This window comes from Leiobunum rupestre, chromosome 2, assembly GCF_980474605.1.
Source record: "Leiobunum rupestre chromosome 2, qqLeiRupe1.1.hap1, whole genome shotgun sequence".
Classification (NCBI taxonomy): domain Eukaryota; kingdom Metazoa; phylum Arthropoda; class Arachnida; order Opiliones; family Sclerosomatidae; genus Leiobunum; species Leiobunum rupestre.
Genome location: NC_143385.1, coordinates 49,804,060 through 49,876,148, shown reverse-complemented (window position 1 = coordinate 49,876,148; position 72,089 = coordinate 49,804,060). Strand labels below are relative to the sequence as shown.

The 72,089-nt window shown below is 36.4% G+C and overlaps 1 protein-coding gene and 1 non-coding gene across 2 annotated transcripts; one reads left to right on the top strand and one right to left on the bottom strand.

Moving 5' to 3' along the window:
* Nucleotides 1–27,806: 27,806 nt before the first annotated feature.
* On the bottom strand, nucleotides 27,807–65,347 carry LOC149957793 (alpha-1B adrenergic receptor-like). Its single transcript, XM_090165735.1, has 3 exons — nucleotides 65,269–65,347; nucleotides 31,012–33,029; nucleotides 27,807–28,244 (listed from the first exon to the last, which is right to left on the bottom strand). The coding sequence occupies exons 1-2, from the start codon at nucleotides 65,294–65,296 to the stop codon at nucleotides 31,027–31,029; spliced, it is 2,031 nt and encodes a 676-aa protein (XP_090021861.1). The 5' UTR covers nucleotides 65,297–65,347; the 3' UTR covers nucleotides 27,807–28,244; nucleotides 31,012–31,026.
* Nucleotides 65,348–69,145: 3,798 nt separating this feature from the next.
* TRNAR-UCG (transfer RNA arginine (anticodon UCG)) lies at nucleotides 69,146–69,218 on the top strand. The gene has a single exon. It is a non-coding gene; the product is annotated as a tRNA-Arg (tRNA).
* Nucleotides 69,219–72,089: the final 2,871 nt, after the last annotated feature.

Genomic DNA, 72,089 nt, shown 5'->3' with positions numbered 1-72,089 from the left:
AATTGCGTGTATGGTAGGGTCGGGTAGGGGGACTGGGTGTCTTGAGTCTGTCTACTCTACACTCTATTTGACCATAAATTATGAAATCCAGATTTTGAAGGTTAAAAATGGTAAGTGGCCATTGGCCGGTTTTTTAATTTAACTACCTAGGCTCTACTGGCCACAGGTCCAGTTTAAAAAAAATCCTTATTTCTCAGCCTGGGAGGCTCCTATTATCTAGCGTCTGCTATTGTTTGATTAGTGAAAATTTTCTCCTGCAGTGTTATTCCAATTGCTCTGAGTTAACACGGAGGAAACACAAAACAGTGTAAAATTATAATTAAAGGAAAATATGAATAGCTTCTATTCATTGAGTACCACGAAAGGTCCTTACGCTGCTGGCGGCCAAATGCTAATAGCGTCTGCTATTACCCTACTTATTTAGTTTTCGACGGCAAGCAAAAAAGGACGTAGTGATAGTTTTCGGTCGCGAGTACTTATTTTCCAAATGTATTTTAAGATCGACCAAATTTAATTGTATATTTTATTAAGACAACTTCCACTTATAAACCATGGACTAATTAACAGCAGGGACGGTCCAGATCTATAACATTTCCCTATACATAGTTTGCATCCCTACGTCATCAATGACGCAGTTCCAAGTATAGATATAAGAACCAAGAATAAATATTTAATTTGAGCAAGAATGAACAGTTCTTTGCCGCCATTTTGAAGGTGTAGATTTCTTAGTAAAACGGGAGGGTTAACAGTTTAAATCGTCTGTTTGCGGATTTTAATTATTTTCAAATGATTAAGAAATAATTTTCACGTTAAAAATGGTTATCTGCCTGGTTAAAAATTGTTCGAGTAGTTCAATTACCAAGGAAGAGCGAAAATTGTTTATTTTATTCGATAGCGAAGGTAATTGTAAAAAGGATGACCGCAAAGGCCTAACTTTGATAAGCTTTGTTAATGTTAACTTCTTTTCGTAGATATTTCTGTCGTAATTTGATATTTTATTTAAATAACCCGGCCTTAGAATCTTATCTGGCTTTGTTTAGGGCCCATTTAAAATTTTAAAGCATACGTTTTGTAGCTTTGACGAGATTACCAACAAAATGGCTACCTATTTAGTAGCTACGCGCGAAATGCTTTGAATTTTTGATCACCCTCCCAGTTTCCTTGGAGACCATACGCCCCTCCCTTCGGTGCAAACTATGTATAAAGACCCAAAAACAAAGTGTTAACGTGTTCAGCAGCGTTGCCAGGCAAATATTTTTTCCCTGGTGATTCAAACGTCATAAACTGGAAACTAATTTTTGAAATTTCGCCATCTGTCGGGAAACATTTTTAACGGTTTAGTGGTTGCGATTTGAATTTTCAGATTGTTGTTTACAAAGGAAGCCCCGAACGTGTCTCATAACCATCTATGTTATACCGTTAAATAAGTATAATTAGTATAGTTAAATAATACGTTTTCCCCTTCTAATTCTAAATTATTCATCATAAAAAAGGTAAGCAACTATTAAGCTATTTCCTGTTATGCCCGCGAGTACCGCTAGAGTGCGTCGATGCTTGTTCTTTTTTACTTTTTCCCATGCCGGACCGTCCCTGTTGTTAATTAGTCCATCTATAAACCAAACTCTGAAAACAATAACACCGTTTCCATACTATTTTATTAATTCTGAACTGCTTCGAAATTACCGGCAATCGCGTTTTAAACTGGCACCGCTTAAGACGCGCCATCTGTTATCAGCCAAGAGAAACGCTACCTCTGTTCCGTTTCTAGAAAACTTAAATATTATTGAGTTAGCTCCTCAATAAATATTGAAGTGGTATGTTTCCGATTCGCAATTGAAATGGAAAGTTGTGGGCAATATTAATTCACAAAGCTACCACAACACGGCGCTTTATACGCCATCGAAAGCCCTAGTCTAGGATCGATAAAAGCAATCATCCACTTACAACCCAGTGTTGCCAATGTGTGGGATAAATCCCACATTGTGGGATTTTTGGCGATTTTTTGGGCTGTGTGGGATAAAGGGATTTTTAAGCGAAAATCGTTGATTTGGTGGGATTTTTGGCCTGCATTTTTGAAAAAGCACTATTTCCAGAAATTCATAAACCGAAAATATCAGACTTCTATAATCACAATAACCATAATATTAAATCTCTTGCAATTTTAAAAATACTGCTCATTTAAGCGTACGTTTCAATCAAAGAAGATGGTAAAATGACTTAACAAAACATTTCCTAAAGATTTTTTTAGAAAAATTATTAGTAATTTTTATTTAATTTTTTTTCCGCGCTGGCCTACGAAACTTGAAAATATTTGGCATGTTTTCCGCTGAGTTTTGGGAGGGGGCATGGCTAAAAACGTGTAGAGGGTTTGGCTGGAAATTTTGGAACTGGACTGTGGGATTTTCGCTCGTCAAACATTGGCAACACTGTTACAACCTTCGAAGTCAGAGATGATTCTTGCATAGGGGAACTATCCTATATGATTCTTGTACGATAGTGATATCGAAACGTTAAATAACGAACTATGAGGAACAAAGTTTTCCGTCTGATTGCGCAGGCGATACCGCGATAGACGTCTAATTATAAATGATTCTGTCCAGATTTCCATCCATATGGCACGCTTTCATTTCTGAAGACAAAATCAGGGGCGGCTCAAGGGCCGGGCAACCCGGGCAACTGCCCGGGGCGCCGGTTTGAGAGGGGCGCCGAAATTGAGTTGTGAGCCTTTTTGGTTTACCAAGAATCGGATTTGTTTATAAAAATTTTAATGAAAGCATAACATAATTTGAAAAATCTTTAGCTAATTGGAAATACAAATTGTTTTACCAACCAAAATGTCCAACATCGTCGATTAACGTTTTTTGCGACTATTTTTTTACAATAGTAAATAAACCATAAAATTACGGTGCATAGTTCTGACGGATAAAGCATTTTCCTGGTATTTTCATTATAAACCAGGGTATATAATATGAAGAAGAAAAAGTGGTTGGGCGATAGTACAAGAATAGAAGGGTGTCAGAATTTTTAGCCCGGTGTACCTAGCAACAGGGGCCATACCACCGGAAGCCTATCATCATAGTGCCCTACGCCAGCGTCCCCAAGCCCGGACAAGTAAGAATTTGCCTGTACACCAATTACGTAATCAATAATGAGTACAGATGAGTACACATGATTACGATGAGTACAGAGCGATTACGATGAGTACAGAATGATTAGGATGAGAACATAATGATTACGATGAGTAAACAGGCAACCCAAATCTTTAAAATTGTTACAGATGAGTAATTAAGTACGGGGTAATTCCAATGAATACGCGTGATTACAGATGAGTACGAAAATTACAAATGATTACGGGATTACAAATGAGTTCAAAAGATTACCGAAGATTACAGTTAGGGTGAACACCGATTCAGTGATGGGCGCGCTCGTATCTTTGGATACTTTTAGGATACGAGATGATACTTTATCCGAAAAATAAAAATTAAAATATACGATTTTGATATGATCTTCTACATTGCAAAATGATCGCGATAGAATTTTGAAGAAATAAATTCGGGAGCGAACTATATTTGAAAAGATTCTTCTCTTACCTAGCCTAGCGAAAAAAAGAGCGGAATAGAGCTAGTGCTTCCATTTTTTATATTAGAAATTACACGATAGATTTTTTCTGGTTTCTCTTCAATTTTGTTTGTATTTGAGAGGAAATATTTTAGCGCCATCTAGATATGCCGATATACACTATTTAAGCGGCGAACGTATCTCACGTGATACCGAAATATAGCCAAACCCGAAACAATGTTAAGTGATAGAAGGGAGAGGAGCGGTCAAAGGTCGCGCCGTTTTTCTGGCTGTTTTTTAACGGGGGGGGGGGGGATAATTCCCTCTATCCCTAGGCAGACAGAGGAGGGAAAGCAAAGACTGATTCTAGCGATAAAAAGCTGCGCCGCGTAGACTGAAAGGCGATTTCAAAACTAAAACCAAAACTTCCAAAAGTTATTTTTCCCACCGTCCCAACTCCCACGCAGTTAGAGTGTCACGTGTGTTGCAAACTGGCAGCGTGGGCTGTGGCGATGCAATAGCTTTATTTATTTTCCATAATTTAGTTTTTGAAAATACGAAAATTAAGATCGATTCTAATCCATAAAATCAAAATCAAATATTGGAAGGTTTACTACTGAATTAATAATCAAAAGATAAAAATTGAAATATTCATTTTAATACTTCGAACTTTTGATATGAAAAAATTTGATTCTACTTTCTCGTGAAACGTACTTGAAATATTTTTAAATATACTTTTCAAAATAATGAAAACTAAAGAAGTATTTGAAATGATACTTATCTAAATCTTTAAAGATTTCTTCTGAAATTTTTCAGGCAAGGGCAAAAAAGAATTGAAAATAATTGAAACTCTCATATCTTAAAGAAATTTGAAAGATCGTGAAAAAATCAAAGGGCCAAAACTGAATAAAATGAAAGATTGTGAATGATTTTGTCGCCATCTATGCTCAAAAATATCAAAAATAAAATGATATTTACAGAAATTTCAGAGGGAAAAAATTGAAAGTATAGTATAGCTGCTGCCATCTATGTAAAAAGATACGAAAAAGATAGATAGAAATTTTTTTGTGCATCACTGCACCGATTACGGGAAGTGGTTAGCCCCTCGGGTAGTAGTACCCTACTACTGATGGTTGCACCTTTGACGCAAACCACTCAACCCAGCAGAAGGTGCAGCAATGGGTGGACCAATCCTCACTTCGCACACAGCCGTGGGATTAAGAGTGGATGCTATAGCAACTCCAGCCGACACCCTACCTACGTAGGTAAAGAGTCATACCCTTTGGAGAGAGCTCCTAAAGGGGAACGACGGGAACACAGCGGTCCACATAAAACGGGCACAGCTGGCACCGGAGATCCCGGTGCGACTCCAAAAGGCCGAGAAACAGGAACAGAATTATCAAAATTATTTTAAGCACTAGAGGAAGGTTCAGCCTAATAATAAAAATATAATTCAATTATGTAATTGTTAAACGTTGAACGAAAAAGAGGGTTTTACTGTATTCTTCCCCCTTAATCTGTCGTGTGTCCGTGGTTAGCGTTAGTCACTTCTATTTTAAGCGCACGCGCAGAAAGCCATTTATTAGTTTCAGTTAAATAGTTTTAGTTAGATAGATATTAATTAGAGACACGTTGAATTGAATTAAGATTATAAAAAAAGGAAATTAAGAGAAGCCGTTGAAGCAGAAAAGAAAGCGACAGCTTAAAAAAAGTTCTTAAGTGTAGGCCTTAAAAAATCCCGCCAAATACTGTTTTAATTAAGTTGTTAAAGCAATAAAGCGTTCTATCAAATAGGCCCAAAACCGGCCAAACGTTTCATACAGACTTTAGAGCTAGTTCATCAGGACTAACAAAGTTAGTTATTCTTTGGTTTAAGAGAATTTGGCTTATATCCTGTCTTTATATGAATATTTTAGAGACGTAGCTTTAAGCATATGTAACATAATTGCTCAGTAGTATGCCACTGTACCTTTATTCCATTCAAAAATCTTCACTAACGGTTTGTTTCACCACGAACCAGTAAAAAGGTGGACTACGTTAGATTTTAACCTTTTTATTCATCCTAGTAATTTTGGGAATCACACTATTGGCTACTAACATATTTATTTAAGCCAATGGAAAACCTCTAAATTGAGAAGGAATTTTTTGCGTCGGAATTTTAGTCAGCCCAATGTAGCTTTATTGAAATTTATAAACTCGCTCGGTTTGTGCGGATGAAGTTAAATACTGAGTAGATTAGAAAAATAAAAGGAAAATGACCAATACGGTTCGGTTCAGAGATCACTTTCCGAAAATGAAATAAGTAGTCGAAGTGGGATATTCCACCAGCGTTATTAAATCCCATACCAAGCCTAGAAGAGTTAGGCCTAGGCTCAAAAGAATCTGCAAAGACTCCAACCTTATAGTTGCGCCAGAAAAGATCAACCTGAATTTCAACTATTTTTTCCAATAAACCTGCTTCTTTTATTTGACAATGCAAATTTATTTTAGAACGTGAGTCTCCGAGAACTTAATTAATTGGCAAAATAATTACATTAGCAGAACTTGACACTATATTTTAGCTCCCAAGCCTTGGTTGTTCAAACCGGTTTGTTTACTAAATAATGGCGACGGTATTATCGGCATTTGAGATTCGATGACGTCAAATATGACATAAAATATGATATCAAATATTACGAAGGGTATGTATGACGCAATATCTGTGAAACAAACCGTTAGTGAAGAAATAATGGTAGTGGCATACTTATGAGTAATTATCTTACATATGCTTTTAGGAGTGGTAGCCTGTAGGAGGGACCCTAGGTATTGAAGTACGTTTGGGGTTAAGAATATTTTCATGATCTAAGTTTCTTTTTAAACCCATGGATTTGAGACTAGTATTTTGCTTATTTACACAAAGTATTGAGAAAGTGATTAAAGGGATTATTTATTGTTATGAAAACGGTAAATTTATAACATGGACCTGGTTATGTTTTTTACCGGGGGGGGGGGGGGTAGTTTAATTTAGTCTCAAAATAAAAGGGGCGCCAAAAATCCCCCTTGCCCGGGTGTATAAAATTTCTTGAGCCGGCCCTGGACAAAATTGTTATATTTTAACATCCCGTTGGAAATTTCACGTCAAATCTTATACTTAAGGGGGAAGACTACAGTGGCCATTGTCTAGTTTCTTGCTATTTCAAGCTGAACTGTTTTATTTTTGTGTTTTAACTTATAAAATTAATATTTACGTGTAGAACAGCCTCTTGTTTAGTGCTTAAAATAATTTTGACAATTTTAAATTTCAAAGTAATTTAATTATTTTGTTTTAATTCGGAACCCCGGAGCTAAACAAGTTGGGCAAGTGCCCAAACTACCCTTTAGTTATAGCCTTATATCTCGTTAACTATTAATTTTAGAATTATCAAAATTATTTTAAGCACTAGAGGAAGGTTCAACCTATTAATAAAAATATAATTCGATTGTGTAATTGTTAAAACTAAAACGTTCAGCTTGAACGAAAAAGAGCTTTTTACTATAGTCTTCCCCCTTAAAGGAACTACGAAAAGAGATTACACATTATCTAAGTAATTACATTATGTAACCATTATTAATTTAAGATTTAACGGGAGGGGCTAGGGTGAAAGGGATTTCGTTATTTTGACGGTAGTCAATCGCCGTCCTCCAAAAATGGTTTTAATGAGGTTCTTGAAATGTTTTTAGATAAAAGGGGGCGCTGCACTACATTAAGGGACTAAATAAGCCTTTGCCTGTACAGGGCTTAGTTTCAAATTTGATCTTTAAAATGTCAAGACGCCTCTTCTCGATTGAACAAAAATAGGTAACAATATTAACAGAAAATACATTATTTATGATTATCAATTGATTTGGTTACTACGAGTTATTTTCTTGGCCGGTCAAACCGTTTCGTGGATCCAGTCAACAACAAATGCCTGTCTCCTGATTGGCTGAAGTCCTGACATAAAACGAGATAAGGCACCGCCCATCCTATCCCCAGACGGTTTAGTTCGAAATTCTTGGTTGAAATGATTCGAATGAATACATTCATGATAAACTCCAAGGCATCAACAAATAATACGTACTTGTAGCCATATCCGTGTGTGGTTTTCCAGCTTCATTACTGACCAATTAGTTAAAAATTAGGAAATCTACATACCGTATATTTCTTGTTCTTTGTGGGATTATTTTTCACAAATAATCAATTTCAAAATAAAGTTTTTGCTCGTGATTCTGCCATCATGAGGTCTAGCAGGCTTAAAGCAAGCGTCTGCTCGACGTGAAGTATAGCTCTTTTTTCGACAGATGTCGCTAGCGTCGAAATCAAAACAAGATTCTTATGCTACATTTTGACCCAAAAGGCGGGACATAAAAGTACCCCTTGCGTTGATTGATTCGTTTGTAAATTTGACGATAGCTTAAATTATAGTAATTTTTAAAAACATATTTTATATATCTCGTATAGGTCTACGTTACGACCGACTTTGAATAAAATCGGCAATAAACACCTCGGGTACTCTCCTTGTAAATAGACTGTAAGTTATAATATTTAATATAATTATAATTTTCTACAATGGTTCTCTGACGAAGTTATTGTTTCGCTATTTTGAATTTTAGCTTCCTTTGCCATTAATAGATGGCACCACGCTCTCCAGTAAAGTCGTTTTTTCGAAGAATTGGATAGATTCATTGCCATCTCTAATAACGAGGGCCTTATCATAATACAGGTGGCAATGATAGAGCCGACAGTTGCTTTAACATGGCGGCCTATTTTCACGGGATAAATGAATCGACATCAGTGCCGGATTAAGGACTAGGCCTACTAGACACTGGACTATGTGCCCCCACCACTAATGAAATAAATGGATTTTTCACTGATTCGGCTTAAGAGAAAAACTTATCAGGCTTGTTGCTTAATTATTTGAAAAATCATTATTCTCGTGACATAAGCTCAGCTTCGGGGCACGCGAGTTTTGCGTTTTTATGCTTTCCTTACATAGGCCCCCACCAAAATCTGCCTAGGACCCCACCTTCATTAAATCCGGTACTGATGGACATTAATCCTCTTTCCTCCAAGTGGCGGATTTTGGAAACTGATAAATGGAATTAGAGAAAGAGACGATATTTGAACAGGCTTTGCTCTAATTTATTTACAGCAACTTAATTGTCTTACTGTCATTGAAGAACTGTTTTTCCAAGCATCTTTTGATGTAAGAGAACGATAAGTGCATGGAAATCCCGTTAAAATTTGTTAAAGTTAATCTTGATGAACTTCAGGTCTGAAATTCGAAAAATATTACCTTCACATTCTTCGTCAGTTTTCAATTTAAAAGCGTTTCAAATTTCGCTAAGCCTCGGCTACAGGGAAGAGCTTATCTGAAATACAGTTCGAGTAGTCACTACCGGATGGTGCTGTTTCTTTGTTTTAAGCGTTACGCGTCACTTTGCAGAAAGGATGTAATTATTTTTTAAATGTATTGTACCTAATTTATTTGGTGTAAAACATCAACGTGGCCGCTCTGGACTTTGGTTTTAGAAATGTTTGGCGCCACTGTACTGGGTAATTTGAAAAATGCAAGGGGCTTCCATAAAGATTGCTTTACAGGTTATATTCCCTTTAAGCCCCAGGTAATTAAAAGAAGTATTAGATTTAATTTTTATGGTGGATCACCAGATTTCACATACCTGCCACCAGGTTCTACAGAAGCTATGGTTAATTGGCGCTAGTTACGTTAAAAACAAATCGTGGCGCGTGATAGCAGACGATTATTTGATTTAGTTCAAGCTTCCTTTAACCAAGAATATATTAATTTATATACCGACTATGTTGGGACTATGGGCTAATTTTCACTAGACAAGAGGGGGGGTGGAAATCTAGCAACCAATGAGAAACCGTGCTGATTTGATTTTATTTAGAGGGTGACGGAGAGGTTTGTACTTTCACCTCCCAGCAAGAGGGGCCGGGTTTGATCCCAACTTGTGGCACTGTGAGAAAACTCAGAACAACTCCTCCCGCGTTGAGTTTGCAAGTTCTCTCCCCACTGGTTTAAGAGGTTTCCCCCCGTTTTCTTCGGTTTCCTTTCCTCTTTCCATAAAACTTGTTGGGATTAACGGTAATAGTAAGTGTAGGGAGTTGTTGGCTCGCGTGGTATGAAGGGCTTGCCACCACCCTCCTACGCATTGATTAAAGGCATTAAAAGTCTCTAGATGACTTAGGCCTAAGGTGGTGCCAAGGGTATTAGCCTGGCTGATTATTATTATTATTATTATTATTATTATTTTTTTTTTTTATTATTATTTTTTTTTCTTTTTTTCTTCAGTTTAAGCCCTTGCACAGCGGCGTAGGCGTTTATTTAAAAACATATTTCGTACAAGATAGAACTCTCTTTTTACAGCTTGAAAATATACCGGTTTCGTTAAAGTTTAGAAAGCTTCCATTTCCATTTTCAATATAATTTGTTTTTTTTTCGTTTAACATGCAAATTCCTGAATTTATAAAATCTTTAAGAACATTACTATCTCTCCGTTTAAAAAATTCATATTCAGTTAAAATACAAGTGTACAGTTTTCTATTAAAATAATCTAATAAAATTTCATTGGCCGGTTTTTCGTGAAGATTCATTTTTAAATGGTACGTATAATATATGGAGAGTTTAGAAATATTAAATAAAATTGTACACATCTTATGATATACACAATTTTCAGGAGAGAAAAACCAATAATTTTGGTTTTTTAGGATAAAATCTTGATTAAAAGTATTAATGAGCTTTTCTAGTTTTCGTAGAAATTTTTGAGTTAGAGAACAATAAAAAAAAATATGTTTGACATCCCCTTTCCTTTTAACACACAAAGGACAGATGTCCCTTAAACCGTACAATTTTGCTGCTAGAATAGGTGTTACGATATTGGTTGTAGCTATCTTCCATAATACATTGTTATCTTTTTGATTAAAACAAGATTGCCATATAGGCTTTAGGTTTATTATAATTTATTGAAGGGTCTTAAACATTAGCAGAAGTTTATCATTTAAGTTTACAGAATTTGGTTTTAGGTAAGTAGTAAACTCCCCTTTTTTTATCTCTTGTATACTCGCAAATTCGTTAGTAATTTTTATTTCTAGGTTTAATTTTAGAACATCTTCATTTTCATTAGGTTGAAAGTTTTCAATGTTGTTTAGAAAAGTGAATTTTTTGCATAGTAAAGTTTTAATTTCGTTAAACTGTTTCGTTAAAACTCGTTCGGTTTGTGGCCGAAGTTCATGTGTTAAAAAAGGATTTTTAAAACTTCTGGAATTTAAATCAAAAATATCTTGAAACAATCTAAAACCCTGAGTTTTCCATTTTGGATGGTAAAAATCAAGTTCTAAAAACCGGTTATACAATATAGGTAAGTTAAAACATTCGCTAATATTTCTGGGTTCTTTCAGCCTAATAGGCAAAGTTTTCCAGAGAATAAAAATGTCTTTATAATACCTGGGCAAATAATCAAAAGTTAACTCAATTTTTCAAATCCCAAAATTTCAAAACTGAAGTTATACACATTGGTTTTTTTCAAATAATAAGAGGTAAATTCGAGCTCTACAGGGTGACATTTTCCTAAAAGTAAATTTTGTAATTTTCGAAAAATAAATTTTTTCCACTGTGTTTCGATTGTTTGAAGACCGAAACCGCCATTTTCTAATTTTTGGGTGGTATCTAACTTATTTAACCAATGTTAAGACATTTATACTTTTATTGTGTAGGTTATCCGACAACACCTGCGTTAACTTTATTGCTGGTAAGAAATAATATATTTTACTTAAAAGGTAATTACATAATTGGGCCCTAGTTTTAAACGAAACATTTTCTGCTATTTTTAAAATATTATTTAATTCGTCTTCAACGTCTTCCGAAATTTGATCTACGTGGTAATCAAGACAGTTTTCAGTTGATTCGAAAGTTACGCCCAAAATTTTTATTCGTGTATTATTCCACTTTATGTTGAGCGGTGTTTCTTTCCTTTCTTTCCACGACCCCAACCAAAGGCCGTTACTTTTGTTTAAATTGAATTTCGCGTTACTCATTTTGCTATAGATATTTCACTCATTATTTAGAATTGAAAAACCTTCGTTTGAAGTTATAAAAGGGTTAGTGTCGTCTGCAAATGATAAAACGGTCAAGGGTCTTTCGAGAAAGGGTAACGATATTGAATGGTGACGTAGCTTATTCCGAAGATGGCATAAAAATGGTTCAATAGACAAGTTGAAAAGGTAGCTTGAGAGGGGGTCACCCTGACGGATTCCCTTGGCAATCTTAAATTTAGCGGATAAGACATTGTTTATTTTCAAGCGCGCTTCTGCTGATTTGTAGACCGATTGGACGAAAGTTGAAATAATTCCTTTGAAGCCAACATGATTTAAAATTGTAAACAGGCATGCATGTTTGACTCTGTCAAAGGCTTTGGCCTGATCTAGGGAAATAATCAACATCGGGTTGCTGGAATTCGAATTATAGTGGTGGATGATATCGCGTAAGATGTTGATGTTCGAAGTTATGCTCCTTCCAGGGGTGCTTGAAGTTTGGTCGTGATGTATTATTTTTTTTATTTTTAGATTTGCTAGGCATTTAGATAAAATTTTAAAATCAGAGTTTAAGAGAGAGATGGGGCGCCAATTTGAAAGTAATTTTGGGTCTCCATTTTTATATAAAAGAGTAATGATCGCGACTGTAAAAGAACTTGGTATATAATTTGTATTTAAAATCGAGATGAAAATTTTAAGAATTGTTAGGCCTATGATAGGCCAAAAGTGTTTATAAAATTCATTAGTAAGACCGTCTTTTCCTGGAGACTTATTATTTGGTAGATTTCGTATAATCTCATCCACTTCTATTTTTTTAATTGGCTTATTGCACTCGTTTTGGTCGTCAAGTGTTAGTTGTGGTAGTACGCTTATATAGTCTTGGCATTCCTTAGTTTGTTCATCAGCGAAAAAGGTTGTGTAATATTTTACCACTTCGGAGAAAAGTTCTTTTTGAGTAGTAGTTTCTTGGCCAGTACTTGTTCTTACTGAAGTAATTTTAGTGATGCATTTGTTTTTTGAATTTTGGTACGAATAAGTATTCCGTTTGCCTTTTTAATTTCCAATTCCTCTAATTTTTTTAATAACAATAATTTTTTATTTTCAGGTAACGCTGGATTTTTCATTAATTCGTTGGTTATTTCATTAATTTCTTCAGTTTGTATACTCTTAGATTTATAGGTAAACTCTTTAGTGATAGACTTGATTTTAAACTTAGTCTTCTCCCACCAGGGTAATAATTCTTCGTCGTTTTGAGGCAGTGTTTTCAGCCTAGATTCCCAAAAATATTTTAACGCATTCTCGTAGTGTTCATCAGATAATAGGGCGTTATTAAAACACCACGTGTCGCTAATGTTCCTATTTAGGTTGAAATCAGGTAAGTTTATTGTCAAAATAACCGGAGAATGATCTGATCTGGTACCACCAGGGGACAGCTCTATGTCTGCGACCGTCGGCCAAACCGAGGGCGAGACATAAAACCTGTCCAACCGGGCTCTTTGGTTCGTGTTGGAGCTACTTTGCCACGTAAACTCCTGGCCTTCTGGATATTTAAATTTTGATATAATTTCCTTTAGTTTTTTTCAAACTGATATGCGCGTTTCGGAAGTATTCAGTCGGTCTAAGTTTGGGTTCAATGTGCAATTAAAATCGCCAAGGATAATAAAGTTGTAAACGTTGTTTTGCTCAATATGATCTAAAATTTTATCCAAAAGTTCTATGGCGTTAGTATTTTTTTGTGGAATGTAACAATTGTAGATATGTAAATTAAAATTGATATGTATTAATTGTAAATTTAAAACTTGTAAATAATCCTTAATTAAGTCCTGACATTTTATTTTAGCGCTATGCTGTTGTAAAAAATTCAAGTCATATGTGGAAGCGGTTCCAGCCTGATGATTGGTCAAACTGTTGAAGAAGTGAATAAAATTGTTGTGTGGAATACTAAAATACGGTTTGTTTACAATAAACGTCTCTTGCGAAAATGCTAAGCTTGAGTTTGTTGATTGGAGGAGATTACATTCCTTAATAAATTCTAATTTATTGTTCAGCCCTTTTGTGTTGTGAGAAATTATTTTGAACTTTACCATCTTGAAATTAAATTAAGGTTTCTTTAGGTTTTCCATTAACTTTATTAATCGATTCTTCTTTTGGCTAAATGCATTTTTTGGCGTAGATGAAGCATTCGCTAGTTGACTAGTGAAAACTTCTGTGTTTGAGGTGTTTTTTACTAAGGTTGACGTGTCGTGCTCGGGGTCAACCACGTTGGCATATGTCTGTACTGGTTCATTCTCAATTTCTACGTTGTTAGGCCTATCTTTTTCAGCCAATTCTTTATCTTGCGCCTTCTTTTTAAAACAGTTTTCAATTGTATGGCCCCGTTTTTGACAAAATTCGCAGGTTTTTGCGCCGAATTTCTCAAGAAAAATTACATAATTCTGAGACTCGAATTTCAAATTTATTTTTCCGGGTAGCTCTTTCTCCAATAACATAAAGACCTGCCTTTTAAAATTGAGAAGCGGTCTTCCTACTCTGGGTATTTGTTCAGTGGTTGGATTTAGGTAGATATCGCTAATTTCAGAGGTAATTTTTCCGTATTTGGCGAGAATAGGCCTTAAAAATTCGTCAGGCAATTCGGGCATACAATTTGATATTATAATTTTTTCGGCTGATTTGCATAAACGTTCTACATTAACTTGGATATTGTTTATCTCGAAACCAGACATTGCTAAAGTTTCAGCAAATTCTGGTGTTTCTAGATATGCTAGGGCACGGCCTCGGGAAATACGAGCACAATGAATTGTGACGCACTTACCGATTTCTTCATTAATTGCGATAGCCTATTCGATCGACGAAATCTCCGGAATGGTATTGAACACTACAGCGTGTTCTCTGGTCATTGGCGGTGGTTTAGGTCTAGAAAATCCTGACCGTTGTTTGTCAGGCGGGTCCTTAGTTGACGGGAACACCTTGGAAGAATCTTTAGGCCTCGCCTCCATAGCCGAGGGAAAAGCTACCTCCACACAACTAAGCCTATGCGGCAGATACTTCGCTAGAACACGGAGCGAAAAAATGGACGTCTACACTCGACGAGAGCTAGACGCCAAATTATTATTACTATTGTTCAAGCGTGAGTGTTATTAGAAGCAACGCTAAAAATCATCTCAACATGTTCATTATCCTGAAATAGAAATACTAAAACTAACGGCCGTATTCTGCATGACCCCGCAAGTAAGAAGGGAACCGCCTACTTACTTCGGCGCTACCATTCGCCGAGAGCTCACTGATTTCCCTCTTCTTCCCCTCTTGCTTGGCCAATTGAAGGGCTGCAGTGACGTCACTAGTGTGACGTGACTCTTGATGACCCATGTTCCGGAAATAACGTTAAAACGCCCCCTACACCAAAATTAAGCGGACAGTGTCATCTAGTGTTATTTTAGGGAAGATAATTTGCAATGCCATCTATTTTTCATTTTTTATTCAAAACTTTTTTAATGCCATCTTCTTACAAACCAAAAAGTAATAGCCCTAAAACAATGTCATCTACTTTAAATTTCATTAACTTTAGAACAATATCTTTTAGGATAATATTAATAATTAAAAATAGCCTTCCATAGTAATCTGAATCTGGTTTGAAATTAAAACAATATATAATTATTTTTTACAATATTTTTATTACATATTCAGCTTTAGTGTAAAATTTATTGAATAAAATTTACATAAAAGTACAGCCAACTTTGACCACTCAGTTGCGCGGGAAAAACGAAAGAGCTTCGTGAAGTTACCAACAAGTGACGAATATTCTTTAGTTCGTTTACTTTATGTAATTAAATTCTAGCAAGAACTATGAACCTGTAGGCCATAAAAAATTATGCACCTATAAGCCATGTCGAAATAGGAACCTGAGGGAGTAGCGAACTAGCGATTGTATTATCAGTAGCTAGTAAGCGGCTGGAGCTCTGTTCCAACAGCGAAATGTAGGCGGTGTTGATCATTACACCTTTTATGTTGCTGTAATTATTTGTATTCAAATAGGGATGGCTCTTAAATCCACTTATGGAAATAACTGCTCACCTATTCGCCATCCCTACAGGTTTTTTTTCCCAATCACCAAAATAAATAAAGTGTTTTAGTATTGTTTGGAATATGTGTAGAAATTTGTGAAATAAATATTTGACTCAATTCAGTTTTGTGAAATATTTTCGTAAGCACTAAGCAATTGTTTAAAAATGGGTAATGAAGACCCTTCATATACTGCGGAGGAAGTGGAAGCCTCTATTCCCCATCTTAAGGAACCCAAATGTGAAGAGCTTCAGCGCCAAAAAATCAGTGCTCATAACTATAAGCAGAATAATCGATGGGAAACAGTTGCACTCGTGGTTAATCTGCTTTTCTAGCCCCCAAAATTAAAATAATGGAACATACTGGTGGCAGACATACTTAAAAATGAACCACTTAAAAGAAAACACTTGTACATATTATTGCATAAGTGTCGTACGCAGGAGTACCTTGTAGTATTTATATCTGAATAGGGGCTTTCTGTGAAAAACCTGCAATATATAAAGAGTGGTAATGATGCGAGGAGATAATAGTTAATTGTTACATTCAGCCTTCTGACTGCATCCAGAGATAGTGAGACGTTCGGAAGATTAATGAAGCTTCTGGAGAAGGGAAATTTTTTAAGTAAAAAGCAATTGTGATAAAATAAATATTACCTTTAAATAAGTATAATGCTAAGGAATTAACTGAGTTTAGTGCTATTGATTGAAAAATATTCTTGCCAATTGTAACAGGACTTGGGGAATTTTTCAAAGCTCGAAAAATTATGCAAGAGATAGCAGGATAAAATTATATTCCATCGACACATCAGCCCTAACAGTAAATAAATAAACATTACAGTACATATCATTCGTATTGACGTATTTTTAAGCCCCAGCCCTTGTGGGTTAGGACACTAAGCCAACGTCCAAAGATATCACCCAAATATACATGCGAATGTGTATTATTGATGTGCGCAGAGTTCATTCGGTAGTATGCATCTGCAAATAAAAATATTTGTATTTCCAAATTAATAAGGTAATCATAATATACAAAGAGTATTGTACCATTGGCTCTCCAATTTTATGATTTTGTCCTGGAAAGCCGCGTGTGTTGATGAGCGTTACTGAACGTAGCCCAGTTTCGTGGTTACTAGACAAAGCACGTTGAAAAGAGCCTTAGCTTAAAAAAATAACGCCAATTAAAACCTTATGTTCAATGATTGTAACGTACATATTAAATACCTGCTTCTCCAATGATGCGCTTAGCTAAACATTCTCAATTCTCTGCTACCTTCGTTAAAAATTTCTACTTCTTCCGCTAAGCCTATCGCTTCAATTCTCACGACAGCAGCAATAACTCCCATTGTAGTTTCGGCAAAATTCACTTTACAAATGATATTAAAAATGTCGGAAAATTTTAACCGGAAGTTGGGAATTCAAAACAAGTAATACGTCACACTAAAGCAGCCCTTCAATTGGCCAAGCCAGAGGGAAAAGAAGAGGGAAATCGGTGAGCTCTCGTCGAATGGTAGGGCTGAAGCAAGTAGGCGTTTCCCTTCTTACTTGCGGGGTCATGCAGAATACGGCCGTAAGTGTTAACGACAGCTGAGGAAACTTCCGGGTCGCCTTGTTTACATTTCATCAAAGGATTGGAGAAAATTGGAACTCTCTTTTGCTAAAAAATAAAGGATTAATGAATTTCAGAGCGTCAATCTAACTGGGCAGTAACGTTTCGAACGAAAACGATAAAACGTGTTTACAAACGGAGAGTTGTTTTTCACTCTTTAATGAAAATAAAACTCCCGCGATATTTCGAAAAACTTTTAGGCTCAAAAACAAACCGTGAAAAAAAAACAGACAAAAATGTCGCTCGCACTAGCCCCACCCGAAACGTAAGTCGGATAAAAAATGGAAAACTAGGCGTACAGGGAAAGCTACTTTGAGGAAGCGCCGCTTGAATGACAGATAAGATGACGTCAGCGATTACGTCAACGCCGAGCAATCAATGCCCGTTAAGATCCAGATAAGCCTCTCGTTTGTACTGGAAAAAAATATATACTTTTCCTTACTGGGTCAAGACTTTCCCTCGTCCGACAGCGCCAACTAAGAGAGTCTCGGCACGATCAAGACGGGATTCACACCGATTTACATACTTTGACGTTTGCCCAACCTTGAAGTTGTAAAAGGCTCATTTTAAATAGGCCTTTATTATTTGTTTATCAGGTTGGCCTAAGCCTACTTCCGTTTTACTGCCTAAAGCGAGGGGCAGATCACTAATATTACGGGTGCGATTAAATATATTAAATCATGTTAATTGCGTTTAATTCGATTTAATCTTTTAATCTCGTTGTAATCTTTTAATCGTGATTTAATAATTTAAATCTTGTGTGGGGTGTTATGGTTGTTGCTCGTAGATACTATTGACTGATACCAAGTAATAATTTACTCGCTGTTGCGCAGCTGTTTATACGGCTGTGGCAAATGTAAAAGTTTCGCGCAGTTTAGAAAAGGTCAATAGAAAATAAATGGATTGAAAGACAGATAATTGTTTCCGGGAAGGGATAGGGAGACTTTGACAGTCTGCCGAAACAGTATTAGCTAAACCATAGTTACCAAGTTTTCGAAAGTCTCCTTTCTTTAATGTCACCAGCGATAGACGTCAATGCCATTTTCAATGTCGATATTTCAAACAGAAATACATTGGCTTCCTAATAAAAAAGATATTATGTTTATGGGTAAATAGTTTTTGAATTATCGCGAATTTAAAATGCCGGCCATTTTCCAAGATGGTGGCGAAAGTCGGCACCGCAGACTTTAGGACTTTGGGGAGGTTCTATAAGACCATAAACTCTTTTGATTGTGAAGTTTTAACGTATGGCATATTTATTTCCACAATTTTATCGCAAAAAAAAAACATTGAAGCCGTACTAAAAACATTGGCACTGCGATGGCGCAGAAACGACAGCTCAGACGCTATATTCACATGAGACCATTCCTGCCAAGAACGTGTTCAGAATTATTTTGGTAATGAAGAATATAGCTGTAAAAGTAATAATAACGGAGATATTGGGGGAAAATCATTTTTGCCGGTCATTTTCCCGCCAAAACAAAAAGTTCCATATACCGCAAACGACCAAAATTGTCTAAAATTGCATACAATTAAATGTTATTTTTTGGGTTGAAGGTTTCTCATGTACATCTTTTTATTTTTGCATTTTGTAGCATCTCAGCTTTCTACCGTTAGTATAATTTTTCTGTATATTGTTGCCCTTTATACCTTAATTCCCCCTAAAACACTAGCATATTTAGTAGTTTTTCATAAAATGAATAGGTTCAAGTAGCTTTATTTCTATAGGGATAAATGGGAGATTTGTTCGTAGCTTTTGGATTTTTCGGTGAATATACGGGATTTTTCCGGAATTGCAGCTCCACGGAAAAACCCGGAAGAGAAAACTAAACGAAACGCAGGCAAGTTGGCAACCCTTTCCGAATTGTTCTTCAGTCCGCTCTTTTTAACAAAGAAGACCGACCAAAGCTAATCGATTGATTCACGTGGCAAGCTACTTTTTTAATATAAAACTAATATAAAGACAAGTTTTAAAACCATACCAAATTGTAGGCATAGCTTTGCTAACTTTATTTCGCAGTATATCACAGGTTCCATAGAGCTTTAGCAGGGTCCATTTTTTGGCAAAAGTCAAATAATTAATGGCCAGAATCAAATAATATTTACAAATTTAGATCGAAACAAAGGATTCGTGCAAAGATTATGAAGCTGAGAAGCTAACTTTCCTAAAGGAACACTGGGGTTGTATTGATAGCATTCGTTAGGCTTAAGTGATGTTAATACCTGAAAAATTAGTCATCAGAAGTTACTTTAAACAGTGCTTACCAGTAGTTTTAGCGTCCTAAATGTAAATTTTTAGCTTGTTGACAGCGATTTATTCGAGAATTTTTCAAACGTTTGCAAAATTGACAAGAAACTATCGGTCTAGTAAGAATAAAATTATATTTTAAAAGTATTATTTTCTTAATTGAACAACGATAACAGTGCCAAATTGGGAGTTAACCTCTAGTTTTGAAGTCTTTTTGGTAAAATGGATTGTTTTCTAGTTAGTAAATGTTCCAATTTTATATCAACAAATGGGAATTTTTTTCACGTTCTGACTTAATTAAGGGCTATCAGAATGTCACTAAAGAAACCTAGAGCTGTGTTGCTTAAGGGAAAATAATTTCGCCACTTGGTTCTGTATTCAAACGCATTACTCTAATGGCTACGCTTGGCGCAAAATCAGCAAATTTTGTGAAGATGAAAATTATATTATAATATTTATTTAAATCATTTACTTCACCATTATATACATTTTATATATTTTTATATGACATATGTCACGTAAATCATATTGCACATACCTGAAAGACCACGTTTTATTCCACCTGTAGGCAGTGTTTCGGGGTTGAGTTTAAAGGCAGCGCATCCTTGATTGGAAATAACAATGCAGCCTTCAACCGTCTCGAGAAAAACTATTTATTTTATTTCACAGTCATACCAAGAATGGAATTATTTCTACTTATTGGTTCCCCAAATCTGACGTCTTTTGACGTGATTGAAGCATACGCCGGTGATATTTTGCCTTCCCCCTCTCATGCCATGTAAAACTAGTCCATGATCGTCTTAAAATAGTCATTCGGGCTATCTATCCAAGGTTCGTATAAGCACTAAAAGCCAGAGATGGAAAAATATGGTGAGCAACTTTCACAAATGAATATTCAATGGTTTCTCATTTGGTTGATCAATTGAGCCAGAGCTCACACCAATCAATTTAAATAGCATTGGTTGTCTACTGCAGCGATTCCCAAAAGGGTCACAGGCAGTGACGTATTTCCGCCTAGGCCAACCTAGGGGCCCATCCTTAGAAGGAGCCCTCCAGTGACCGTAATTACTGTATTCGAAGGCATAAATCTATAATATCAATCGTAATTTATATTGGAGAAATTCCTAGGTAGAAGATTTTGTTTTAAAATTACAAAAATCTTAGCCTGGCAGTTTACGGACGCAGCCTTAAATCCCAATGTTGCATATTTAGTCGACGATTGTTAAGAGCTTTTATTTAGTAATTTAACCGTAGAGCTCAGACTTCTACGCTGAATCCAGCCTAGTTCCAGGGATAAGAGTAAATGCAGCGTGTGAAAAGGGGGCCAAGACTCCTTATCTACCTATCGGCCCAGGATCTCTAAGTCCAGCCCTGGTCACAGGGGTTCTGAGAATTCGTAGCACGGCCATCTTTGTTTGTGTCAAGGTTCTTTTAAGATAAGTAAAATAAATTAGTTTGGGTTCCACCAGAATTAGGTGGATAATTTAAACGAAAAGTCTTGAAACTTTAAATATAACATATATAAGGTGAAATTTTATATATTACATGTTTCATTATGCTTATTTTTAATAATCATGAAATACTTTGGGTAAACAAAGGACATAACTTTATTGTCTTGTTGCTCACTCGCGTCTGCCAGACTGGGCAGTTTTACAAGTACAGGTAAAATAATGTTTATCGGGGAGGTGCTGCCACCTATATTATATACATACAAAACATCCCCAATACAAATAAAAGAAAGTTTAATTATCCAAAATATCACTGCAAATAGTCTTTAAATTTTGAGGGTGGTCGTATAGGACGTCCACGTCTTGTTCGGCGAGCTTCAGTCGGGACAGAGACAGTGGTGTGCTCTGGCGACTGACTTTTCACTGGTGTTGTACATGTAGTTTTTGCAGGAGTCAGAGTTGGAGATTGAGGTAGTCTATTGGAAGGAGTGGTAGATGGTGATTTGTCGTGGTTAGGCACTGAAGATGTAGGTAGACTATTGGCTAATGGAACCAAAAGCTCTCGTTGATGTAGTATTAACGGTCCCGGAGGGGTCACATTAAATTGTTCGAACGGTATGGGAGGAGGTTCTTTATCGTCTATGCTTCTAGGACGTAGCACAACTCGATTTCTTCGATAGTGTGTTCCATCTACGTTCACCATATATGAGCGATCAGCGACTTTACGAACTACTGTACCAGCGCGCCACAGGCTTTGACGTAGATTAGGGTTTGGCTTAACCCAAACAGCTTGACCGCTTGAAAGTTCACTGAGTGCTTTGGTGTTTTTGTCAAAGTATTTTTTACTAGCTTGACGTTTCGCGGTTTGTTTCTTCACGACGTCTTGAGGAACTTCTGGTTGTAGGTGATGGTCAGTGTAGGGAAGCCTTGATCGTAATCGTCGGGACATAAGTCGTTGTGCAGGGCTGGCATTTAGGCCTTCGGTGGGCGTATTGCGTAAATCTAATAAAGCCATGTGAAAGTCTTCTTTACATCTTTCCAGTTTTTGAAGAAGAGTCTTCGCAATTTTCACCGCGGATTCGGCTTTGCCATTCCCTTGCGGATGAAAAGGAGATGACGTCTCATGTTTAAAACCCCAAAGGTCAGCGAATTCGTGGAAAGCACGACCGTTAAACGGCGGACCATTATCGGTGATGACCGTTTCGGGTATCCCATATCGGCTAAAATGACGTTTACAACATTCGACTACCGCTTCGCCAGTAGATGTAGTAAGCGGGTCGACTTCCCAGAAGTCCGAATAAATATCTACCATAACGAGATATTTCTTAGATTCGGTGCTTATGGTAAATAGGTCCATAGCGATTTTCTGCCACGGTAATGAAGCTAGTGGAACAGACATAAGTGGTTCTTTAGGTTGTGAAATACGAAATTCGTTACAGATGGTGCACTGACTAATGGCGTCTTTGATGTGCGCATTTATATTAGGCCAGTAGACCACTTCACGTGCTGTGCGAATGCATGCTTGAATGCCCGTATGACTCGAATGCAGTAGTTTGAGTACTTTTGGCCGCATCTGTGTGGGTATAACAGCTCTTTGGCCTTTGTAAACGATACCATCGTCCACCGTTAGTTCTTCTCTGTAGTTCCAGTATTCTCGAACTGCTGTTGGAACTTGCACTTTCGATTCAGGCCAACCTGCACGGATAATTCGCTGAAGTAGTTGTAGCTGTTTGTCTTGCTCTGTTTTAATTCTAATTTCCTGAAGTATGTTGCTTGAGACTCTTAGATAGTCTGAGTGCTGAATTTTTTCGAAGTTTGTACGTTCATGTTCAAACTGAAATACAAAGTATTCCTTCTCTGTGGAGGTACTGTTCGTTTCTGGTAGGGAAACGCGAGATAGACAATCAGCGATAAACATCTCAGAGCCTTTCTTATAGGTCACGTTGAGCTTGTAATTTTGTAACTTCAAGAGCATGTATTGCAAACGCTTCGGCGCAGATAGAAGAGGCTTTTTCCAAATACTCTCTAAAGGTTTATGGTCAGTTTCAACCTTAATGCTATCTTGGCCACATAGATATTGGTAAAATCTTTGGCAAGCAAATACAATCGAGAGACATTCTTTCTCGATTTGCGCGTACTTGCGTTCCGTAGGGGTCAAAGATCTTGAGGCGAACACAACAGGTTGACCGTTTTGGAGTAATGTCGCACCAAGTCCAACTTCACTAGAATCACACTGTAGAGTTATAGGTTCGTGGACATCAAAGTAGCGAAGTACTGGCGTAGTAGATGCTAGGTGCTTAATCGATTCTACGGCCTCGGTATGCGATTGTGTCCAAATCCATGGGGCATCTCGTTTAATTAAACTTCGAAGAGGTTCAGTGTATTCTGAGAGTTTCGGAAGAAATTTTGAGAGGTAGGTAACAAATCCTATGAAACTTTGAAGTGACTGGACATTATGAGGTAACGGCATTTCGTTAATGGCGCGCACCTTTTCAGGATCGGGGCGAACACCTTCTGAGGTTAACAAATGTCCAATGTATGGTACCTTTGTTAGTCGTAGTTTCATCTTGTGTTTGTTAAGTTTTAGATTACGTTCTCTCGCTCGGTTTAAGAAAGCGATTAAATTCTTGTCGTGATCGAGGATAGCTTCGTCTAAGGTAGGACCACATCCGACAATTAGATTATCATCCGCCATAACTTCAACGCCGTGGAGACCGTCGATGACTTCATGGAGTCTTCGCTGGAACTCTTCTGGGGCTACAGAAATACCAAATGGCATTCGGAGCCACATGTAGCGTCCAAATGGTGTCCAAAATGTGGTAAATTTACGGCTTTCCTCGTCTAAACGGACTTGCCAGAAACCATCTTTAGCGTCGAGAACTGTAAAAACCTTAGCTTGTGCCAAATTTGGTAAAAGTTCTTCGATTGTGGATAGTTGATATTTGGGGCGTTTGAGAGCCTCATTTAGATCTTTAGGATCTAGGCAGATACGCATTTTGTTTGATTTTTTTAACCACCAATAGGCTTGAAATCCAATCAGTAGGTTCCGTAACCTTTTGTATCACACCTTGGTTCACAAGGTCGTCCAACCGTGCTTTGAGAGGTTCACGGAGGGCTATTGGAACATTCCTAGGCGTATGGTGCACCGGAGGAACGGAGTTGTCTATTTCGAGATGACAAAATCCTGGTAAACATCCCAGACCTTCGAAAACGTCTGCGTATTCAGAGAAAATATATTTTTCCGTCAGAGGACTTGGAATATTTGCAGGCGTGTGCCCAAGAGCTTTCGTTGAGACTTCGTGGATGCGTTCAACAGGCTGAATGTCAAACTTGATAAGTCCTAGAGCTTCACACGTAGCACCGGAGAGTAGAGGCGTTTTGAGAGTGTCTACCACTTGAAATTCAATGTCATAGTACTTGTCTTTATATTTGCAACGTATATTCGCCGCACCTTTGACTTCCATAGGCGTATCGTTGTAACAGTTTAGCTTTGATTCGCTTTTTATTAAGGTTACGCTGTTGTAAGGTAGTGATTTTACTAAAGAATCACTCATAACGTTACAAGTTGACCCACAGTCCAGTTGAACTTTAACATCACGGGTATCGTTGGTTTGATCATCTTCCACGATAAGATGCGCGAAGTATTTTTTTCCATGTTTGGTTACTGTTGTGGTGACATAATCGAGATTGTAAATAGATTCTTCTGAAACCGAGTTGTTGTCAGTTTCGTCCGAAGAGTTATCCGACTTGTCTGTAGTGTTGCTTAACGCGTTGACTTGCTTCTTATAATTTGACTTAGATTTTTTCTGCGAAGATGAGTTAGCAGCTTTGGTCACGTTGTCACAGCATCGGGAGAAATGATGTTTTCCTTTACATTTATTGCATGTGTGACCATACGCTGGACAAGCGTTTCTGTCTTTCTCGTGTATTTTGTCACAGTAGTAACATGGTTTTTTTAGCATCGGAGTTGTATTACGGAATTTTCTTTCCGACGACTTTGTATTCTTCTTGCTTTTATGTGACTTGTTCACAAAGTTAACAGGTTGCGACTCTTCCACATTTCCTAGACGTTTGAGTTGTTGATCTGTTAGCTCATTGGTTCGACAAATATCAATGGCCTTCAGTAGAGTCAGAGTTGGTTCTCGTAACATTTTCGCTCGAGATTTGGAATCAGCAATTCCAAGAACTATACGATCACGAATAAGATCATCTACGAGAATTCCATAATCGCAAGTGTTTGCGAGTTGTCGCAGTTTATGGACATATTGATCTACAGTCTCCGTTGTTGACTGATTAGCAGAATTAAAGAGAAACCGTTCATAAATAACATTCCGACGAGGTCTAAAATGATTCTCGAGGGCATCAATTATAGAGTCAAGATCTGCTAGCTGTGCTTGAGTTAAATTCAACTCTTGATAGACTTGAAAACAAGTTACTCCAATTGCCGATAGAAATGTGGCAATTCGTATATCTTCCGCTAACTTGTCGATACCTGTTGCCTTTTCATAGTTAGTCCATTGGGCCTTGAAGAGTTTCCAATTTCCATACACATCCCCGTCCAAAGAAACTGAGGGAGGAAACGGAATAGCAGCCGACGGAGCAGTAGTAGCCATAAAAAGTGCAATAGCGGAGATCCGGCGGGAAAGAGACGACCTTGAGAAAGCCGTTGCGCGTACGGGAGAGCGAGTAGCCGAGGCTTAGCGAGCGGAGACAAAGTCAGAGTTCAAAGGAGATGGATATAGATAAAGTTGAAACACGAGGGTTTACGAAAGTAGACATAAAGTTAAAGAATGTCTAAATACCTTATCCAATCACTTCTGGCACCATGTTTCATTATGCTTATTTTTAATAATCATGAAATACTTTGGGTAAACAAAGGACATAACTTTATTGTCTTGTTGCTCACTCGCGTCTGCCAGACTGGGCAGTTTTACAAGTACAGGTAAAATAATGTTTATCGGGGAGGTGCTGCCACCTATATTATATACATACAAAACATTACATAAGGAGATTTAGTATTTAACCCAACAAGGAGATTTAGTATTTAACCCAACAAGGAGATTTAGTATTTAACCCAACAAGGAGATTTAGTATTTAACCCAACAAGGAGATTTAATATATAACATAACTAGGAGATTTAATGTAATATAAAAGTTATTAAATTTTATTTTAAAGTTTAAATTACTTGGTTGAATTAATTACAAAGTTCCAGCTGGGAGGCACCGTATAGGATCTTGGAAATTTGGAATTTTGGATACGCGCGAGACGACTCCAAGGCTTAAAATCCGATGCGGAGACGCTTCCTCGCCTTAAAAATATCGCCGATTTCAAAAATAGATTGTGAGCGAACCAAATGATGGAAAATGACGATATTAGGCTTGAAATTATTAATGAAACTTACTTGAAATCTTATAAGAAACTCGGCAATGACGTAAATCGGTAAAGTTACGAAAAAGATTCGGAAAAGCGATCCACTTTACAAAATATTTTCCCATAGGAAAGCATTAGGAAGGTACTCCCGTATTTTGGCGCCCCAAGCGGAATATTTTCGCGTGAAACGTGAATTTCTCATACGCTCGTTAACATTGAGTCGTTTCAAGCTGACGGGCCTTCTTGTGCGAGTACAGCGAGAACAGATCTAAGTTGGCCGTGGTTTTACAAAGCTTGCTTCGGTTTCATATCATTTTTCTACTACTTAGCCTTGTGTATGCCTATTTCAATTACTACTGCGCAGAATTTTTCGTGGGTGTTAAATCAACCTGCTTTTAATCCCAGATGTAAAGAAATGTACTACAGACAATTAGCCAATGATACGCTTCGCATTTTCTGACGTCACGGGTGCCAAAAACTATTTTAGAAGTCTGGAAATTCGCCGAAAAACTCGATTTCCACCATTTTGACTTTTTATAATAATTCAAAGACCGCTTAACCGATGAAATTTTCTGTACTTGCTGTAAAATGTTTGCTCTTTCTAATGAATCATTAATTATCCATAGCTAAAATTTCATGCAACCAACACTTTAAGCTACAACTAATTCGTTGGATAATAAAAAGACGATTAATAAATAATATTTTATTTCTGTGACATTTCATGGACAACGAAGGGTTTGTAACACTTTGAGCATTTTTGAATAAAAATGTCGGAAGAATACTTTTGGATATTGTTATTTTGGGGAGAGATCACAAAAATAACAGGTTATCAGAACATCACAATTGTATCACACTTGGTTTAAATATGCTTATGAGCTTCTGGAAAGATTTTAAGTAATCAATAATTACAACACATCAATAATACTTTTGTACGTCTTCGAGATCACTTATACAAGAAATAAATAACATTTATCATACATGAATAATCCTGATTATACTTACTTTATTAATATTTATTATTTGTTTTGTTTTGAAAAACTGATTTAAAAAAGTCTTTAAAGGGGATAAAGCTGAAGACCCTAACATTTTAGCGATTACCTCTGCAAGAAACCAGGGCCTCACTGACTAGTAGTTGGCCCCAACCACTAAGCAGAGCCGATAATTTCAAAAGCCATAGGAGGGAGTTGCCAGTATTGGGACCCTTTGGTAGGGGGTGGGGGGATGAAATACTAAAGGTTATATGTTTTTTAATAATAAATTGATATTTCGGAAATCTTCACAACTTTATAAGAATAAATATAAAGTTTTGGTTTCAAACTGCCTCAAATAAATCGACCTAAGTAATAATTTTAACTTTAGATTTGAAAAAAGTATTTTTATATTTTTTAAAATAAACCATCTATACATATAACTTATTCCATATAAATAAATTACTGTAAAATGCAACGTAAAAATACTCTAGACACCAAAGTTTAGCTTTTTAAAATAAAATATTTACAATCTTTCCAGTAGCTTATTGGTTTAAAACTATTTTATGACGAGATTGTTTTAGTGTAGTTAAAATCACTACTGCGCTCCACCTAGTAGTCATTTGAACAAGGAAATTTGACGAATAGCTGCATAGTTAACAAACAAACATTTTCAATTTCAATATTAAAAAGTATTAGGACAAAGCCTATTAAGAAGTTTAAGTTAAGGTTAATCCTTTGTAATGGAAAAAGCACTGACATGAGACGGAAGTTGGTGGGATTTCCAACATCAATAAACGTTTGTAAATGAAAAATGTACAAATACTGTACACGAATTTGGATGATTTTGGAGCGAAGTAGTGAAATACCCGGAATAAATATTGATATAATAATATCTTTAAAGATTGTTTTCGGTTGTAGTTCTTATAGTACACCTAAATGTTTTTGAAAAATATTTTAATAATTTATCAGAATATTGCTAATTTGCGTTAGAAGACCAACTGTCCATTTTTACGTATCGTTTAGAAAAATACCTCCTATTATCACACAGTCTTTCCAAACAGTCTCTTTAGCAGCCATAGGGGTGACGCTATCTGGCTTAAATACCACAATATCCACTCCTCCCCGTTTCGAAAGCGCCATCTAGCGAGCCAAATCCGTACTAAGGCTAGCTGTTAAATACTAGGTGGTTTCTTTTCGTCTGCTCTCGGATAAAAAGTGTTCGCTTTTACCCTTAAAACGTTGAATTCGCCTGTTACGAAAATGATGATTTATCTGCCCTAGGGTTTCTAGGCTAATACCCAAGGCACCAACTTGGGCCCAAGTCATCGAGCGACTTTTAATGCCGTCATTCAGATTCAGGTCGTGATTTTCAGGTATCTGAAGGTAATCAGTTAGTCAGACCAGGTTAATATTTTATATTCCCTCACCCAGCTATCCGATTTCAAATTGTATCCGATTCATTATTCCAAGTAACCGATCTGACCCGATCTAAGGAATCGATCTGAACTGATCCAAATAACCGATCGGAACTGATCCATGGAACCGATCTCAACTGATCTAAGCAACCGATCTGAACTGATCTAACTAACCGATCTTAACTGAGACGTTTAGTAGATATATACTTCTGTGAAAATTAAATTCAAATAAACAGTCATTAAAATTTCTTACGTAATTAAAACGAAGAATATATAAAATTGATAACTGTGAGGCATCCGAAATCTGCTCACAACCTGCCTGTCATGTTACAATAAATTCAGATTAGTTTCTGCGGATAGTCTGATATCTGATTGAACACAACTTTTTCAGATAACGTAAGCGGTACCTGAGGATCAGTCCCATAAAGTATTCATTTGTTCCAGAGTCGAAACAGAGCAAATTGATAAAATCGTCCGCTTATCCGGAGTTTATCCGGTAAAATGGCCACAGGCAGCCATTTTGCGAAAACGGTTTTAACCTGATTTGAATTATTCGCCACCACCAAATCGAAGACAAATGACGTCATAAGTCGAAAAGTATCCACCTACAGTATTATGTACTATAAGCGAAGGCAGAAGTCTATTACTCATTCCTTTGAAGTAAAACTCTGCTGTTCGTCTGAATAACTCAATAATATTCTGGGATACGTGGCTTATTAGTTAATAGCACCGCAAAATATTCAACCAGCAGGAACAAAACGTCGCCTAAAAGCTAATTTCACGTAACATGAATTATTACGTTTTTGCATTTAAGACTAATTTCCAATTTGGGTTGATTTCTGATACATTTGTGCCATTTTGAACAAATATTCAAAAAGAAGTAACTCGAATTTTTCCTTTTCTAAGTATAAATACCCGGTATTATATTTTATGTAATTACAGGAAATGTAATATGTAAACGTAAGTAAACTGACTTACGCTGATTTATTCCTAACAAAAGCGGAAATGTTTGAGTTATTAAAAGAATGTACTTATTTCAACTTGGAGAGAATGACTATGTTCAAACGAATTTTAGCGTAGCACGAAATCCCCCTCATTCTGAAACCGTATGCTCCCATTCGATCTCAGGCTGTAACAGTATGCTCCCATTCAATCTCAGGCTGTAAGAGTATGCTCCAAATCCCCTGATTATGTTACAGTAGGCTCTAAATCCCCTCATGATGTTACAGTTTACTCCAAAATCCCTCATGATGTTACAGTATGCTCCAAATCCCCTCGTGATGTTACAGTATGCTCCAAATTCCCTCATGGTGTTACAGTATGCTCCAAATCCCCTCATGATGTTACAGTATGCTCCAAATCCCCTCATGATGTTACAGTATGTTCGATATCCCCTCATGATGTTACAGTATGCTCCAAATCCCCTCATGATGTTACAGTATGCTCCATATCCCCTCATGATGTTACAGTATGTTCGATATCCCCTCATGATGTTACAGTATGCTCCACATCCTCTCATGATGTTACAGTATGCTCCATATCCCCTCATGATGTTACAGTATGTTCGATATCCCCTCATGATGTTACAGTATGCTCCAAATCCCCTCATGATGTTACAGTATGTTCGATATCCCCTCATGATGTTACAGTATGCTCCATATCCCCTCATGATGTTACAGTATGCTCCATATCTCCTCATGATGTTACAGTATGTTCGATATCCCCTCATGATGTTATAGTATGCTCCAAATCCCCTCATGATGTTACAGTATGCCCCAAATCCCCTCATGCCGTAACAGTAAACTCCTTTTCCCAAAAAAGTCAGATCTTCCGATGCGATTGAAGCACACGCCCGTGACGTGTTTCCTTCCCCCTCACTCGTTCCGGGTAAGACTAGACCATGATGCCCGCATATCTCAACATAGTCATTTTCCCGAAGTAAAAATAAGTACATTCTTGATATAACGAAACTATATACTTATAAAAAGTTTTTTCAATTCTCCAAAATATATTTTGCAATTCGCAATAACGCTAAAATATTTAAATAATAATTTATCAAAAAAGCACTTTAAAAGTTACGCATTTCTGGCTTTCAGACGACGAAAAGTGGATATTATCGAAGCGCCTTTGATCTGTGCCACGAAACTCTTCAAAGACAAAACCGCGATGGCAGCGCCGAAAATAAAAGCTGACTAGAATAACTAAACAGCCAGATAGCGTCCCGATATCCCTACAATAACGAACCACCACAGTTCCTTAATTTAAAAATTTGGCTTCTTAGTACTTGTACATTTCCGCGTCAAAGTTGGACTTCCACTTGCGTTTGATCATCTAATCCCTCCTCCTCTTCCTCGGGGTAGCGAGGCGCGGCCGAATATTGCCGGACCAATTTGGGCCTCCTGGGCCTGGACGCGTGCACGGGGGTGTCCGAGGCGTCCGCCACGCTCGACACGGAGGAGCCGATGACGTAGCTCTCCGTCTCGTTGGATTCGTCACTGTACTGGCGGCGCTTCTCGCTGCTCAGGATGTTCCCGATGAAGTTACCCGCGTACGGCACCATGGCCAGTTCCTGTTCCTCGACCGCCGTTTGGGAACGTTTCAAGGGCGGTCTCGGGTGATTGTAGTTGCAGCTCGTGCTGCGCGCCAAGAGGCGTTCCCCGCGCATCAGGGGCCGTTGCTCGCCGCCTTGCCCGTCCTCCGACGTCCCGTTGCTCTCGAACGAAGAGCCCCAGTTCAAGGTGGAATCGCTCAAAGTAGAGTCGCGATTTAAGTGTCGCATTTTTAGCAGCAGCAGTCCGTCCGTCGAGCGTATAGACAGTAGCTCTTCTTCGAACAGGGGCGCGTTGCCGGTCAGTTTGACGATGACCGTGGGCGTGTCATGACCGACGGGCTCCAACTCCAAGGCGGGGTTTTCGCGAATAGACGGGAAGCTGTCGATGACGGCGGGGTCGGACAGTACGGTGGTGCCGTCTTGCGACATGGTCATGGAACGCCATATCAAGGTGCGGTCCCTGAAACTCGCCGTCATGGAGCCGGGCGCGGGGGGACAACGCGGAAACTCCTGGCTGCGCGAATTACCGTTGGAAGAGCGAAAACTGCGTCTGCGGCGTCCAACGCGCAGGCAGTTAAAGCATTTGCGCAAGTGTTTCCTGGCCGTGCGGTTTCGGAATACGTAGATGTAAGGGTTGATGACGGACGCACTCAGGGACAGGAGAATGACCAAAGGAGGCACGTAAATTGGTACGGTGTAAGGCTCGGGAATCCAAGGCTCCGATAAGGCAGTCGCGAAGAAGGGGAACCAGCAGACGAAGAACGACAGCAAAATGATCAGACCCGTTTTGGCGGCCCGCCACTCTTCGCCGAAAATAAAGCTCTGACTACCGCACGAACTGCGCCGCCGCAGACCAACCCGGTTGGCGCGTTTGGAAAATCCCATGACGCCGCAGTTAATTTGCGCTCCCTCGGCGACGTCCGGGTCCCCCGTCGTCGAATTGACGCTGTGCTGACGCGCGCGCTCGCTGTTGGACCTCGCGGCTTTAAACATGCTGCAATAAATCCACGTCATTTTAATAAACGGCATGATAAATCCCACCAGACTTAAGTAGATCGAGTAGATAATGGAGCACAAGTCCCGCGGCAGCCAGACAATGGTGCACAATCCCCACTGTGGCCGATATTCTATCCTCGAGATCCCGAACAAAGGCGGTAAGGCTGAAAGGATGGACAGGATCCAGACCGAGAAGATCAAGCCACTGGTGCGTTTCTTCGTGATGGTCATGGTGTAGTGCAGAGGGCTGTTGACGGCGGCGTTGCGATCCACCGCGATCAGGAGCAGAGAGAGCACGGTCGCCATGTTGAGGGCGAGCGTGGACAGTCCGGAGATTTGGCACCAGACGTGGCCGAAGATCCAGCGACCGCTCAACGACGACGCCAAGGCGTAGGGCGTGACCAGGAACGCGTGCATGATGTGGATGGCGGACAAATGGACGACGAACCGGTTCGAGAAGGACCTCAGCGCCGGTTTGCGGTAGAACAGGATGACCACGATCAAGTTAGCCACCACGCTGAAGCCGAATATGAGGAACAGAGCCGTCGTGTGCGTTTCGCTCATCAGGAAAGTAATACCAAGTTCTTCCGTCAATTCCTCTTCGGACATGGGCTGCACGGCGTCATCCATGACGCCGATGACGGTCAGCTGAAGGGTGGTGCCGTTTTCCACAGTCGCTTCTTGGGGCACAGTTAGTGGCTGCCGGACATCCGATGTCAACGGACCTGACGAGGCCGGTCGCAGGTGCGAGGTGCCTGTAACGAAAGAGAAAGTGTCTTCAGACCTTGTCCCTCTAAAGCTATACAGGACAAGCAGGACATTCATAAAGAAAACGTTCACCATGGATTCAATAATTTTATGGACTTTAATTCTAATGATAATCGATAACTTTAACAATCGATAATAAGACACATTTCTACTCCAACTACGCGGAAGATGGCGCCACACATTTCTAATAATCATTTTCTTATTCCATCAGGCGGTAATTATAATTATCCCAATATTATTATATCCGACGATAATTTAAATAACCACCATAATTATATCAGTCGATAATTATAATAAAGACTATTATTACATTACTTGATAATTATAATAACCTCTATTTTATATTAGTTGATAACCGGAATCCATACCTCTACTTGTAATACTCATCCTGCGGTATCGCGTATGGTAAGATCACTCTGACGGCTTTGGCCACGCCTACGAGAGAAAAAATCCCCACTGCGCGCGCCCCCTCTCACGTTGTTTGTTAAATAAACCGTCAGCCACATCGACACGAAAATCTGCCGCGATAAGCATTCCAAGTAGAGGTATGGATTCCTGTCGATAATTATAAGAATCACTAAATAGCAAAAGTGACATAATTTCCAAAAGTGTGTCAATCGGACCTATATCTTAATGAATGTTACGAGCGAAATACAAGTTGGGAGGGGAGAAAGGAAAGTATGCCTTGGGGAGGGAAGGAAGTTAAAACCAACAAATAACGACTCGTAGTGAGGAACAGAGGAATTAAGTAGCACTGGTCAAAGTTAGTGTATTTTTTGATTTTTCGTCGTTCTGTGGAGATGCTATCGCCATCTACCTACGATATAATACCATAGACTAAAAAAAGATCCAGAAAGGCAACCATAACTAGTCTTTTATGTGGTCGATCTCGAGTCAAGCATTCATTAAACCTTTAGCATACGAAAGTACAGGGACTGTCACACTTTTGGTAATTATGTCACTTTTGCTATTAATATATCAGTCTTTAGTTATCACCATATTATTCATCTTTCGATAATTCCAATGATCACTATTATTATATTAGTTTATATTTATAGCGATAAATCTGTTTTTATATTACTCGATAACAAAAAATCTTGTATCAATCGATAATTAAATTCAATATAATTGCAATATTTTAAAGAAATTAAAACGAATTCTTTGTTAAAAAATTGTCTTTTATATAATAAATTGCGCAATATTTAATAAGAAACACGTTTTTTGGGACGTTGAAAGCAAATTTTGTATAAAGCAAATAGTTGGGGGCGGAATGAACGACATCTGGCGTCGGAAAACGGAACTGAAGAACGAACACAATATTCCCATAAAAAAGAGCTGTCCGAAGAAATGTCGTTTGTGGAGGGCCAATTTCGAGAAGAAAGCATCCCTGGGATACGCTTTGTTATCTCTTCTCCTGGCCAAAAAAATAAGGCGGAACAAAAATCGATGTGGCCATTGTAGCATAAACAAAATCGACGCGCATCTGACGAAATCGATGGAGAAACATTTTTCTTCGGTAATCAAAAATAACTGCGCGAAATATCCAACGACATCATTTCCAATTCGGACCCTCCCTCAAGGTACCACTTTCACGTGACGTCATCGTCTCTGTAGGGTCGTTCCCCTTTCCCCCTCTGTCTCTGAGACGGTGTCGGGCATATTGGAAAATCCCCATTATTAAAAAAAACACTAAAACGTGCAAAAATTTTCAAGTTGCTTTGTTTTGGATACGAAGAATACATAAACTTTAATTACTTATTTAACGTTTCTGCCACCAGGTTTAACGGAAGAATAAGGTAGGAGGCGCTAGTTAAATTAAAAATAAAGTTTAAGCTCATGTTAGCGAAGCATTTTTCGAACAGGAATATTAAATAATAACTTTCCAAAGATTCGGCCATGGTCGCCATTTTTTATTTCTATATGAATGGGTGACGTCACACTGATATTACATTTATACCATTATAGCCAGGATATATGTGGGGTGGCGGAGTGGTCAGGTTGTGGCATTCGGTGAAAACTTCGAACCACTCCTCCGCGATGAGTTGGCAAGTTCTTTCCCCGCTGTGAAATAGGTTCCCCCCCCTAGTTTTTTGGTTTCCCCTTCCATAAACAATTCTCGGGGCTAAAGGTAATAGTGAGTGTAGGGAGCTGTTGGCTCGTGTGGCATTAAGGGCTTGCCACCACTCTCCTACGCATTGTAACCCGGCCACCTATTTAAAGGCATTAAGAGTCGCTAGATTACTTGGGCCTAAGGTGGTGCCTTGGGCATTTGTCTAGCTGATTACTAATAGAATTATTATTAAATTTATTTGTTTCATCCCTTATGAAGAAATATGGTAACTCGAAGATTACGGAATTAAAAATTTGCACCATAATAGCCACGCCATTAAATTAATTAATTTCATCCCTTCACTGGTTCATTAATTGGGAATAATTCAACAAAGTAGGTACATATTTGGAAACCTAGACGTAACCTTTCAGTTTTTGCCGAATTTCGAGTTAGCGCATTTTAGCACGCGGGTAAAGATGATTGCAGGTAGAAAGAAACCAACGCCTCTAAGGAGAAAAACTCCGAAAGTTCTCGATGATGAAGCGATTCCAAAAATGGAAACAGTACGGGGCAAGGCTTAAGGGAATATATTTTCCCTCTTTCGCTGCTAAGTACTCGCGGGAGTTGACGGAAACCTTCCACAGAAAAAAGAATTGTTGCCATTTTTGCTAGTTGAAAATGCGGATACATTTACTCGAGAAAAGTTTCTTTGCAGCGCCGCCAACGAGCGATTCAGTTGCTTCGCTAGAGACGGTGTTGATACTAGATGTCAGCACCGCGGAACCTGTCGACCGGAAACGTATGGACGAAGAATTCCTTTGAGGGACTCACTGATTCTCTTACGAAAACCATCTGTTTAAAGCATGTTTAAAGCTTCAGGAAAAAGCTTCTAGGGGAAAGCAACCTTACAGCAATTCAAAGCGAACATCGACTCGTCAGGATTTTGTTTGCCATCTATTGGTGGTAATGCGTACTAAAATTCAGAATATAACGTAAGCACCAAAAAATCCGATGCAGTACTAATATGATAACTTGGATGAATAATATATATAATTCTACCGTAAAATTGAAATCCGTTTCCGTTTGTTACGGGTTCTGCTCTGGCGATCGGGATTTTGAAAATAACGACTTTGATCTTCCCACATTATCACTACAAATCAATTTACTTGATTAAAAAGAAGTTCAATATTATAATATTAATTACCTGTATGTAAAAAAAACCAATCCAAGATCGAAGTTTAAAATCATGCTTGTATCAAAACGCGTTTTTAGGTCTTGTATTAAAATCACGAGGTTTACTGTCTGTTACCGAAGTTTCAGGAATTTCCTGCTAGGCGGTGCGGGGGTCGTAAAAGACATTTGTGGTCAGAAAAATTTCGAAGTGATGTATCCGGGTAACACTATTATTAATCCAAGATGATATGAGGGGTCAGACATTTGCAAATCTTGCGTCCGGGATTTTGAATCTCAAAGTGATTTCCGAAATCAGAAACTGATTTTGAGATTTATGAGCCTGATTTTCGTGTTGTTTCTGGTTTTTACAGTTAATCCTAAGAGATTTGTGTGTACTAAAATCACGTGCCGTGTTGTCCGCCGATGCCGCCGCTGAATCTGACATAAAACTTCAACCATAAGGTCTAAAAAATCAGATTCTCAATAGCCCAATATTAATTTGTCCACTAGGAGGATCACAAGTTGGTAATTTGCCCATTGAATAATTTTAGTAGATTTTCGACTTCAAATGTACATAACTTTTTCTAAATTAAGACCGACTTGTTTGATAATTATATTAGTTAGTATTAATCATTTCTGAACTACTTATTCGTTTGCATTAAGAATTTTTTATTTTAAGTGAGATTTCTGACCAATTCGCGGGAACCAACATTCAACTTCACACTATTGTCAAATTGGAATTTCGTACCAATTGATACAGGCGCCATCTAGCTCCTAAAACCGTTCACGTTTCGCTACCTTATTTCCAAAATCGAGTAACTCAAAAAAATCATTTTTCTATAATAATTAACCGCCAAAATTGGTTATTTTTATCCGTTTTTCTACTTCTAGTTAATTGTAAAGATAATTTAATTAAGAAAAGTCAAAACACAAATGAAATCACTTTAGCTTACTTAGATAGAAAATATATTTTATTTGCAAGTAAGCTAAGAAATTAAGCGGGTCAGATAAATTATTGGAAAACGACGAAGAAAAGATTTTTCTTTAAGTGATGTTTACCTGTTATTTTTTTCAACTGATAATTTATATACGCATAAGTGGTGATATAAGATATTCCTCAAATAAGAATTGATTGAATAAAATAATTTAGTTACGAAAAGTCATCAATTATTTTTTTCGTTTGATTCATTTTTTGAAATATGTAAAGATAGTTTTTGAGGGATAAACTTTTAAAAATAAATTTATCTTATAAAATAGCTATTATAACTGAAAAAAAAACGTTATTTTTATTCTTCTATGAGATTTTTTTCACTTAGAAAAGACAATCTATTGAATAGCAAGTTTCAAAAATAATTAGCTGTGATAAATTATCTATAAATACCAAAAAAAAAAGATATTTTCTTTTTCGTTTTTGCAATTTATTTTTCAAAAATGTATTTTAGTTTAGAAAACACCTAAACGGGCGAACTAGGTTATATTAAATGGTTATAATAAACTTCACTTCTAAAGGTAAGTTAGGTTAACATGAAGTAATACACTTGTTAGAATTTAAGTTCATCGCTTATTAGTCTGCAATGCGGTGCTTTTTTTGTTCAATAATATAGTCATCGGCTACTAATATTTTTGCTCATAATTTAAGTAATTACGACAGAAACGAGTCTTACCTATCATTCGACCAAATTCCCATATAACAGAATAAGAACCTCAAATTAGACGGTTTACAAGAAGAATTCAACAACCTTTTTCAAAAATTATATAGGAAAGAAAGCGCCTTCTACATTCAGTCATGTTAACTATTCTTATGAATTTGGCGGACGACTTTTGAATTTTCCGTATAACATCGTAGTATTGCATTAACATAGTTATTTTCAAACTCAGCCAGTAGGCGGCGACACTTCTGCCTAATATTTTATCTACGCACGGGTCAATACTTAAAATTCTTAAAAACTATCCTTTAGTCAAAGTATAAGTTGTTTTACCGTTAAAGGAAAGTCAGTTAAACCATTTTAACATCACCTGAAAGGGGAACGGTCAAGCTTTAACCAGTTAGATAGCCCTATAACCCATTAAAAACTAAAATGTATGGCGAAAACCACATCAAAAAATATTGAGTGGTTAATTTTCAATAGAATAAAGAAATTTCGGGAAATCGAAAAGCGCGAGTCCGCCGCGACACCTGGTGAGAAGTCGGTGAGACAGAAAAACAATGTAAAAGCGCGCGCTGCTGAAGACGTAAAAAATTTGTTTTGCACGCTCGCCGCGTTCCAGTTATAAGAGACTTAAGCCTAAATTGCGCGATTTTAAAAGTTAGGATAGTTCGCAAATCGCTCATACGGGGTTAGGGGCGCTGGCGGCAGCCCCTAATATGGCGGCGAAAATTCTAACCCAAACACCTGGCGTTATTTTTCGTTTGAACTTTTTGGGCCAAAAGCTATTTTTTTAAGACAAAAAAGGTACGTGTTAGTATATTGAACGTCTTGTTAATCTTTTGATACGGAAATAAGGCCATATTTGGAAAAGCTTGGCCGTTCCCCTTTAACCAATTTAATCTTATCCAACACTCCTAACCAAACTTTACCCCTAACCTCAAATATCCTAGACAAAATATTAATGAATCTCTCAATATATGCCGAATTAAGAATATTATAGTAACAATTTCCAATATCCAATTTTTAGTTCCTTTATATTGAACGCTACTTGTTTGTCATATGTCTGAAATTTAATACGTGCATTATTTTCATTAGGAATATTGCATTATTTTCATTTTCGCAACTTACGAATTCTGGTGGTGATTCGAACTATGATTTTCCTGCACGCCATGAAGCGAAGGAATGCACTCTAATTTTTCATGTAGTTAATCCTTTTTAATTATGGACTAATCTACTTTTTCGCGTATTTTATCATACTTCTCACAGTCCATAGGTGGTTTCTTCTAACTTAACTTATCGTATATTCTATTCTCCACCACACTCCCCCCTTTTCGGCTTTCCGTTGCTATATGCAACGCGTTTTGAAATTTTTAATGTTTAGGCTTAGTTTCTCCTTTAGATTTGGCAGTCGCCAGCCAGATTTCCCGCACGGTACTGATGAGTTCCAAATAGAACGAAACCGGGCTACCGTTGGAATTTCTGGCTATTTTATTTAATTTTAATTTAGTTTATTACTCGAAGATCTATTTGATCCGAGTTTCGCGTTTTTTGCTCGAAGACCTATTGGGTACGAGTTATTAGTAAGTTTTTTAAATTCTTCAAATTTGTTTAGGATTTAGCTATATTATCCCTTTTAATTATGGACTAATCTACTTTTTCGCGTATTTTATCATTAAAAATTTATACTCCGGGATAATAAATAAAAGGATAATTTTCGGTCGGTTAATGATATATTTAATCGAATATAAATTATTTATTTTATTTTAAAAAGTTCTAATTTTTTTAGAATAGCAAAGCAATTTAATTATATTTCGTAATCGACTTACGGCAAATATTATATTTCTAATGTTTTTTTTTCGAATAATATTTCAGGAAAAATTAAATTAAAAAAAACGAACAATCTTCAGCTCTTTAAATTAATCGTATTCAAAAATATAAAAATATATTCTTTAAAAATATCTTTTGTTGGCGAGAAACTGGTTAATTGTTAAGACGTATTAAATGAAAAAATCGCTGATTTTTATTTTTCAAATATCTTTGTTACGAAAGAACATTTGTGGTATATAAAAAAATTATTCTTTGACAGATTTATCTACACGGATAATAATAATTATCGGTTAACCGTACTAAATTGTTTATCCCAATAAAATAACTGAAACAAATAAGGTGATAGTCTTCGGACAATTATTCATTATTCAAATCGCCGAGCACTAAATTTAATTAATTTCATCATCAATAATATTGAAACTTCAGCTCCGGCCAAGCAAAGAAATAATTAACTGAACTGGTTTCACTATAGATAATATTGAAACTTCAGCTCTGGCCAAGTAAAGAAATAATTAACTGAACTGGTTTCACTATAGATAATATTGAAACTTCAGCTCTGGCCAAGCAAAGAAATTGTTAACTGAACTGGTTTCACCCTAGATAATATTGAAATTTCAGCTCTGGCCAAGCAAAGAAATAATTAACTGAACTGGTTTCACTATAGATAATATTGAAACTTCAGATCTGACCAAGCAAAGAAATAATTAACTGAACTGGTTTCACTATAGATAATATTGAAACTTCAGCTCTGGCCAAGCAAAGAAATAATTAACTGAACTGGTTTCACTATAGATAATATTGAAACTTCAGCTCTGGCCAAGCAAAGAAATAATTAACTGAACTGGTTTAACTATAGATAATATTGAAATTTCAGCTCTGGCCAAGCAAAGAAATAATTAACTGAACTGGTTTCACTATAGATAATATTGAAACTTCAGATCTGACCAAGCAAAGAAATAATTAACTAAACTGGTTTCACTATAGATAATATTGAAACTTCAGCTCTGACCAAGCAAAGAAATAATTAACTGAACTGGTTTCACTATAGATAATATTGAAACTTCAGCTCTGGCCAAGCAAAGAAATAATTAACTGAACTGGTTTCACTATAGATAATATTGAATCTTCCGCTATGGTCAAGCAAAGTAATTGTTAACTGAACTGGCTTAGCCATGGGAATATTGCATATTTTGTATGATTTGTAAATAGAAAAACTACTTTATACCCACTTGTTAATCCCTCTTAAGCTATCTCAGTTCACGGTAAAATGTTCCGTTGAAGTCCATAAGATCAGCAAGTACGTTTGACTATTTGGGGGAAAAGCGCTTCTACGCTAAATAACCTGGTATAGAAACTCTATTTTCGGCTCACAAAACCCTAATCGCCTTTATTTTGACAAGATGACGACGGATACGGGCTTATAAAAATCCATTTAGGCATTCTCAACGCTCGGACGCGCCTCGTTAATAATAGTGCCTGTCTCATCTGTTGCACCAGACGTCTATGAATACCTCTCTTTGAAGTAACGATCTCCATTGGGAATCCAAACAAATTCCAGCACTGTAAAAGTCCCTAAGTAGATACGAATTAGAACCAAGAATGTACCATTGAAAATAGAAGCACTCTGTAGCTTTGACCAAAGCCATTTTGATGTTTTAGGTCCCTTAAAGGGGCCTTATACCTTGATTTCCAAACGATAATGAAGTTCGCACACATGCCGCAATGCAACTTGGCGGTGCGCAGGTAACGACGCGTTAAATGTAATCAGCCTTTCAATTTACATAGAGCCACGGAGCTTTCAAGGTGATAAGTTTATAAATTGTTTGATTTACGTCTGCTAAGCGCACGAAAAGTATACTTAACAGAAGAAAATCCAGATGCTAATTAGCTTGTCGTGTTACACGCTACGTGGCTCTATGTAAATTGAAATGGCTTATTCGTCAAATAGTGTCACTAGAGGCCAATTAAATTTAAAAGCTTTCAAAAGTAAAAACAACGCTTAATTCGTTGAAATAATGATTCATTCCTGAATCGGGATATGATATTGACAATATATAAACACTCACTTCGTTTCTAAAGGTTATATTTTGGAAATTTAAAATAAGGAACATTTTTTATTCGCATTTATCAGGATTATTCTAACCTCTTGGCAATTCTCTCAATTCACCTCACGGCCCGACAGAATCCTCACCTTCAACGCCAAACAACTCATGGTGCCAGCGGATAGTCTCAACACGTTCACTCTCCCTAAGGAAAATAAATACATATCCTTGTCTTAACTTTGATTGTATTTCTGCCAGCAAAGGGATATAAAATACTCGCTAGTCCTTAGTAGCTGAGGCGTATTAAATGTACATAAATAAAGTTTGTTACCCTTTAAAGATCTGTATATAGCCAGTAGCATTACTGATAGAGGGACTAATAGACTTTTGGTAAAAGCCGTTTTCGTCGATAGTTGAAGGTGATCTGAGGCACTAAGGACTATGGATGGCATTTATTGAAGAAAAGAACAAGGGGTCAACGCGAAAGTGTTTCTTTCGCCGCTGTCAGGACATGGTTCACTTGCCTCAGCTGATAAACGATGCGGAAGCGTTGACATTGGTCGACTATTTTCATTAAAGCGAGACAAGACGGGTATTCATAGACGGTTTCAGTAGACGCGCGAACGTAGAGTCTGTCACTTCATTTATAAACAAACAGAGCTACAAAATTCCATCAGTGCGTTTCTCAGCACAAGCAAAGAATGTATTTACTTCTAAGAATGAATAATTAAAATATCAAAATTCGTTGGAGCCATTCTAAAACTCGCTTTAAGCATTGTCTAAACACAAAATGCGTTGGAGCCATTCTAAAACTCGCTGTGAGCATTGTCTAAACATAAAATGCGTTGGAGCCATTCTAAAACTCACTGTGAGCATTGTCTAAACACAAAATTCGTTGGAGCCATTCTAAAACTCGCTGCACGAGCCATGAGCATTGTCTAAACACAAAATGTCGTTTTCAGGTACCCGAGTTTTCCAGAAATGTCTCGCCTTGTATTCTCGTACCAATTTCGCCTTATGCGCATTTCAATTTAAACCAGTTTTTACTCTTTCAAGAAAAAGAACCACAAAACCAAAACTATCTCGATATGTTGAGCTGGAAAATGGGATTCTTCAGTATTTTTATTTAAACATTATACAAAATATACGATGTGCCACATAAGCTCAACAGAAATACGGCGTCGTCTACAATCTTTAAAATATTCCACACCTAAGTCAAGGTTACTCAATATCTAGAAAGGTTGGCTATATACGTAATATACAATGGAGTGTCTCTGACGTCTCCAAGTCCAACTGAAAGTCGTTGAATGTCTTTGACTTAGCGCCATATCTTATTACTTCTAATCAATTTACATTTAAAACACATTTATTGCTTTTTAGCATCACCCCTCTAGTTATAGAGGGATTGAGACTGTTTTTACCTCTCCGAGGGGACAAAGTCCCCTAGGAGGGGTTATACAATCACCGTGTCTGTCTGTGGGTCTGTCTGTCAGGCCTGCGAACGCGTTTGCATTTTCGGGGCAAAGGGTAATCACTGCGTACGCCGTTTCTTGGCTCACTGCGTTTATGTGTAGGTTGTGAATGTTGAGTTCATGTTGTGATGGTGGTGGGTGTTGAGTTTGTTGTGTTTGCGTTATGAAGGTTGTGAATGTTGGGTCGGTTGTGTTTGTATGAGCGTTTTCTCTCCAACTTCTTCTTAATGACTTTGGGACGGACCGAGTGCTGAGTTTTATGCAAACTCTCAACGTTCAATGCAATGGCAGGGTTTCCACCAGTTGTACACGGTATTCGTCTTAGTATCAATTTGCGATTTTTTGACGCCGGCCGGGAATCGAACCCGGGTCTGCCTCGTGCAAGAGTTGTACTCTAACCACTCAGCCGCCAACGCTTGTTAATTTACTGTGTTTTACTAAAAAACAGCTTTGGCGAATGTCCTTTACAAAGTTATAACTTTAGGTACTATAATTTATTCTACATCATTTTAAATATTTATAAATTAAATTAATCTTATATTTAATTAAATATTTATAAATTAAATTAATCTTATATTTAATTAAATATTTATAAATTAAATTAATCTTATATTTAATTAAATATTTATAAATTAAATTAATCTTATATTTAATTAAATATTTATAAATTAAATTAATCTTATATTTAATTAAATATTTATAAATTAAATTAATCTTATATTTAATTAAATATTTATAAATTAAATTAATCTTATATTTAATTAAATATTTATAAATTATATTAATCTTATATTTAATTAAATATTTATAAATTATATTAATCTTATATTTAATTAAATATTTATAAATTATATTAATCTTATATTTAATTAAATATTTATAAATTATATTAGTCTTATATTTAATTAAATATTTATAAATTATATTAATCTTATATTTAATTAAATATTTATAGATTATATTAATCTTATATTTAATTAAATATTTATAGATTATATTAATCTTATATTTAATTAAATATTTTAGTATTTTAATGTAAAATTTGTTAGTGATCAGGAATTGAACTCGGGTCGCATTGTAACAATGCGGATAGTTCACCGCCGAGCCATTGACTTCCTTAGGGAATATATTAAAGTAAAGGAACAATTATGATAAGGCGCGTTTTTTTACTAAACGGATTAATATAATATCTGTTTGTTTATTCTTTGGTACGGTTTTTGGTTTTGTTTTAAATTTTTGTTAAATTCTTAACAAAATTTCGTTAAAACACAAAAAGTAGCTCATTGTTACCTCTTAATATCGCTTAGAAAAAGGATAATTATTCAAAACTCCCGCGGAAACTATATCAAAGTAATAATATAGCGCCACCGTGTGGAGAACTATCAATCAAACCGGGTAAAAAATATAATCTCTTCAATTTTTCCAACTTTAGTCAAATCTCGACGGGTAAAAAAAACACAAAATAACAGTATATAAGGCCGTTGCCGTCAATATAGAAGATTTAGTCTTTCTTAGTTCTTGGCTGTCAGACGAACTACTACAGGACGGGGTCCTGGTGTCGGTCAAAAGTTATGAGGTAACTTTGCGGTTTTAATTAGTATGCTTGGTCTTCGGTCAAGAAAAGAGATAAATTGTGTTTCGCGTTTGGAACGTGAGTGAATGGACTTCAGTGTATGAACAGTGCGTGTTTAAGACTGAAAGTGTTAAAGTAATTGTGAACTAACTCAAGTCGGCTGTAAGATAAAATTGATTGTTATTATTTTTTTAATTGGAATAACCTAATTATACCCTTGAAATTATCAATTCAACCTGTGAGGGTAATTAAGTAGATTGGAAGTAATTAGTAGCGAACAACTCTCAGCTGTTAATTAAGACAGAGTTAGGTAGTTTGAATTTAGTTAAAATTACTCAGTATAATTTATGATATTTACTCAAGTGTAAGTGTGTTTTGGTTTATTTTTCAATCACGATGAACCAAGACAAATCTAGTCTTGGACACTTGAGTACCAGTCCTGCACAATTACGTAGGAGGGATATATATTGTTGGGTTATTGATGAAAGTTAAATCTAAAACGTTACATAGACTGTTCTGAATAAAAATAAACATTTATAATTTTGCATAATTCTGGTTGCCATTTTATTTCTAATCACTCGCCCACAACATTACAGTTCTGGCAATCCCGAATCAAATAAATTTTCGGTATAACGGCGACGGGAAATTATTCTCGTAAATTTATCGCGCGGCCTTAGGGAATCTTCGTTTAACAAAATTTCGATATACTATCGTTTAATTAAAATCGGCCCGATTCCGTTAAAATTATAAACCAAAAAGCGAACGGTCGTTATAATACCCTCTGTAGATATTTCTTTCATTAAAATTTGCTTCGTATTATATTTAACTGATAAACTTGTTCTGTAAAAAGGGTTTAATTCAATTGTGCATTGTTATAGTACGTCTAACTCACTGTTGTAACTACTTAACTTATGACATTCTGAATAAATTAAAATTGGTCGTTTCGTCTCAATTATTTTAATTATAATTAAAATTTTATACCAGGCGGGATAGAACTGGGATAACATTTTCAAAAAATAACTCTAAATTGCGGAGATATCTTTACGGGTTATCTCGAGAAATTAATACCACTAGGGACAATTCTTCCGAGGAGAGGTATATTTTGGCTTGCCAACTTGTTTTTTTTTTCACTCTTGACGTAAGAGACTCTTCGAAAAGTCGATTACTCATCAATGGCACATGATACAAATTTAATTGATAGGTCGTTCAATTGGTATAAGTTTCCTCTATCTAACTATAACAGTACTGAACCTTTGAAGTTCATCAAAGGCGTTTTTGTCACGCCCCGAATAAAACTGCGACGTAAAAGTCTCCGCGAAACAGTCAATTCTCTTCGGTGGCGCATGCGATAGATTTAATTGATACGGCGTTCAATCCAAATCAGATTGTTTAAGCCCAAAACTAATCGGATTACATTGTAAACCGATTTTAGAAATCTGCCGATTAAATTTAATATTATTATTATTCACAATATTATACATGTATATCTACTACACGTTGAAATGAGATAAGTGTTCAGCCAACTGAATTCGGTGTGATGAGTTACAGCTGATCAGTTCAGATCGCTTACTTGGGATAATGAATCAGATACAATGCGTGATCAGATCACTTACTTGGGATAATGAATCAGATACATTGCGTGATCATATCGCTTACTTGGGATAATGAATCCGATACAATGCGTGATCAGATCGCTTATTTGGGATAATGAATCAGTTACAAATTACAATGCGTTATCAGAACGCTTACTCGGGATAATGAATCAGTTACATTGCGTGATCAGATAACTTACTTGGGATAATGAATCAGTTACATTGCGTGATCATATCGCTTACTTGGGATAATGAATCCGATACAATGCGCGATCAGATCGCTTACTTGCGATAATGAATCAGATACAATGCGTGATCAGATCACTTACTTGGGATAATGAATCAGATACAATGCGTGATCAGATCGCTTACTTGGGATAATGAATCAGATACATTGCGTGATCATATCGCTTACTTGGGATAATGAATCAGATACATTGCGTGATCAGATCACTTACTTGGGATAATGAATAAGATCGCTTACTTGGAATAATGAATCAGTTACAAATTACAATGCGTTCTAAGATCGCTTACTTGGGATAATGAATCAGATACATTGCGTGATCATATTGCTTACTTGGGATAATTAATCCGATATAACGCGTGATCAGATAACTTACTTGGGATAATGAATCAGATACAATTCATGATCAGAGCGCTTACTTGGGATAATTAATCAGATACAATTCGTGATCAGACCACTTACTTGGGATAGTGAATCAGATACATTGCGTGATCATATCGCTTACTTGGGATAATGAATCCGATACATTGCGTGATCAGATCGCTTACTTGGGATAATGAATCAGTTACAAATTACAATGCGTTATCAGAACGCTTACTTGGGATAATGAATCAGATACATTGCGTGATCAGATCACTTACTTGGGATAATGAATCAGATCGCTTACTTGGAATAATGAATCAGTTACAAATTACAATGCGTTATCAGAACGCTTACTTGGGATAATGAATCAGATCGCTTACTTGGGATAATGAATCAGTTACAAATTACAATGCATTATCAGAACGCTTACTTGGGATAATGAATCAGATCGCTTACTTGGGATAATGAATCAGTTACAAATTACAATGCGTTATCAGAACGCTTACTTGGGATAATGAATCAGATACAATTCGTGATCATATCGCTTACTTGGGATAATGAATCCGATACAATGCGTGATCAGATCACTTACTTGGGATAATGAATCCGATACCATGCGTGATCTGATCACTTACTTGGGATAATGAATCAGATACAATTCGTGATCAGAACGCTTCCTTGCGATAATGAATCTGAGACATTTGGAGATCAGATTGCTGGGTGAGGGAGGATAAAAAAATAAACCTGATCTGAAAATTAGGACCTGAATAACAGTTGACCCTAGGAACCACTAGAATGTTTTGCACACACCTTTATTTAATCTTAAATTCTAATCCGTTCCCTCGCAACAAAAGATTTCCTCGTAATTTCACTCCCTTACGATCTGATTCCGTTTTGTTGCTTTAATTTTCAGTATGTATCATCCTATTCCGTTCCGTTAATTTTCAGAATATTTTATTCGATTCCGTTCCGTTTTAATTCTCAGAATTTTTAATCCCATTCCGTTCCGTTTTCCCACTTTGAAAAGTCGGCACCGATTTTCACCCCTTCCTTCAGACCGACAAAGTTTTGTCTAAGATGTTAACTTGTGCCAATAGGCCTTAAACACATATATTTGATTTACTGGCAACTTTGTAGTTTGTAGCCAGTCAAAATAAAACTAGAAACCAATTAACTTTTCTATTCATATTTTTTTAAAATTTTAAACATTACGGAGATTATAATCTTGAGTAAATCAGGCTTAGTAACCATTTCATAATACACTGTAGCAATGAAAAATCACATATAAAACTGTATGAAGTCTTCACAAACTAACTGAAACCAATTTTCCAACGAAATGTTTTCTATTGAAAATATAACTGAAAGGAAAATCGTTAAAACTTTTGCTTAATATCTGCAATATCGTCTACTACATTCAATCGCAATTATTCTGGTACTATAGCCACCTGCTTAAACTCATCAATCGGTTTACTTTCATCGCCAAATTGTGATTCAGTTTTCTTAGTGTGTTGGTGGTACTCAATTTCGTGACTTCATTGGTCGATCCTCAAATGGTTCTTTTTGGTGGTTCGGTAGTAGCAAGGGCAACACAGATAAGCTGGCACATCACCGTGCGCTTTCTCGTGATGAGACTTGAAGGTAAGACAGAAAAATTGGTAAGCTTACCGTGGCGTGATCTTTCGTGACGTTTTAAACCACTCTGTTAGGCGGGCGTAGTTACATAATTGGCATTCATATAGCATTTCACCTGAATGAATGCGCTTGTGAATCTCCACATGTACTTCTCGTTTTCTAAAGAAGTAGCATAAGTGGAATTTATTGGGCACTTGAATGAATACGCTTGTGAATCTTCAGATTTCTTTTGTATTCGGAAAACAGTTGCAGTATGAGCAGCGAAACTATTTGGCATCCGTGCTGGCCGTGACCCTGACTTTAGCTGAACAAAGGGTAAAGTCACTTAAGTTGGTAATCACGATAAATCACTGGCAATCACAGACACACTGCGATAAATCACTGACAATCACAGGAATATTATGAGAAATCAGTGATCAATTGAACAAATGTTTTACGAGTGACTACCCCGTAGAGTTGGACGTTTTCCAGTCTTGTTCCCTATAGACCAAGTAGGCTTTTTTACTTCATGCTTTGAAGCACTAACATCGATAAAGAACTCGCATTGACCTGTAAAATGGAAAATCTATGAAATCATTTCAAATAAAATAACGAGCCAATAGACGCTCCAAAAAACATCTTCAAGGAAATCCCCAAGAAGTAGTGTTTCCAAGATCCAAGATCTACAAGATACTGTTTATATAGCGTTTGATGAAATAATGGAAACTTTTCACCTCTCCTTTTTAACCAAGTAGCTTTTTTTACACATTTAGGCTTAGCAAAAACACGACGTTTTGTTTACGGGTGAAAAGTTTCTATTATTTCAACAAGCACTACATAAACAGAAACTTGTAGGTCCTGGCTCTCAGATATAATTTTTCTTGGCTATTTCCATGAAGATGTTTTATTTAAGAGCCTATTTCAACTGAAAAATCGGGTGTAAAATTCACAATTAAAATTGATTTGATAACGGCGTATGTTGGCGGTTATATTAAAATATTATTTCAAATATTTAAGATTTTAAATTAATAAAAATATTATAACAAAAAACTCGTAGACTTTAAACTAGACATTGGTACCTGTAAAGTAGCGAATAATGTGAAAATAGTTTTAACTTTGGATAATACATTGAAACCAAAGGGATGAATTATAAAATGACTGCTGCCAGCAGTACGCAGCGCCATTTTCAATGTTTTCTACATAATTAAAATTGAGAAATACTCAATTGAATTAAAACAAGGAATTACATACGCATATATTTGAAATGTCTAAGAAAACCTACAGAGGCCCTGATGATTATCATGCGAACCAGGGACGTAAACATGTGCCCCTCCCCCCGAACCGTATTGTACGTACAACTTGTTCTTATTTTTTTTCAAAATTCTGGCTACGCCACTGATAAAAACCGGCGTAATTTACAGCAGAGATTTCCGCTGGTAACGGCGGCCAAACCATTGAATTGGGAATAGTACCGATAGAATGACAATTTCAATCAGCTTTCCGCGAAACAATATCCTATGTAATTGAATTAATAGTACTAATGTACTTTGAAAGTGATAGATGGCGCCACCCGTATAATGATAGAGTTGACGGCTGAGTGCGCCGACTCGAAATGTCAGAATTTGATTCGCGAAACCACTACTCCCGAACCCGCCTTTGTCACTCTAGCGGTACTATTCCCAATTCAATGGGCCAACCAGTGATTTTTTAGATTAGCCCATCGACCAATAAAATATTATCCAGGACTAAAATAGACGGTAAAATAAATGGGGATGGGATTTTTAACCGTTAGGATTGGTTGATATTTTAGCATGCGCAGAGACCGTTATTTTCCTGTAGCCTTGGAACAAATATTTATGGTAGACGTAAATCACAATCACTCGTGGGGCACGTGGCTCCATCTAAGCTAACTGACCTTTATACTTCGGTAATAAAAGCTGGACAAAATGTTCGTGAAACTAGAAATTTTACTCTAGTTTAGAACTCGTTAAATTACAACGAAAATGATTAGTTTAATGAATCATCATATACGTCAAAAACGGTAGCAATTACCCCAGTAAATGTTTAAGTGAAGATGGCATACTGTCAAGAAATGTTCCCCTTTTGTCCAACCCCGATCTTCAAAAAAACTTCGGAGGCCGAGAAGCCATTGGAATTTATTTAAGGTAACTGTCGGCTCTATCATTGCCACCTGTTTTATGATAAGGTCCTTGTTGTTAGAGATGGCAATGAATCTATCCGATTCTTCGAAAAAACGACTTTACTGGAGACCGTGGTGCCATCTATTAATGACGAAGGAAGCTAAAATTCAAAATAGCGGTACAATAACGTAGTCAGAGAACCATTGTAAAGAATTATAATTTGACAACTTATACCTAGTCTACTTAAGGCTCATTCACACTATCCAACTTTAGTCAGCTGACAAGCTGCCCGAGTTTTGTCTGACCGATAAGTCCGGTAATGTTAATGCTTCACCTGATAATATTTTTGTCGGGGAAGCTTCCGACTTTGAATCGGGAAGAGAGGCGATTAAAATCAGGCAGACTAGCTAGTCAGGTGGCAGCAGCCAATAGAAACCGATAAAAGGTGACGTCAATGCGATCACGTGTGAAATCGCAGTGAGCGGACGACTTTAAATTTAGGTTTTTTATAAACTTTTCGACGTATTGATCCTTCTGTGGAGAAAGTTTGATAGTAAAAGAAACCGTAAGTTTTATAACATTTCTTTCCCTTTTTAGTTATAACAGAATTAATCTAATTGTTCGTTCTTTTTTCACCCTTTGTTTATTTACGATCAAAACAATACATAAAAATGCAATTTTCTTGTTTTCATCAGACTCCATATTTACTATCACTCAAAACAATAAATTTAACCAGCCACAATATTGAGCCAAAGCCAACATTCCCAAATCAGAAAACCTAGCAGACAGCTTCTACCTAAATTTCCTTTATCTGATTGGTTAATGATATATAAACGACCTCATGCGTCTAACGAACGAACTAAACTACCCGACAAAACGCATCCAACACCAAGCTGACGAGTTGGATAGTATGAACGCGAAAGCTGACCTGACTAGTCGGGCTGACTAGTCAGACAGACATAGTCCGGTGACTAAAGTTGGATAGTGTGAATGCGCCTTTACAAGGAGACGACCCAAGGTGTAACACACCGATTTTGTTCAAACTCGGGAGTTTCGTAGACCTTCATGTAACTTGAAACACCCTAAAGGGAAATGTCTCCATAGGCAACCGTTTTGCCATGGCAACCAAAAATGTTTTTGACAACACAAAATGGAAATTTTCCCATAGAAAATAACATGGGAATCTGACCAATATTAAAGGGGCTCCAAAGTTCGGTGGCAAAATGTGTGTAAAGTCAGTAAAGTGCGAAATTTACGGTTAACTCTGCCCGCCTCTGATAAGGCCGAGTGAGGGGTTGGGGGAAGGAAAAGCATGCTCAATTTTCTTTTTTTTTGCCACCGAACTTTGGAGCCCCTTTAAGGGTACCCCCCCTGTAAAAAAATTTAATTTTTGAAAATGCTAAAAATAGAAAATATAAATAAGAAAATAATGAAAAAGTTCGAAGTTGATTAAAATCTTTACAAGGGTACGCTTACATTTGGTCAGATCTTAGACCAAGAAACACAGGGACGTCGCACGGTAGATATTTCGTGCCCGAAGCTTCGTTGCGGCTGCCTATTTCCTATTTATCTCGCGCTGTGTCGCTAGTAGCGAAGGTAAGTCAATTTTTATTGGTTATTTGAGTCACGTGCACAGCTCTACAATCTGTCAGCACGTGGCCTGCAACAGCGTGGCTCCAAGTAACGAAATTTCTGGTATGTTTTTTAATATTTGTTTGCCTAAAATATTAAAAAAATATAAAATAATTTAAAAAATATGTAACTCTTAGCTGATTATTTTTTTCAAGTTCTTTAAAAAACGTTATTTTTATCTCTCATGGATGGCGCCTATTGACTATCTGTATCACCTAACCCCCCTCTCCCTACCGCAGCCGCAACAAAGCCCCGCCGAAAAATAAAGTGTTGGGTATGCTATGAGCGAGACGTCCCTGTGTTTCTTGGTCTAAGGTCAGATTCCCATGTTATATTCAATAGGAAAATTTCCATTTTGTACTGTCAAAAACATTTTTGGTTGTATATGGAGACATTTCCCTTTAAGGTGTTTCAAGTTACATGAAGGTCTACCAAACCCCCGAGTTTGAAACAAATCGGTGCGTTACACCTCGGGTCGTCTCCTTGTTAGTGGTCTTAAACCAAAATTATATATCCCATATTAAATGTATTGTTCAAAATTATTATAAATTAAGTAAATTTACAAATGAGCCAATCAACGTGAGCGGTACTTTTATGTCCTGCCTTTTGGGTCAAAATGTAGCTTTTAAGTATCTGGTTTGGATTTCGACGCTAGCGACATCTGTCGGAAAAAGGGCTACTTCAATTAACGAATTGTTTTGCCAGGACTCGGTATTCGTCGGTCTAAAATTCCCTAAAATGTCGGTGACGTAAATTGCAGCCAAAATGACGTAATTCTGTGTTTGCAATATTTTTCAAAGGGTCCTGGAGAATCCTTAGACATTCCAAGTGTATAATTATTTTCTTAATTGGCGAAAAATACGTTTATTTTCGAGAATTCGATGCTTATTTTGATAAAAGAATTAGTTAATTTAAAAAAAATTTATTCTCATTTGGATAAACAAAACGCGTATAGCTTAGAGAAATCGATTGCCAACAAAAAATTCATTTGGGAGAATTCATTAAAACTAATGTAGGGGTAGAAACTATCTAATTAATTCAGTATTAGGTTCAATGGGAATTTTCAATTTGGACTTTTGTTGAGATGTCTAGTAAATAAAATATATCTGAAGCCCAGTTCACACTATACAATTAATTGGGCCACTTAATGGAAACCAACTAATTGTAAGCAAGAAAATTGACTAGTGTGAACAGAAAAATTGTAACCATTGTACCCAAGGGCGTATCCAGGATTTTATTTCAGGGGGGGGAGGTTTGAGGGAAAATTTCAAGGGGGGGTGCTGACGGAAGTTTCACTGATTTTTATTAGGCACCCCCCTCCCCGGTCATCAGCATTTCGGGGGGGGGTTGAACCCCCAATAACCCCCCCTTAAATACGCCCTAGATTGTTCCAACTTTTTCTGTTCACACTGTACAATTTTCTTGCTCACAATTAGTTGGTTTCAATTAAGTGGCCCAATTAATTGTATAGTGTGAACTGGGCTTTAGTCTAGGTACCAATAAATTTACAATTTTGCACAACAAATACTAATATTTATAAAATATAGATTGAAAAATATTGCGTAATTATTTTTGCTTTACCTACGATGACTTCCAAGCAGTGTTTCCACTCTGCGGTCGAGATTTTCCAATATTTTAGGGGCAATTTTACCAGTTTTCGCCGGTCTTATATTCGATTTTCGCCGCCGTTTTCGAAACAATTTCCCCCATAGATTTACCTTTATTTCTTTAAGTGTCACTGCATATGTTTCTTATCTTTATTTCTAATCTTAGATTTAGGCAATATATTTATTTTTTATATAAAAAAAAACATTTTAGATAAAGTTTATGGGTTGCCATTAGGTACTCACCAAGACAGTTGTCGCCGAAAACGCCAATTTCGACGCAAAGTGGAAACACTGCTTCCAAGTGTTGTCGTTGTTTTTGGAATTTTGGGGAAAAATAAAGCTTGACGGCCAAGGTCTATTTCCATATACAAACTTCACAACACCATTGAACGATTTCAAATTAAATTTTAACGCGCGACCAGAGTTGGGCAAAACTAGGAGTGAATTTATCCGAGTAATTTCCCCCCCACACTTTTCTCACTCCACTCTCTATAATTAAAAACTCAACTCGCACTGTTTCGTCTCTCGGCGAGTGAGCTCGCGGTAAAAGAGTGAAGTTAGTCAAGGTCAGCACTTTCACTTTTAAAAGAGGCCGGGAAATATTAATTTAAATATAATGACTTTACTGTAGAGCGTGGTGCCATCTATTAACGGTAAAGGAGGTTGAAATATACTGTTTGGACCGAAATCATTAAATTTCAAGTTTCCCGCCACGAACAAGAGTGAAATTTATTGGTGACCTGATTAATCGCACTCTTTGGGGAGAAGTGGACTCGGCGAGTGACGATAAACGAGAGTGGCAAAGAGTGAAGATATTTATTTAGTTCCACTCTCACTCTTGAGTGAGAGTGAATCTCTAAAAATCACTAGTGATTTTGCCCATGTCTCCGCGCGACACTGCCGCTAAATTATTAGACTTAAGAGGCATATATTTACCCGCATTTTAGATCCTAACATGTAGTCGTATTTTCACATGCAAAATAAAGTTTAAAGTATGTTTGTTACTTACCTTATAATTTTAAGAGGGACTGTAACTTTGTAATGTCTCTGATGATCTCGTTTGACATCCGAGTGGTCGAACATTTGCTTGTTTTGTTAACAGGATTTTAAATTTTTTTAAATCAAAAATTTTTTATTGTGAATTTGTCATATGAAGTCTCTTCGTGGGAAATTCTTGAAGTTAGATTTTCTTAATTTTTATTTAAATTTGGTACGGCATTTTGCCAATTTCCGACCCATAACTTACACCTCAATCCACCGTGTGTACGTGTATCTCAAAGAGTCAATAACATGATTTAAGTAGGCACTATCGGTTGCTTCGGCTTACCGAGGGGCAGGTCATTTCGATTTTGGGTGCGTCTCAATCATAGTAAAATGATTAGATCAGGGTAATTTTGATTAAAACGAGATTTTATCATTCTAATCATGGCCTAATCACTTAAATCAGATTTAATCATTTTAATCAGATTTAATCATTTTAATCACGATTTAATCATTTTAAACACGATTTAATCAATGTAATCGGTCGAATCGAGATTTTATAATTAAAATCAAAACTAAAGTACGATAATTTAATATTAATTATTAATATTGATGGTTCTATCGCAATTGTGGTTGATTCTCGTTCTAATTTATAACCGCGATTTAATCATACTAATCACGATTTAATCGTTTCAATCAGGATTTAATCATTTTCATCAGATTTAATAACTTAATCATTATTAAATCAGATTTAATAATTTAATCATGATTAAATCAGATTTAATAATTTAATCATGATTAAATCAGATTTAAACCTTCTAATCGTGATTAAACGTGATTTAATCAACACAATTGTGATTAAACGTGATTTAATCAACATAATTGTGATTAAACGTGATTTAATCAACATAATTGTGATTAAATGTGATTTAATCAACAGAATTGTGATTAAACGGGATTTAATCAACATAATCGTGATTAAACGTGATTTAATCAACATAATCGTGAATAAATTGCATTTTATCAAAATAATCGTGATTAAACGTGATTTAATCAACATAATCGTGATTTAATCAATATAATTGTGATTAAACGTGATTTAATCAACAGAATTGTGATTAAACGGGATTTAATCAACATAATTGTGATTAAACGGGATTTAATCAACATAATCGTGATTAAACGTGATTTAATCAACATAATCGTGATTAAATTGAATTTTATCAAAATAATCGTGATTAAGCGTGATTAATCAACATAATCGTGATTAAACTGAATTTTATCAAAATAATCGTGATTAAACGTGACTTAATCAACATAATCGTGATTAAACGTGATTTAATCAACATAATCGTGATTAAATTGAATTTTATCAAAATAATCGTGATTAAGCGTGATTAATCAACATAATCGTGATTAAACTGAATTTTATCAAAATAATCGTGATTAAACGTGACTTAATCAACATAATCGTGATTAAATTGAATTTTATCAAAATAATCGTGATTAAATAAGATTTAATCTTTCGAGGGGTGCGTCGTTAGTCAAGGAAGTGACCTGCCACTCGCCACTTACTTAAATTACGTTAAGCTATTATGATGCCAGTAGGTGGCCCCCGGGGCTACTGGAGGTAAAGCCCCACCAAAATAAATTATCCCCACTCAAAATGACATTTAAATTGTTTCTAGGCTTAGATAATTTTTTTCTCGCTTATTTGGCCATAGAGACTCTTTCAAGTTTCAAAATGATGAAGGGCACCTTTATCTGTTGCATAAGAACTGAAACAAGGCGGGGTGTGGCGAACTCCCGTAATCTCACAGAAATGAAGAAAGGAAAAGAATATTGTGGCTTTTGTGCATCTTTAACACGGAGTGTGAAAAAAAATACCTTAGGTTGCTAAAATATACTATTATTCCTAAACGCAAGAATTAAGGAGAGGGAACGAGAAAAGCAGCAAAGTATGTATAGGCTTCGTGCTTAGGAAATATAGCGCCATCTGCCTTAATATCCGTCAACTAAATATGTGAAGAAGTAGCAGACGACTTTTGAAATTCTATGATTTTCGGTTGAACTTTCAGCTGTTGCGCAGAGTGAATTTTGAACGAGCAGACAGCTTTCATATATTCAATTTAAAACTCGGTCGGTAGGCGGCGATACTTATGACAAAAAATTAAAATACGCACGTAGCCTATTGGTACCACCCTGGGTGATGCCAGAATGAGGGAAATTTCCCTAAAAACGGTAAAAAGGGAAAAGGGAAATCCAAACAAAAATTAGCTAAATCTATGGAAATTGCAGTGGAAAAATAATTTTATTCAAAGCTAACATGGACGTATTATGAAAGAGTCAATTAATACAATCATAAGCAATTTTTTTATGGCAATTTGGAAAGTCGTCTGCAAATAACTGGACGCATGAACGAGTTCGAACGACTTTTCCCCGCTGTTATTTTTATACTGGTAAAATTGTTCTTAGTTTTTATTCATTGCGAGATAAAAATAAAAGTAATATTTTGTTTTACGCAAATAAAGCCAATATCATTGTTTTTAGTGTTTTGAAAAACTAGGGAAATTTTTGTCCAAAAAGGGAAATTTCAAGGGTAGGAAAGGGAAATTCCATTTTCGCGACCTGGCATCACTGAGTGCGCTACTAACATCTCTAGATTGTCTGCTTCTGGAAATTAAAACAACGGAACGGAATCGGAAGCAAACTTCTGGAAATTAAAACAACGGAACGGAATCGGAAGCAAGCTTCTGGATATTAAAACAACGGAACGGAATCGGAAGCAAGCTTCTGGAAATTGAAACAACGGAACGGAATCGGAAGCAAGCTTCTGGAAATTGAAACAACGGAACGGAATCGGAAGCAAGCTTCTGGAAATTGAAACAACGGAACGGAATCGGAAGCAAGCTTCTGGAAATTGAAACAACGGAACGGAATCGGAAGCAAGCTTCTGGAAATTAAAACAACGGAACGGAATCGGAAGCAAACTTCTGGAAATTAAAACAACGGAACGGAATCGGAAGCAAGCTTCTGGATATTAAAACAACGGAACGGAATCGGAAGCAAGATTCTGGAAATTGAAACAACGGAACGGAATCGGAAGCAAGCTTCTGGAAATTAAAACAACGGAACGGAATCGGAAGCAAACTTCTGGAAATTAAAACAACGGAACGGAATCGGAAGCAAGCTTCTGGATATTAAAACAACGGAACGGAATCGGAAGCAAGATTCTGGAAATTGAAACAACGGAACGGAATCGGAAGCAAGCTTCTGGAAATTGAAACAACGGAACGGAATCGGAAGCAAGCTTCTGGAAATTGAAACAACGGAACGGAATCGGAAGCAAGCTTCTGGAAATTGAAACAACGGAACGGAATCGGAAGCAAGCTTCTGGAAATTGAAACAACGGAACGGAATCGGAAGCAAGCTTCTGTCTACGTTTATTCGAATGGTCTCAGCCGAGGCTCGATATTTAATGAAATTTAGAAGGGACTCGTCTCGGCCTCAAAAATTAAACTCGAATATTGAAGGACCCGGTCTCAAACTCACAAATTGGCTCGAAATTGAGACGAGCCCGTGCAGCTATGCCTATCGCTACGCACTCTTTAAGTTGTCATCGAAAACCATATTGGTAGGGAGGGAATTAGCAGACCCTATTTAGATTAAGGACGTTTTGTGGTACGTAGCTACGCGTCCAAGAAGGTTAAATATAATTTTACACTGTTTCGCGTTTCCTTCATGGTGACACTGAGCAATTATGACATTCATATTTAATTTGACAATAGCGACAATAGAGCGCTTTCCTCTGATACCATTTAGAGAACTTGTAACGTCACAGCTGTAGTGTTAATAGTGGCTGCCATCTAGGAGCAACAAACACAGCACCCCACTCAAGGAGAACGCAACCCGTCAAAAGTCGTGCATTTTCTTGCGTACATTTTTCATTGGTTTAGCGCCTGCTGCCGCCGGAAAAGGAAAATTGTCCCCCGCCCGTAAAACGTTCAGCGTCAATTTTCGTCAAATGAAAATCGGTAGCTGTCCTGGCAGCTAGGAGCAACAAACACAAGGAGAACGCAGCTAGCCATTAAACACGCTAACGCAGTGTTCTGTACAAAGAGCATAGCGGGATAAGCATGTAAAAAGTGCCCTCTCCTGAAATCTGTTGTTGTTGGTGTCATTCAGTTCTCTATCGAGCATGGCCAAATTTTGGAAATTTTTGTTTTCCTATCTCAACACCAGGGGGCGCAATTTCAAAAAATGGGGTTTTTAGTTTGTCGCGAATTTCTCAACATCTACGCGGCCGATTTAAATAATTAGGGTATCATTCGAAAGAGTTTTTTCACACGCACAAACTGTACAAATTAGTTGTATTTTTTTTTTAATATTTTTAATTGAGACACCACTGAATAAAAAATTGTTTTATTAACCTTTTTACCACTCTTTAGAAATCCGCAATAATTTTTTTTGAAATTTAAAAAAAAAATTAAAAAAATTGTTTCGTGCAAAATTGATACCAAACATGTTTCATATACTTTTACCACTCATTATATGTATGTATAAAAATTTCAGTGATACAATGTAATTTTTAGTTAAATGTTTAATTTTTAAAAAAAATTAAAATATTTATAAATGAGACACCACTGAATTAAAAATATTTTTAGCATCTTTTTTAACACTCTATAGATATCCACTATAAATTTTATAAAAAAAAATATAGGGTCAACCTTAAAAAAAAATAAAAAAATAAATTTCGGGCGAAATTGATACTAAATATGTTTCATATACGTTTACCACTCTAACTTTAGCAGGGACCGATGAAAGTGAGTGAAAAATATATATATAAATAAAATTATTTATTTTTCATTTATTTTCTGCCTAAAATAATGACCAATACATTTTATTATCTTTTTCACTAGTTTTTCTACATCTATGACTTTATATTACATAATACGTTCAGCGGGAGCCGAATACAGCTAAATAATGTTTCATGGTTTCAAATTCTTTAAAAAAAACGTTAATTTTTCAATTTTGAGATAACACCAAATAAATAATTTTTTGTCACATTTTTATCACTCTTATGAAAACCATTCATATTTTTCTTCTAAAATATTAAACCTTTAAAATATGCTTACAATTTCACCGTCGTGTATCTTGCCTTATAGCAAAATATTTAATGATGCCATTGTTATGAATACCTTTTCTCAATAGACTGCCTAGATTATTTTGATTTTAAGAATCGTTTGAGCTAATAGAAATACTTTAAAATAACTCGCTTACTAATTCACTATTAACCGATATTAGTCAAAGTAGTAACGACTTAAGAAGAGTTTAGTTCCTAATTGTTTACTTTTCACTGGTTTAGTAGCAATGAAGCAGCATTAACTATCGTAAAATAAGCGAATTCGTCAAATGACCGTTTATCTACCTAAAGTTGGATACACGACGAAAGCAAAATTGGACATTTAAAATCTAGGCTTTTTAACGAATGCGTGATTAATCTAGTAAATATTTATTTCCCTACAAGTTCGAGGTTGTGACAATGCAATGCAAAAGAATTTAGCTATATTATGGTAGGATAATAAAATATATATATATATATTTTTTTTTAATTTTATCGAGTGAAAAATCGCTTTAGTTATTTTAAAGGGTTAATATTTTAGAAGAAAAATATTAATGGTTTTCATAAGAGTGATAAAAATGTGACAAAAAAATTAATTATTTGGTGTTATCTCAAAATTGAAAAATTAACGTTTTTTTTTAAAGAATTTGAAATCATGAAACCTTTTTTAGCTGTATTCGGCTCCCGCTGAACGTATTATGTAATATAAAGTCATAGATGTAGAAAAACTAGTGAAAAAGTTAATAAAGTTGGTGATTATTTTAGGCAGAAAGTAAATGAAAAATAAATTATTTTATTTATATATATTTTTTTCACTTTCATCGGTCCCTGCTAAAGTTAGAGTGGTAAACGTATATGAAACATGTTTGGTATCAATTTCGCCCGAAATTAACTTTTTAATTTTTTTTTATTTTTTTTTTTAAATTTCAATAATTTTTTAAGGTTGGCCCCATATTTTTTTTTAGAAAATTTATAGTGGATATCTATACAGTGGTAAAAAAGATGCTAAAAATATTTTTAATTCAGTGGTGCCTCATTTATAAATATTTTAATTTTTTTGAAAAATTTTAAATTTAACTAAAAATTACATTGTATCACTAAAATTTTTATACATACATATAAAGAGTGGTAAAAGTATATGAAACATGTTTGGTATCAATTTTGCACCGAGGGGTAAGACACTCAAGAACTCAGGTGTATATTTGCTATTGGAACTCTTATGAACTCCCCTGAACTCTAGAGAACTCTCAAGAACTCCCGCGAACTCTCAAGAACTCTCCTCGAACTCACCAATGAACTCTCTGGAATTCACCCTTGAACTCTCCCGAACTCTCCCGAACTCTCGAGAACTCACCAATGAACTCTCTGGAACTCACCCTTGAACTCTCAAGAACTCTCAAGAACTCTCAAGAACTCTCAAGAACTCTCGAGAACTCTCGAGAACTCTCGAGAACTCTCGAGAACTCTCGAGAACTCTCGAGAACTCTCGAGAACTCTCGAGAACTCACCAATGAACTCTCTGGAACTCACCCTTGAACTCTCGAGAACACTCGAGAACTCTCGAGAACTCTCGAGAACTCTCGAGAACTCTCGAGAACTTACCAATGAACTCTCTGGAACTCACCCTTGAACTCTCAAGAACTCTCGTGAACTCTCCCGAACTCTCGTGAACTTACCAATGAACTCTCTGGAACTCACCCTTGAACTCTCAAGAACTCTCAAGAACTCTTGAGAACTCTCGAGAACTCTCGAGAACTCACCAATGAACTCTCTGGAACTCACCCTTGAACTCTCAAGAACTCTCAAGAACTCTCGAGAACTCTCGAGAACTCTCGAGAACTCACCAATGAACTCTCAAGAACTCTCGTGAACTCTCAAGAACTCTCGTGAACTCTCGTGAACTCTCGAGAACTCTCGAGAACTCTTGAGAACTCTTGAGAACTCTCCCGAACTCTCAAGAACTTACCAATGAACTCTCTGGAACTCACCCTTGAACTCTCAAGAACTCTCAAGAACTCTCACGAACTCTCGTGAACTTTCCCGAACTCTCAAGAACTTACCAATGAACTCTCAAGAACTTACCAATGAACTCTCAAGAACTTACCAATGAACTCTCTGGAACTCTCAAGAACTCTCACGAACTATCGTGAACTATCGTGAACTCTCAAGAACTCTCACGAACTATCGTGAACTATCGTGAACTCTCGTGAACTCTGCAGAGTTCAAACTCATACCCCTCGTTTTGCACGAAACAATTTTTTTTTAAATTTCAATAATTTTTTAAAAATAAAAATTATTGCGGATTTCTAAAGAGTGGTAAAAAGGTTAATAAAAACAATTTTTTATTTAGTGGTGTCTCTATTAAAAATATTTAAAAAAAAATATTAAAATTTTAAAAGTTATCTAAAAATTACAATTTATCACTAATTTGTACATTTTGTGCGTATGAAACAAGTTGGCAAGCCAAAATATACCTCTCCTCGGAAGAATGGTCCCTAGTGGTATTAATTTCTCGACACGACCCCCAAAGATATCTCCGCAATTCAGAGTTATTTACGAAAAACGTATTCTCGGTTCAAACCCTGCCCGGTATAAAATTTTAATTTTAATTTAAATAATTGAGACGAAACAATCGAGTTTAATTTATTCAGAATATTATAAATTAAGTAGTTACAACAGCGAGTTAGACTTACTAAAACAATGCACAATTGAATTTAACCCTTTTTACAGTACATGTTTATCAGTTGAATATAATACTAAGCAAATTTTAATGAAAGAAATATCTACAGATGGTATTTGTATTTTTCTCGCTTACTAAATACTTGCCGCATCTTTAACGCTCATTTTATTTCAACGCTCGTAGACTTCCAGTTGACGTTGTGACACATACCGCATGAAAAAGACCAATGCCGTCCAATTTCCAATATCATATAATGACTCGCACACCCAGGAAATCATTGACTGCGTTAGAAATCGTAGATATCCAAATATCCACACCAAATATATTTACAAGAAGCAAAAACCTTACCATCAACAAAGCACAGAGAGCCACTTGACTAACCGCCAGCGCTTAAAGCAATTAACGTTAAATTATCTCCTTTGAATTAACACAACTATATATAGGTCGTTAATAATACCCGTAAATAAATAACAAAAACACTAACAAAGTGGACCACCCACAGGGTCTACCCTTTAACCCTCTAATCTCGGCTAACTGCGCTAAAACAAGATTTAACCTTTAAAAAAACCAGATTAGGCCTTCATAAATTCATTAATAAAAAAAGACTTTATTACCTATTATGCTTACGATGCGTGTCTTAATTTCAGTGAACCTAAGCAGCTATCGGTGGTTCTGTGGTAGAGCGCTCGACTGCCAAGCCGAATGGCCTGGGTTCGAAACCTGGGTGGCGCATTTGTTGTTAATCAAAAGAGTAACGCTAAATTAGAATTTCTTCGATGCAATAATTTCAATTTCAATTCTATTTCAATTGAACCAAAATTTCGTACTCTATTAAATACGCTTCTGATAAAGCGGAAGGTCTAATTTTCAATAAGGCGTAACAAGTGTCGGTGGTTCTGTGGTAGAACGTCCGCCTGTCAAGCAGGAGGTCTCGGGTTCAAATCCCGCCCGATGCGATCGCAAATTGATACTAAGACGAATACCGTGTACAACCGGTGGAAACCCTGCCATTGGACGTTGAGAGGTAGCATTACACTCAGCACTCGGTCCGTCCCAAAGTCATTAAGAAGAAGTTGGAGAGAAAACGCCCATATAAACACAACAGACTCAACATGCGCAACCATCAGAACACAAACACAACAAATTCAACACTCACAACCTACGCATAAACATTACAAAAACCGTAATACACCAAACCGTTACGACGGTGAGCGTAAAAACACCATCGAAACCAGACCGCAATTGAATCCGTTAACGCTCACCGTCACACGGTGGTTTTGCCAACCCTCCGAGAAACTGTGAACGCAGAGATCTCGAGAAACTGCGTACGCAGTGATTACACTTTGCACCGAAAATGCGAACGCGTTCGCAGGCCTGACCGACAGACCCACAGACCCACAGACAGACACGGTGGTTGTATAACCCCTCCTAGGGGACTTTGTCCCCTCGGAGAGGTAAAAACTCTTTCGAATGATACCCTAATTATTTAAATCGGCCGCGTAGATGTTGAGAAATTCGCGAAAAACTAAAAAACCCATTTTTTGAGATTGCGCCCCCTGGTGTTGAGATAGGAAAACAAAAATTTCCAAAATTTGGCCATGCTGAATATCACCAACAACAACAGATTTCAGGAGAGGGCACTTTTTACATGCTTATCCCGCTATGCTCTTTGTACAGAACACTGCGTTAGCGTGTTTAATGGCTAGCTGCGTTCTCCTTGTGTTTGTTGCTCCTAGCTGCCAGGACAGCTACCGATTTTTATCAATAGGCAAATTACATTGGTGACGTCGTGAGTTTTGAATTGAAAGCACACTATAGCAGACGGTTGATCATAAGTGCTACATCTGAAGAGCTTTACGCCACCTAGACTCGTTTCGGTCGTGAATACAAATCTTAGCAAAATTTCTAATAATTTCCAAATAATACCATTAGAAACAGGTAATATTTTTTTCGTTGTATTTTAAAATATTTTTAGTAGGAAATATTTTTTTTTTTTGACATCCACACATCGGTGTCGACCCAAGGCCTTAGACACCAGAGTAGGAAATATTTTCTTTAAACTGGAAAATCCCAAGATTTACTTTTATCAAATGGAAAACCCAAATATTTCCAAGCTTTGGGTATAGCTGGACTGATGAAGAAAATCCTTTACTCAATATAAAGGAGGCATGGCCTTAAGCGATGATTTATGATCGTGTTGGGAAACCGATAAAAGGCTGTTGTGGTCAGTATGAACGATGCAAGACATTATGGTCAAACCAAATGTAACATAATCAATCACCCTTAAGTATGATTCTGTAGAACATTTCAATAGATAAAATTTCCATTTTCACACGCATAATTTAGTTAGTGAACCTTAAATATGTTGAAAAGGTTACCATGAAAACCAAATATCATAATCGGGCCACTTAAAAATTTCACTAAAGTATCTTTAAGGCGTACTTACGAGTTATTATCAAAAACTTACCCGGATTTAGAAGTTCACGATCGTCCATGGCTACCGTTGGAACGTCCTGTCAGCTTTTCAACTGACCCTCACGCTAACCTCAAAGACATCAAATCGGCGCATTTCACCTTCCTGTAAACAGAAAACCCTCTATTAATTAACAAGCTAAGTTATATGATGTGTAACTGGTGAAAAACACCCTATCTCTTCACCATCTACCGGCAATTGGTCGCAAATCAGAAATATAAATTCTATCGGACATAATAAAGAAATAGACATCCTATGCGGAGTTTGATTTTTCAAAAATATACGGGAGCGATAGCTAGCAGACAACCGGCAGTTGTTCCGTATTCCTGGGGGTACTACGTGTAAAGCGCCACCTAAAGCTTAAGAATATTTATCGGGTTTAAAATCAGACGCAAAATCTTTAGCGGTGAATTTGAAAAACGGGTAGTACCTTTATGGCTTTACTAACATGTTTTATAATTAAATACCCAAGTTTTTGTTAGTATTTTATTTAAAAAGAAGTAGTAAAAGTGTTTTCTACTGAAAAGCTGTTTTAATTTGGTAAAAATGGTAAAATTTTTGCTTTTACGCATTGCAATAACTCTTCAAAAAGAAAAACAATACCGGGAAATGTTTGATTCCATAAGTAGGATTAAATTATAATATTATTTAGGTAATTATTTATTCTTATTTAAAATCTTTATATAGCTTATATACCTTATCTAAACCTACAATACTTTATCAATGGATAATTGCTGAAAATCGTGAAAACTGGACACCTTCAAATCATGATTTCATTTGTAGTTATCACTTTTTAGAACGGGATATACAAATTGTAAATGGGAAAAGGTGGCGCACGCAAAAAGCCATTCTAACTCAGGTTTTGTTTCCATAAAGTAAAAATAGTCTAAATACTTTGTTTTATTTAATATAAAGAAATTACATGCACTTGAAAGTGAAATAGAAAAAAACCTCTTACTTCTAAATTTTGACCACGAGTTACTTAAGCCTTTGACAAAATATCATTTTGGTTTTATTTTTAATTAAAAGATCATCTGCTGTTGTTTATTTGGGTTTCGAAAGAATTAATTGACTTATTTAGAACTTAGAATTAAAATTAACCTTGTTTTAAATTCTCACAGCCGAAATATTCGCGAATCACGTCAGAGTACCTAAAAGATTACAAACACGAACACGTGATGATTTTTTATTTTCTCACCTACTCCAGAGGCGTCGCTTAAACGTAGTACCCCAGGAATACGGAACAACTGCCGGTTGTCTGCTTGGGTCTATTTCTTTATTATGTCTATGGGACAGCCATACAAACAAACCACCATAATAGATGTCGCCACAAACTTATATCTAGTGCCTTTGAAGAAGGCAGGAAATCTACCAAAACATTACCCCTAGTTAAAGAACAAAAGTGGCGTGCAGAAAACTAAATGGCAGAATCTGCTCAAACTGCAAAAGGAGAGAAAACTTGGCGTAATAAAGTTCAAAGAAAGTTCGCCTGTAGCGCTGCGGTACATTATCAAACGTAGTAGCTTCAGTTTCACCGTGCAGTTTGAGTAGGTTCTGCCACGTAGCTTTCCCCACGCCACTTGGGTTGATCGTTAAAGTGAGCTTCCTGCTGAGACAACTCAATCAATACACGCAGGGGCGCCCGCAGAAAGTTTGCAAAGGGGCCAATCTTCATTCTTAGTCAAAAGGGGGAAGGAACTTCATTCCTTATTAGTGCATTTATAGCTCATAAACGGGGGCATTTTCCCCCCCGCGGGCGCCCATGAATACATGTAAAGTTAAACTGTTGACGGTATGTCATTAGTAATTAAGTAGGGTAGATTAGCAAATATGTATGAAGGTAAAAGCCAGTTAAGGTTGATCGGCACGAAAAACCATTTTTCCTATATTTTCCTTTTATTAGATATTATTTGGTATTTCGCGCGGTTTTTTCGAATTTCCCACGTGCCTAGTTCACTTTTCGTAATACAGATGGCGCTCAATGTACTAAATCCCTTTGATAAAATGTCAAGGTTTTTAAAAATCGTGCATGCAGATAAAAGAACTGCACTGAACGGAATTAAGAATATCGTCGTCTGCTTAAAAGAAGTTCCTTTTATATTAAAACAAATTTAAATTGTATTTATACAAATTTTCCTATATGTCCCTATATTATCAAAGAAAATACTCCTATATTCTCCTATAAATCGACTGTTCAAATTCCTATATTCCTAAACATTTTTTGGGGTTTTACAGTGGTCACCCCCCTGTTATTAATTGTTATTACGTAACTCGCAAGTAAAAATAATTTTTCCTAATTGAAATACTTATTAATTGTTATTACTTAACTTATGTGTTAACTTAAATGGAAGATAATTTCGTGAATGAAGCTTTGATCGAGTAGTTATTATCTTGCTTTTGACATTACAGAGGGTTTTTATGGTGGTAAATTTTCTACCGTTACATTTCTCACTCCACCGAAAGAAAAATGTAATTGGTTTATCCGAGGTGTGTTACTTTACAAGGAGACGAAGTAGCAACTCTTGTAGCCAACTCCTTGATACAATTAGCATTCATTTCAAAATTCTCTTCGCGGGCTCCAAAAATACTCGTGAATAAAATAACATCCTTTTTTCCTTACCTTGGAAAACCTTTTAAACTCCAGGTTTTTAGAGAACCATTTCGTTCTTTTATGCCACTTTAGGGTGTCTTTTGGTAGGTTTTACGATCTATTTCGTGATAAGATTTTTCATGACCTATTTTAACTCTACTATCGGGGGAAAAGGTAAAATTTTTAATTCAACCTGTTTATTAATTAACAAAATCTAATTACCTTTACTAATATAGTTACTATAAATTTTGGATAAGGGTTTTTGAATTAATTTCAATTTTAAACCTTAAAATAATTTAATTAATTTATTGAAACAATGGGTCGGGTCAAATCATTATCACATGTTAATCATTGCACTTATTTTTAGCACTTTCTCAAAGAGCTCCAAGCGCCATCTACTGACAAAATTTTAATCTGGGAGGCCGATCTAGCATTAAGCGTAGACTAGAAACATAACAAGTGCCAGTTTTTCGGGCCGGGCCGGGCTTTAATTTAATCGGCCTATTCGGGTCGGATTTTAAAAATTTTAAAAATTTCATCGCGCCGGTCGGGTCGGGTCGGGTTCCAATTGTGTATTTTTTAATCGGGTCGGGCTTTAAAACTAGCCCGCCCAACTCATCTCTAAATGGGTACGTAAGGGGGACTGGCAACGTGGCCATATGGGTGAAATCCCAAGGCAACCTGTCCAAATTTTACCTTTGAGGACTGGTCAGGGATAGCGCAGAGGAAAGGATCTGAGGCTGCCATTTTCCAGATGACGTCGGAGGTGGGGACTTTTGGTATATTTCTTGTTACGTACAAATATTTTTATTTTTTTACTTTTATTTTTAATGGTGTGCCCCCACCCCCCGAAACAAAATCCTGGCTACGCCACTGGGTCAAATACATTTCTTTCCTAGACTATTTAAGAAACTTTCGCCGCAAGTGGTGTGACCGAGCTATAGCGCCAATTAAGTATTTAGTAAGACAGCTTTTGCAGTTAACTGACAGCGTGTTAATTCAGAGAATACCACAAGAGACTAGAAGTCTGCTTATACTAACCGTATGGTGTTCTATAAACCGTAAAGTAAGCATACGGACGCAAAAATTATAGCGCGAGTTTAGTTTTAGAAAGTTTACCGAGAGGGCGATAGCGTCTGCGGCAAGTTGATGAACGCAGTCGAGGTTGCCATGACAATCGAGCGAGGGAGCGAGAGAGAGAGAAAATGTACGAGAGCCTCTACGTAACGACCTTGAAAGCAAAACAGAGGGAAAAGAGTCGATAAAGCTAAAACTTGACAAGTCCGCGTGGCCTAATGGATAAGGCGTCTGACTTCGAATCAGAAGATTGCAGGTTCGAGTCCTGTCGCGGACGACGGAGTTCAATTTTTTTTACAAAATTGTTGTAAATTAATGCTTACAGGAAAATATTATAATAATAATAATAATAATAATAATATTAATATTATAGAAGTTAAAATAATTTTAAATAGGCATAACTTTATACATTAATCAATAGTGAAAGATTTTTAAAGATTATTTGAAAAGAATCAAAGTAATATGTTAAAAATAATTTTATTATTAAAACGATAATATAAAAATATTATACTTGAATAAAAGAAATTAAATTTTGAATTTATTTAAATATTTAATATTACGGTCAATATTAAAAGTTAAGTATCAAAATTATGTTGATTAAAATACCTGTAACATCAAAATTTCATATAGAAGTATAAAATTAATTAAATTAATTATATTTTAAATGAAAATCAAATATTATATAATATTATTGTCAATAATAAAACTAATATTATGTATCAAAAATAATGTTGTGTTAATAACTAGAACATCAAAAAGTCATATAGAAGTATAAAATTAAATAATTTGCATTTAAAATATAATTTCTTTAAATATTATATAATATTATTATCAATATTAAAAATAGCCAGTAGTATAATTTTATGTATCAAAAATAATGTTTTGGTAATAACTGTAACATCAAAAAATCATATCGAACTATAAAATTAAATTTTAAATGCAATGCAAAGCAAATATTTTATAATATTAATATCAAATAGAATTTAATTTATATTAATATCAATATTAAAAATATAAAGTACCAACATATTAGTGGGTTTTTTTGTATTAGGTAACAATAATACAATGTTGATGAAATTCGCTGTAAGAAATAGCTTTCAATTTCCAAATTAATTTGAAAAAACTGGGCTGGTAATAACCAGCGTAAATTTAATATCACAAAAATGAGAATGGATTAAGCAAGAAAACGTATTTCACCTAATATAGATAAAACTAACCAGCCGTTTACAACGAGATTAAGCAACATTAGTTCAACGAAAACGTGCAGATTTTCACCACGCTCACCTAGACGTAAATAAAAGCCTCTAAGTTCATCGTGCGTAGACTGAACTGCCAAGCTAGCTTTACGGCCTTTTCTGTTTCAGCGTGCGTTGACGGCACTACCAAACTAGCCTTGCAGACTTTTCTGATTCAGTGTGGGTTGACTGCACTGCCAAGCTAGCTTGACCGCCTGGAAAAGCGCCAAAGAAGCCTAGATATTACGATTAAATGTAGGACCATAAGTAACATAAAAGAAATAAGTATCAAAATTATAAATAAAAAATATTATTTTTATTATTTTTTACATAGTTATTGCGCAATCGCGGTTATGTTATCGGCACAGTGCCCCCTAGCGTCAAAATATACCAAGTCGTAGCTAGGCAAGAGTGTTAGTGTCGAAAAAAAGGTTCTTGTAGTAAATTTGCATTAAATAAATAGAACGTATCTTACATCTAGTTCTTATGTTACTTGTGGTATTCTCTGAATTACCGAGCTGTCAGGTTACTGAAAAAGCCGCATAGCTAAAAAAAAACGCCATAAGTAATTCTTCTCCAATTTAATATTCATTGAAATTTTTCCCATTTTTTTTTTTTGCATGACACAGAAAGTAAAAGATGGTGAAAACGCATTTTTTAATATAATTATCTAGTTTGAAATAGCGCAGAACGACGAAAAACCTGCGTAAAAAAGCCCGGCTAAGTGCCAAAATGCGGTAACACGCATTTTTGGTAAAATTGATCTAGACTTTATTTCTTGGATAAGAATTATTTTTCTAGAATCTGCATAAGATTTTTACGAACCTGATTTTTCTGATTGAGATGGGGGCAAAAGATATAAAAATTCTTTAGCTAGGAAATTAAAAATTGCTTTAAGTAGTTTCGCCGCAGCGACACCTATTTCCAAGTTTTTAGTTGAATAGTGCGTCGCATTTGGAGAAATATGGTGCAATATTTGTTTCAATACGAGATATAGCACGTGCGATTCAATCGAGAAATGAATCCATTTTCTAAATTTGCCGACTCTTTGACGTCTTAAAATACGTTTTGCGCAACGGTTGGATTCATTGCTTGATTGAGTCGGTTTATAAAAAGCGCGCTCATTCAAGCAACAGGAATCCATACTTTTACTTGGAATGCTTATACTGCCGTATCGCGTATGTTAAGATCCCTCTGACGGCTTTGGCCCCGCCTGCGAGATAAAAAAATCCCCTCTGCGCGCTCCCCTCTCACGTAGTTGTTTGTTAAGTTAACATAGTGACGTCAAAAAACCGTCAGCCACATCGAGACGAAAATCTGCCGCGATAAGCATTCCAAGTAGATGTATGGATTCCTGAAGCAACAATAAAAGTTTCCGATTATATTAATTCGAATTTTTACGTTAATTTTAGTTTCAAATATTTTATTTGGGATATATCATTTAGGTTAAAGTGTACTAAATCGAGTTAAGTGGTCTAATTACAATACTCTGACGACGTTATTGTTTCGCTATTTGGAATTTTAGCTTCTTTTTTTCATTAATAGATGGCACCACGCTCTCCACTAAAGTCGTTTTTTCGGAGAATCGGATAGATTCATTGGCATATCCAATAACTAGGGCCTTATTATAATAAGGTGACAATGATAGAGCCGACAGTTGCTTTAAAGTTCACTAAATCGTCTCAACATAGTCATTCTTAATGGTGTGACCCATTAAAAAATAAAAGAATACAGAATACAGGGTTCGTACAAAATTTCTGGAATTAAATTCCCTGACTTTTCCAGGTTTTCTCTGACGAAATTGCCCAATTTTCTCGGACCACTTTTTGTGGAATAAATGAAGGGTTTGAGGTAAAATCTTCAAAAAATTTTTGGGGGTCATTTTAAAATTCCCTTACTTTTTTTAACCATTT

Bases quoted from the DNA above. Each gene is read 5' to 3' on its own strand.
- LOC149957793 (XM_090165735.1), bottom strand. From the start codon at position 65,296: ATGGACGATCGTGAACTTCTAAATCCGG. The intron at 33,030-65,268 runs GTAAGTTTTTGA...CTTTCGTTACAG, and splicing joins TCGTGAACTTCTAAATCCGG to GCACCTCGCACCTGCGACCG.